General features: G+C 35.4%; 3 protein-coding genes and 1 non-coding gene across 4 annotated transcripts in view; 2 read left to right on the top strand and 2 right to left on the bottom strand.

Annotated features, from left to right (window-relative positions):
- The window catches only part of LOC136219057 (exopolygalacturonase-like), a gene marked incomplete at its 5' end in the record, with an annotated part of 11,812 nt that extends 4,579 nt beyond the window's left edge, over positions 1 to 7,233 (bottom strand). The window contains 5 exons of the mRNA XM_066006281.1: positions 1 to 60; positions 174 to 305; positions 1,381 to 1,557; positions 3,266 to 3,335; positions 7,212 to 7,233. The exon at positions 1 to 60 is cut by the window's left edge and continues 22 nt beyond it. Coding sequence (XP_065862353.1) covers positions 1 to 60; positions 174 to 305; positions 1,381 to 1,557; positions 3,266 to 3,335; positions 7,212 to 7,233 — 461 coding nt within the window. The remainder of the gene's footprint in view (positions 61 to 173; positions 306 to 1,380; positions 1,558 to 3,265; positions 3,336 to 7,211) is intronic.
- Positions 7,234 to 29,512: 22,279 nt separating this feature from the next.
- Positions 29,513 to 30,992, bottom strand: LOC136219049 (aspartic proteinase CDR1-like). The gene has a single exon (XM_066006273.1). It carries the CDS (start codon positions 30,990 to 30,992, stop codon positions 29,673 to 29,675), a length of 1,320 nt encoding a protein of 439 aa, XP_065862345.1. The 3' UTR covers positions 29,513 to 29,672.
- Positions 30,993 to 33,634: 2,642 nt separating this feature from the next.
- On the top strand, positions 33,635 to 34,282 carry LOC136213272 (germin-like protein 9-3). Its single transcript, XM_066002818.1, has one exon. It carries the CDS (start codon positions 33,650 to 33,652, stop codon positions 34,280 to 34,282), a length of 633 nt encoding a protein of 210 aa, XP_065858890.1. The 5' UTR covers positions 33,635 to 33,649.
- A 12,285-nt stretch (positions 34,283 to 46,567) lies between these two features.
- On the top strand, positions 46,568 to 46,674 carry LOC136215931 (small nucleolar RNA R71). The gene has a single exon (XR_010682932.1). It is a non-coding gene; the product is annotated as a small nucleolar RNA R71 (small nucleolar RNA).
- Positions 46,675 to 72,089: the final 25,415 nt, after the last annotated feature.

Here is a 72,089-nt window from a genome sequence, read left to right as displayed (position 1 = left end):
AGAACAGGGCATGTTCTGTTACAGAACTGCTCCAGGTCCGTAACAGGATAGGCCCTGTTCCTGTTACAGAACTGGTCCAGTTTTGTTATAGAACTAGTCCAGTTCTATAAACAGAATTGGTCCTATTTTAACATGATAGAGCATTTGGTAAAACTTCATGAGCATCTACATACATAAAAGCAACAAAGATTTCAATCCATTTCCACTGCAAATCATCCCAAGTACTTCTGAACAATTTAACTATGGGATCTCTGGAAAAAACGATGCAAACATATGGCACAAAAGCCATTATAAGTTCCAATGTTCTGTCCAACCAAAAGAAATTTTTAGCATAAATAGATGCACAGAAACTAAGTTTGTGCATGCAATTAAAACCACAAATGCCTTCCACCACAGTGATCAATCCAGATTTGTGAAACCACGTCTTACATGACATCTATAAAGAGTCATTTTTGTATAGCCACATTCTCATATGGAAAAAGTAAACCATAGACATCATGAAGTCCTATGCTGAGGAGCAGAACCAACTTTCACAAGGAAGGTGGAAATTTTTAATAATGTTTTCAATATTCAGGCCCAGAAACCTATCTAAACAATGTTACCAGATTTTTTATACCCCAAAAGGAATTGAGAGTAATATGTCAAGTAATCTTTAAGCATTTTAAATTATTTTCTGGAATAATGAGAATGCATTAAACTAAGAATCAGAAAATAGCCTAAAGTACTTAGCACAAAACTTACCACTGATATCGTCTACTACACTAACGAATGAAGGGTGCAGCAGCACAACTGCTTGGATGAACTCGCATTTTGCTAGTTGAACCACTATCTTGGCTGTGAATAATCACAAGGCATTAATTAAACCCAAAAAAATCATGATTCATGATGATTTATAACTAATATGTAAAGTTAATTTTCTTGTAAGCAAATTAAATTGACTTTCATGAAACAAATAACTATAATAATAATAAGAAATTGAAAATGGTACCTAATTGATTTGTGTAAGAAAGCTTGGCATTGATAGAATCACGAGAATGGTACCTAATCAGCACTCTCGTCTTATCCCGTCAACATCTGTTGATATCTCCTACAACCAGCTAGAGGGCCCTATTCCTGAAAGCAAGGCCTTCTGAGAGGCTGGATTTGAATCAAACGAGTAACATCAAACTTCTAGTTGTAATCATTGTAATCTCCTTAACCAGCTTGTTATTTCTCATATGTCTTGCATCAGTATTTTATACTTTACAATGAAAAGGTAGAGTGGCAGACATACTAAGGGAAACAAGAAAAACGATGATTTATTTGCAATATGGAGCTATGATGGTAAAATGGTGTATGAAGAGATTGTTAAAGCAACAGCTGGTTCGTTGCAATGAATACAGATGAAGCAAAAGCTTGTTCGGTGCAATGAATACAGATGAAGGAGTATGGAAACCACCACATATACCAAGAAGACTATTTAGAGTTCCCCTAATAAGAGCTAACCATTTTTTGGCTGGGCCATTATGTTCTGTGCTCAAGACATTGCCACCATTTAGAGGGACAATTTCTTGAAACCTGAAGTCAATAACATCAATTGAAATTAACTTATCATTACCAAACAACTAATGGCTAAGAAGCATGTTAAAACATGAAAATTATAAACAGGAAAAGCAACACATGGAAGGAAAAAACTGTCATAGTGCTAATAAATATATGAACACTAAAATGACACTAGAAAAGTAGTGTATACATATAATATGAAAAGAGAAGCATGCACCTAGCACTTATTAAATTCTTCAATGCAGTTTGCGAATTCCATATCTCATCATCATTTTCTTTATATTATTTTATCATTTTTTTTCATTTAACAAAACCACACTAATACTACAATAGTCGACTACTTATTCATCCTGTTTAACATGTGAAATTCTACAGAACTTGACACATCAACATTCCACAACTTGCAAGGCTTAAAACCCATAGTACACTGCCAAACTCTCAATGCATAAATGTCCTACTCCACTTTGAACAAAATATAATAACAGTAGAAACTTGGCTTGGAAATGTTACAACTCATTTTCATTCATCAATTTTCGGGAATAGCTACATCAAGATATCAAATCAAAGATTCTAAAAGAAATTACATACATGGGTGCAAGTATAGATTCATGTTTGTTATGTGTACACTAACTACACAGATAGAGGGAGTCGAAAGTGAAGGCTTCAAAGTTTTTGTATCCATAATCTCGCTAGCTAGCGTATATCCTCATTTTCCTCATCTCACCATTGATCCAATCTTACTCCACTTAAGTGCGAAATTGACATGATCTGGTACCGTTTTAAAGAAAAGTTGGAAATTTTTCACAAATATGTAAGAGAAAACAAGAAAAGAAAATAGAGTTGATACAGACACTGCAAAAGAATCCAGTAGTTCTAGATTCATAATGATGAACACTTAGATAAACATGAAGAAAAAATAGGGAACATTTGTCACTCATTTTGTGATATCTAACTTGATCTAGTCCATACCCAAAAAATCAATTCATAATGGCAACCAAATAGAACCCCATTACTTTGTTCATTCACAATACCACACACCATCCTCAATCAAAACCCAAAGAAAATCAATCATACCCACATAAAAGAAACCAAATCCTAAGTTCTCAAAATTAATAGAAAATCATAAACGTACCTATAGAACGAGATAAACCATGAAAAGTAGAGTTGACAGAAATCCATGAAGAGGTGAAATATTTCAAAGAGAGTTTCTAATTACAGGTTCCTTGAATTTCAAAAAGAGCTTCTAATTTCCAACTATCATCACCCAAAACCGCAGAGGCCTTCTCAGGACATTTTTGGTGTTTGAAGACAAAATCATCGAAAGAGTCCAAATCAGAAGCAAGGGGAGATTGATTAAAAAAAGAGGGGAAATCTTGAAATGGAGACTCCTTTCAAGTTTATGTAACCCCAAAATCATGTTTGTGTATATCCTTTCAAATCAAAATGAGACAATTGGAAGCTCCTTGGTCTTGTGTGGTTACAGTAATGAAGAAAAGTACCACATTGGTACTAGTCTCCAACTAAGTAAGCCTGAACAAGCAAACTATTAAACGCTAGCATAGTAGAACATACACGGACTCTTCAAACGATTCTACCATCTATCAGTAACATTTTCTAGAAATCACAGTAGCAATACAAAACATTACAAGGAAAAACCTCAAAGAAAATTGCGTTGAAAAAGTATAGCCACCAAAACTTCAATATTGACATGGTGATTCAGGGCAGTAAAATATATGAATCAGATAATATCAAAATTAAGAAAAAGATAATGATGAAAGTTGAAGAGAAGCTTACTAGTTGCTGAGTCGCATAGACTTCTTGTTGATTTAGGTCAGATAAAACTGGAGATTCTGGCTTTCTCGGTCAGAGAAAATTGCTCGGCGATTCAGGTTCGAGGATACGATTACTGATTTAGGTCGTTCTGAATTGAGATCGCACAAGATATGAATTGAGGTGTGGAGGCGTTAGGTCGTAGAAGCCGTGGAGGTGTTAGGTCGCAGAAGCCCTGGGTATCTCGCTCGTCTTTAGAATGAATTTAGAATTAGGAATTTGAGTTTTTGTTTGAGCGCTAAGATTTTGGGTAAAAAATTTGGGGGGATTGATTGGCGGTAAGTCAAAATTTTGGATACTAAAACAGTGAGAATATAATATACTATTACTTTAATAGTTAAATAAAACAGTGAGGATAATAAAAAAATCAAATCTAATAAATTGATAACAAATATGTATTAATGAGAATAATATGAAAATAAATTTAATCAATAAATTGTTTTGTGATTATTAATAAAATATATAATTTATTCTCATTAAAGTTATTAAAATTATGTTTTTAATGAGAATTTTTTTTATTCTCATTAAATTTTTGTCATTAATGTCCATTTTTCTTGTAGTGTCCCGTCGTTAATTATATATACCGTCGTTATTAACTTATAATGACCGTATATACCATCGTCCACCCTCGTTAAAACCTTTGAGGTTAAAAGTATTAACGACAGTATACTGTGTCCCGTCGTTAAAATTAGACAATGACCGTATGTAGCCCATCGTTGCTACTCAATAATTAAAACAGTAATAACTATCGTTATTAATTGATTTCACCGTCGTTATTAACATATTTTAATGAGTGAATAAATTGTCATTATTTACATAATTCACCATCGTTATTACGACATTTTAATGATTGAAGAAACTGTCGTTTTTTCTGTTCTTCCCTGTCGTTATTACTAAATTTTAACGAGTGAATATACAGTCATCATTTCCATGAATCACCGTAGTTATTACATTTTAAGTAGTGAATAAATAATCGTTATTTTCATATGGTACCATCATTAGAAATGATATTTACCATCTGATCGTTATTTCACGAATGTAGTGACACTAAAATTTATTTCAATATTTAATACAATAAAAAATAAATTCAATAATTGAAACATATATAAAATAAATCAATTTGTCTTTTTAACAAATTTGAGAACAAAAATACATAGTTATAAATTGATATATGGGTTCTTGTTCTTTTTACAATAACAAAAGAATTCAACTTGTTCGTACATAACATGATATATAATCAATGACGTTTGTAAAGCTACTTCAACAAAATTATTTCAAATCTCCTCTTAGAAGAACAATCCAGCTGAATAGAACAATTTCCTTTTCCTTTCACTGTTACAAATGCAAACATAAAATAATTAAGACAAGGATACATTTAACCTGTTTTTGCATACTAACAATGTCCAAAAGCTTAATAATAAAATATGACGCAGCATTACCGGATAATATACAGCAAGAGGTCCAAGCTTGGCAATAGTAAACAGAGAAAGAAAAAGAAATTAGGCATATAGGAGGCCAGAATAACGGATGCTCAAAAGTCATATATTAGTGAGGGAAGGTTGAAAAAACACTTATATAAGCAGACATTTTCGGGTATAGGTGTCTTTGGTACAATTGTAAATGCTAAGAAGATTACAAAAGTACCTTTGATCCAAATTTTGCATTTCCTATCTTCATTACATAACAGCATTGAACAGCATTGCGACAGGAAATTTGAGTAACATGAACCCGAAATTCTTTTGACAGAGACATAAGGTTATGTAATAAATTAATATGAGATAATTAATTGGTTTTTATTTAAACAATACCTTTATGACTGCTGCAACTGTGCCTGGGGCTTAGAAGCATCCGATAACTGGAACACTGTATTATGCCTATGTGGATCAAATGGCTCATTTACTGGATCAAACTTCTCTATTCCGAATTTTCTAAATATCTGAAATCCAAGAAATCAGAAAACTGTATCAACAACAAATTAATATAAGGCAAATGTCTCCTCCCAAACACCTCCAAATGCACAATGTGAGTAATTTATCATCCAGTATGATTGAGGAAGCAATAACATATACTTACCTCCACAAGCTGCTTTTCAGTCATTTGAACTCATTCCAAAAGGGTCTTAAGTAATGGAACTGCCCTAGTTGAGCCAATAGATGGGTCGATTTTTGAATAACTTTCTTTAACAACTGAAGAAGCTCTTCCCAAATTATCCTCAACATCTAGTAGACTCTTTGCAAAGTTCTGCACCAAATTCATGGAAGATATGCCGTTTCAAATTAAAAAAAAAAAGAATAACACAAGAATTGTACAATGCAAGCTTAATACAAAAGCAACCAACCATTGTCTTCTCTAGATAAATTCAAAGAAAAAAGCAGGTCATCACTGTACGAAAGAAGCAGGTCCCACACAAACATGCATGGCAAGCTGAAGATCAAACACAACATGGATATCGTGACACGATGGTAGCATTAAAATGAGACACGAAGATTTTTACACTCACCTGCTATTCCATGAAGGGTCAGTCAGAGTTGTGCAAAAGCAATTAAGCTCGGGTTAGAAGAAAACTACTGACCAACTGATCAATTGTACCCGAACCCATTTCACTTTGACCTCTGGCAATTGGATTGCATGTTCTTATATTTGTCAAACCAAATGCCTAATAAAAGAAAATTATGCACATGCTCCATAACAAGGCATGGATCAAGGAAAGAGTCAACTAGCTGTGAAAAAAGAGAGCATACCAACCTTGTGCGTGACTGGTTCCATATGGGATCATCCACATATGAACAAGCTCCAAGTTTTAGTTTAATATAGAGAATATCAGAATTAAATGGGTCTTTCTTCTCTCAAAAACTCCAACAAGGTCTATCTGTCAATTAGTAACCTAGGATTATCCTAATATCTTATAAATAATGTGAAATAGAAGTAATGACACACAATATCCTTCAACCTTCAGAAAGAAGCTCTACTGCTTCTGTCCAATAAAGAGGACCACAAACACCTACATGTTTCAATTCAACTGTAAACAGCATATTAAATAAATATTCGCACGAAATATATGCCTATCTGAATCACAGAACTTCTAGCATGCAAAGGCATGAATCTCCCTGCAAAACAAACACTTGCTCCCAAAAACACATGTGAATTCCATTTAGTTGATTCCGCATCAGCAGAGATAACTTCAATGTTGCTTTATGAGCTGGTGAAATTTGGGGGAAAGAGCCAATGTCCCAATTAACATCACTCAAGTTATTAGCATGAATCAGCATAATTGTTAGTTATTGAAATCTATAACAGTTTTCCCAGTTAAACTAAATTTATCAGCAATCAAATCAAGATTCTCACCCTCCAACATAGGATATGTAACAAGAAATCTCACACCATTTCTTTGTTGAATCGAATTAGGACAAGCACATCGAATTGGTACATTGATTTGATAATCTTCAGGGTGATACTGACAGCCTCTCAAGTCAGAATTCTCTTGAGACTTTGTGCTTTCACTAGCCCTTCAAAAACATCACAGCCAACAACATTAACCGAATCTCTGCTCGAAAAGTTGTACATCAAAGGAGCGTGAAAGGAGCCACCGTGACATTGGCATTTAATGGGGATGATGATCTCTCTCCCAACAGGTAGATTTATTGGATTTTCTTCCTTAAAATGGTTAGTTTCAAAATGAGATCAAATTGGGTTAAACTGAAGAGAGAAGGTATGGAAGTGATTGAGTGGAAATTGTGTTGAGCTCTGTAGACTATATAAGTTTTGCAATCCAAGTCACTTGAGTTGCAAATGTAGCCCTGCACTTGTGATTGAGATGAAATACAGTTAGAGCCCTGCACTTGTGATTGATGAGAGAGCAAGGAAAGATGAATTTGTACAGAGAGAGCACGATAAAATAGATAATTGGTGAGGTTAGAAGACTATGTTCTGAGTGGAAAACTTGGAAGAAAATAAAAGCAACAAAAATGGCCACCCAGCCAGCCTTCAAAATCAGTTCCTCTATCCCAATATAACATCATATTATAATCTTTGACATAACAGCATTTTCCTGGTAGATATCAATTTTTAAAATCAGCTGACATATTTAGGATTAATACAAAGAGAGTGAGAGATGTAACCCCATATTATAATTAATATAAAATTCAACAATTAAGCATGAATTCAATGTGTACATGATACAGGCAGGTGAGTTTATAATCTAATAACTACATGGCTTTCCCACTATGATTGCTTAAATTAATGATAATTAAAAATTGGATAATGATTGAAGGCTTTGATTTGATTTTATTTTTTGACACAATAAATGGTTCAATAACACAAGAGATGGTTAAGCTTAATTACTCTCTTATTCACACACAATAATTAGAAAATGTTTACAATATCAGCACCCTAGTACAGATAAACCACGAAAAATAGGACCCAAAAATTCATGTCTACTGCATTAATTACATTGAGGGCTTAAAAGCCTGTACTAGTTTAACAAACTGAATTGAAAACATAGATATTCCATAGCAAATAACAGATTAAAATTGAATAACAAGTACTAAAGTAAACAATTTGAGTTGAGTGCAAGTAATAAAATATTAGAAACATGGAATGGGGGCTACAAATCAGCCACTGGTGAAAGCTTTTATTTGATATAAGAGATATTTACAAAATAAGGGCTGATGAAAAAGAATAAATTGATAGAAAGAACTTTAAACGCCAATACAAAAGTAAGAAGAAAATGAAAATCAACAAAATTTAGTCTAGAGTTCTTGAAATTGAGCAATTTAATACCAAGGACGAAGGATCCATACTATTTGAGTTAGAGAAACATCAATTCAATAATTAATTTATCTCTAATAATTAACAAAACAAAATTAAATTAATTAACTAACAGCAATCCCTAATTTAACTAAAACAAAAATACACAAGAAAACCCCTAAATAAGAAAAACAACTAACCTACCTCACTCCAGTCGCCGATCGTCTGCTCCTCGTCTCCATCGATATCCAGTCGCCGGTCGTCTGCTCCTCATCTCCGATCGATGGTTCTGCGCATATCATGCCTCTCTACGGTCGACGTGGTTGGGATTGGTTTTGCTCAGCTCCTCTGCTCTCTATCTCTGGCGCTATCGGTGTGGGAGGCATTGGAGATGGGAATAGCTTGGTTGCGTGTGCCGATAGAATCCTTCATCTAGGAGGAAAGGGCTAAAGGATTTAGCAAAGGGCTAAGTGTTTGGCTAAGGGAATTAAAAAATTGTTAAGAAACCAAACGGTTTTGCGATTGCAAATTTCGTTAGTGTTAATAAATTGGGATAATTACTAATCTAGTCCAATGAAGAACCCCACTTTACATATCTAACCCACCTTCCTTTCATTTTACCAAATTAGATAAATAAACCCATTTTGGACAAAACTACCCTTATTTTAGTTTGAAGGTTCATCTCCTACCTCCCGCTCCTTCCACTTCCACTTCCTCACCTGACCTTTCCCATTCAACTTCATTGTGGTTCATCTTCTTCATTTTCAGTTCGTTTCAACTGCATTTTACGTTTTGAACTCATCACTATATATAATCCGGGTTGTTCTTCTCTACATTTTCATTTTCATTTTCTCCTACCTCGACATTTTCATCTCCGGTTTCTTTCTTCCCTGCGAAGCGCGACTGTGATGGCAAGAAAACGGAAGGCGACGGCGGCGACGGCGGAGGCAAGCGAAGAGGAAGGACGGACAAAGCATAAGGTAAGCATGCATCATCTTCTTCCCTGTTACCGCCATTAATGGATTAAATGCGCTCGAATGCGCTCGTATGTTAACTGTATGTAGATATGGTCGCATTTGTTACCTAAATGCGCTCAAATGCGACAAGGTATAATAGGCGAACATAGTGTCGCATTTGTTACCTAAATGCGACACATGCGACGAGCCATTCCATTAAACTGTTGCATTTATTACCTAAATGCGCTCAAATACGACATTATACACCATGAAACATTGTCGCATTTGAGCGCATTCACAGACGAATGCGACATGATTGTAAGCCTTATACATAGAATATGTCAGTTTTGTTAGAGAATTTAATGTGTGTATGTTTAAAATTGTTACAGCATGATCCTAGTGAATCTAAAAAGAGAAAACATAGTTCCATTTTCAAATATCCCAAGGCGATTAATTCGGATGCTCAAGTAACAGTCAGGTTTAATATGGATTCTGGGGTCATGATAAAGAAGTATTTGAGTGAAAAGCTGCTAGAAATGTATAGGAAAACATGTTTTGGTCAATATTTGGATATGAAAGTTGCTAGTTTCTCTGCTGGAATAGTGCATCATGTCCTATCACGGGAGATTAAACATAAAGAAAGTAAACACAGGGAGATGTGGTTCAGGGTGAGGGGAGTTGATATGCGGTTTGGAGATTGGGAGTTTGGCCTGATAAGTGGTTTAAGGTTTGGGGTAAACATTGGGGAATTCATGGAAAGAATGTATGAATTAGAGATACCGCATATGTTGCGAAATAAGTACTTCAAGAAATACGAGACAATAACGACAATTCACTTCTTTGAAGTTTTGAAAAGTGTACAATGGAAGAAGAAGGATGCGACCGACCGATTTAACCAAGATGCTGTGATGATTGCCATGTTGTACTTTGTGCATGGCAATGTATTGGATAATGCTAACGAGAGGCATGCAAAGGATTGGGTTTTGGATCTTGCAGATTATCCAAGCATGTTTAATGAGTTTCCATGGGGGACGTTGGCTTGGGAGGAGACGTATAGGTTCTTGGACTGGGCCATTAGCAAAAGACTGAAGCAATTAGAGACAAATGCAGCGGGAAATAGGAAACGTGTGCCATATCAACTTATTGGATTTGCACACGTATTCCAGGTATGATTTGTGTATAATTTGTGTATGATTTGTCTATATATGTTTAGTGTTTGAATGCGCCCAATTTCCATCTGTGTCACATTTATAATGGAATGCGCTCAAATGCGACATGATTGAGTTATAACCGTGTCGCAGTCGAGCGCATTAAAATGGAATGCGACATGATTAGGTTATAAACCGTGTCGCATTCGAGCGCATTGAAATTGGAATGCGACATGATTAGGTTATAACCATGTCGCATTCGAGCGCATTCAAATGGAATGCGACAATGTTATAATTCTTATCAATGGATACCTCTTATTTGCAGACTTGGATTATTGAGTTGTGGAATGTGACTCATGCATATTACACAATGAGAAGTGGCAGCCCACTTCCACGCTTGTTTAGATGGTCCCAGAGAATAGTCCCCTCAAACAAAGCAATCAAAGAAACGTTTTCTGTAAGTGGAATGAGATTCGTGTGTTTCTCTTTACTTTGTATTTGTTTACCAATACATTGCTATTTTTTTTTCAATGTAAGGTTGCTGATCCTCCAGACGCGTGTCTTGTGGTTGAGGATAGAGAGAAAGAGTTCGATTGGTACACGTATTTGGTGGACCATGTTGAAGGACGGGAAGTTGATATAAATGCTATATTTGCCCCAATAATGAAAGGTAAGGAGAAGGTTGAAGCTGAGGAAGAGGAAGGTGATGAGGAGGAAGGTGATGAGGAGGAAGGTGATGATGGAGGTGATGGAGGTGATGATGACGAGGGTGGTGAGGAAGGGGATGAAGTTGATAGATATATCATTGCATCACGGTCACAAACGACCGAGATAAAACAACTTCAAAAAGTTCTAACGGATATGCTTGAGAGGCATCATACGTGGTGCAAGGGACAATTTAGTAAGGTCGACAGTAGGTTAGACAACCTAGATGAACGGGTATCATTGATTGAGGGAGATATAAAAGAATTAAAGGCGATGGGTCGACCCAATGCTAATGTGGAGAATGAGGAGGCTGAGGCCAGTAAAATTCGGGAGGAGCCAGTGGTCGAAGAGGGGCGGATGAAAGATGGAAAGGAACAAGAGGCAGGTATGGTTCAAGAGGAGCCGATGAAAGATGGAAAGGAACAAGAGGCAGATATGGTTCAAGATGAGGAGGTTCAGAATGTTATTGTGGTACCAGACGATTCTGTGCATGAGGAAGTTGCGCAATTAGATGAGGTTGTCCATCTTGATGATTCTGTGCCTGAGGAAGTGACACCAAAGTTGCAGCAAGAGGTACAAGTTGGTTGAATTTATACATATCGTATCTCTGTGTCGCATTCTGTAGTGGAATGCGCTTGAATGCGATAAGATTTTGCACTATGGCTTGTCGCATTAGAGCGCATTCATCTCCAATGCGACAAGATGTTGCACTATGGCTTGTCGCATTAGAGCGCATTCATCTCCAATGCGACAAGATGTTGCACTATGGCTTGTCACATTAGAGCGCATTCATCTCCAATGCGACAAGATGTTACACTATGGCTTGTCGCATTAGAGCGCATTCATCTCCAATGCGACAAGATGTTGAATTACAGCTTTCACGTATGAATTATTCATTACCATGTTTTTGTAGGTGGTTGATCCAAAAGAAGATAAAGGTCGAGGGACCGGAAAAGATGAAGTTAAGGAAAATACTCGAGGAGGTATAGTTCCAACCCGAGGTGGAGGCACAGTTAGAGGTAAAGGAGCAGGATGTGGAAAAGGAGCAGGACGTGGAACAAAAGTAGTACGTGGAAAAGGTAAACGGGTTGCTAAGGTTAGCAAGTATTTGAATTCGCCGTGGACCGATCCATTAAAATACACCGATCCAGTAGCATTATATGGTGGCCATATCAAGTCCAGATTTGAGGAAAGACCAGTCATTTGTGATGTTGATGATCAGCGCCACCGAATAGATGCATGTTTGATAGAAGAGCTGGAATCGTGGATCAACGGGCCTGAATCAACTCAGGGAATACGTTTGAAAGGTTTAGAAATATACAGTTTGGATGCAAAATTTTTCAATACACTTCGGGATGTGGGGACGTATATCTGGAATGAGGTAACCTTAATCTTATATCATATTCATTTGTAAGTATGTGACTTTTACTGTATTAAATGTTTGCATAATCTTATTGTAGCATATCAATGGTTGGCTGTATTTACTTAGACGACAGTCAGTACAAACTGATGTGGCTGCAGAATGGACCACTGTTGATACTGACTTTGTTGGATGTATGTGCCAAGCCATGTTTGTGAAGGGGTTCAATGAACCGGGGTGGGATAGTGAAGACTATTTCATACGAAGAGTAAAAGGTGATGCAGATAATTTTGTACGCCCTTGGCACATAGTGAAGAGAGTGTTTATTCCGATAAATTACAAGCAAGAGCACTGGATCCTAGGAGTGTTCGAGTTGGGGAATATGCACTTATATATATATATGACAGTCTTGTATCAAACATGTCGGAGCAACCTTTGGATGCGGTTCTCCAAACACCCTTGCAAGTCATTGTTAGAGTAATGGAATTGAGTGGCTATTTCGTAGATGGACGGGAAAATGTGCGACGGATGATCACTTGGAGCAGAGTTACAGGGGTGCCACAACAAATGTCCGGCTCAAATAACTGTGGCGTTTGGACTTGCATAAACGCACAATTCTTAAGTGGATTACATGATCTCCCGCATGACGACTCTTATGTATATCCATACAATTCTACGGATGGTGCTTTCTTTCGTTTACGACTTACGGTTGAGTTGTTTCATGGACGTTTGTTAGACTTCAAATGATATTGTACTCTGATTCATGATGTTGTTATATATGTAATATTTATGCACAATTTGTTATAAACCCTGTCGCATTTGAAAGGAATGCGCTCAAATGCGACGTCAAGTATTCACAATGAATTTCCTGAGTCGCATTTGAGCGCATTCAACGCACAAATGCGACTAGGATTCTTCTAAACCCTGTCGCATTTGAATGGAATGCGCTCAAATGCGACGCGAAGTATTCACAATGAATTTCCTGAGTCGCATTTGAGCGCAATCAACGCACAAATGCGACTAGGATTCTTATAAACCCTGTCGCATTTGAGTGGAATGCGCTCAAATGCGACGTGAAGTATTCACAATTTGTACAAGATAACAAGATAAAGTATTATACAATATAAATTTGTTTGTCCCCAATAGAATCATACAAGCACATGATAAAGACAAATGATCATAAATGCTTCGAGGTAGTAGTGTTAGAACAACTTGCTGAACTTGAGATTACACTAGGAAGCCGACTAGTGTTTGGAAGCATGGATGGACAATTCAAACGATTATGACCGATGCTTCCGCATCTGCTACACCTTGTGCGAATTACATCTTCACCCACAGATGGCCTTCTTTTTTGACCTTTTGGTCGACCAGCAGACCGTCCCTCCTTCTTAGGAGGAAGCACTTTCATAGGATTCTCGTTCACTTTCCATTCTGATTGATGACCAAGTGGATATATCGACTCACCCTATGCCAACTTAACTGACTCGTTGGTGTAGTAGCGATGTACCCACCTATAGGCGTTATCCATCCTATGTTTGGAAGCAATTTTGCATACGTGTTCACATGGAAATTGTGCTAGTTGCCATTTCCTGCACGTACATGTTCCTGCATTTAAATCAACAAGTCCCCCCTTAACCCGATCACCGATTTGAAAGGTGTGATTATCCACAGGGAAATATGAACAACGTATCGCTGTCTCTACACGCTTTATCATCCTTTCTTCCGCCTTCCTTGCCAAATAGCCCACACGTTCTTCTGCAGAAACATATTAATCTCGTAAATAATTACGTATGTCTAAATAAAATAAAATAAAATAAAATACACGTTTATAACCTGCTTATGTACGTCTCTCGTAAAACCATTTTTGTAGTGTCATGCGTATGAACTCAACCAACATTGTGATTGGTAGACGTCTAGCCTCCACCATTAACGCGTTGAATGATTCTGCCACATTCGTCGTGATAATGTTATATCGACGACCACAGAAGAATGCACGGGACCATTTCTCTTTTCCAGCTTGCAGTAAATATTTGGCAGCACCGGAATGTAGTGAACGAAGTGTTGCAAAGGATTCCTCAAAATCAGATACCCGATAGGATTTTGCACATTTCCAAAATGCCTCATCTATCTTACGAATTCCACGAAATTTGGCCTTAACATTTTGTTGCAGATGACGTGCGCACGCCCCATGAACAGCATTAGGAAAAACCAAACTAACTGCATGTATAATGCTTTGGTTCCGATCTGATATAATGGCTAGATCTTCAACATCATTCAGACACTCTTTCAATTTGTTGAAAAACCAGAGCCATGATTCATTACTTTCTTTCGGTCCAACTCCAAATGCAACAGGAAAGATCATTTTGTTCGCATCAACACCAACTGCAATGTATAATATGCCGGGATATTTACCTTTTAGAAACATTCCATCAGCGGCAATGACATGTCGAATATGTAGTTTAAAACCTCTCAATGATGCACCCATAGCCATAAAGAAAAATCTAAATTGATCATCATCATCTGTCTCGATATGTGTCACGGTACCCGGATTTGTACTTTTCAACATCTCACAGTAGTCCGGCAACAATATGAACGATTCCTCCGGGGAACCACTTTGTGCTTCCAATGCCTAGTGTCTTGCTCTCCAAGCTTGCATATAAGAAAGATTGATGGAAAAATCTCGTTCAAAATCAAAAACAATATCCTTTGGTCGATGCACCCGATTTTCCAAATCAAACCTGCTTCGGAGTAGTATCCCTGCAACACGTTTCCCCGCTTGCCTATGGTGCGGACATATCTGATCTCTCCCACAAGCATGCATGTCCATACCATCTATTCTTGAAAGCCTGAACAAATTGGAACCTGGAATGACGATCCCTTTAGCCCTCCAATTGCATTTGCCCACATCCTTACGTTTCACCTCAAACAAAGACTTGTTTGATTTGTAAACCTTCCATTCAAACTTATTTTCAATTGCATATTTTCCAAGTGAATCTTGCAATTCAACTTTGTTTGAAAATATATCATTGACCCTCAAAGCAGTACCTCTGTTTGATTGTTTAGGTGCAATCATATTCACGGGCGCATCGCATGGCTTTGGACACCATCGAAATGGATCAGTCATCCTTTTCATTCTATCTTCATCGCCATCCTCATATGGGATACGTTGGACGCATTTAGATTGCTTAACTGTTTCGTGAACACTTTTAACAGGAATTTCATTCTGAGTGGTATCTTCATTCTCCACATTATCACCATTATCGTAACAATAATCATTATCATAATGCTCATCATAATGATCGTGATTATCATTATTCATATAATCATCGATGCCATTTCCACAATCGTTGTCATCCTTACCATGTATAGGAGCATCCAGTTCGATGGTGGGATCATTACTTACTACTTCCGTTGGTTTGCTTTGACCAACATGTCCATCCTTGTTAGGTCACAATGTTGAAGCTTGTATTGTTCGCATGTTTAGAGTAGCATACAATGGAATCAAATCGGTCGGATTCATTCGGCAGTACTCTATGAATCCCATGACATCTCCATCGTCATCAATATCTGCTATCCCACCACGCAGTTTATTTGGACCATATGTCGCATGCATTGACATTTGGAGATCATACGAGGTTGAGTCAACGCGGAGTGCACCATAAACTTTCTCTTTCAACTTTTGCAAGTCAATATCTATTGGCAAAACCAACAACTTCGCTTTACCACCCACGTATGTCATCACTTTTCCTTCTATAGTCCACTGTCCGTTCCAAGATAAAAAACACGTACACCTCTCTTTGGTTGACATACTTCTACATTTAGTAAAATGGACACGTGATCAAAACATAATAAAGCCAATTCATATGTAAATGAAGCTCAAATGCGACATGATACACCAAAATGCGACTCAAATGCGACAAGCTATACCAAAATGCGACTGCCAAATGCGACATGGTACATCAAATGCGACCACAAATGCGACATGGATATGAATGCGACAAGCTATATATTAGTCCTTGTCGCATTTTATTATCTGTGTCGCATTTGACCACCGAATGCGACAGATCGGGAGACAATGGCGGAATCGGAAAATGTCAAGATTCAAACAAATGTATTCGAAAACCAACTGTGTATTTCTAGTAATATGTATGAAAAATGAGGGAATGATACTTACATGAACTTGAATGGGGTATGGATATCTTTAGATCTTGGGTTGAGTTGATAAATTTTTCTGTGAGAATGTGAAAGTAAATGAAAGGGAAAGAGGAGATGGTTGTTATATGAGAATAAGGGTAGTTTTGTCCAAAATGGGTTTATTTGTCTAATTTGGTAAAATGAAAGGAAGGTGGGTTAGATATGTAAAGTGGGGTTCTTTATTGGGCTAGATTAGTAATTATCCCTAATAAATTCAGGGTTTGAAAGTGCTTGGGGTTTAAGTGACTCTAATTATGAGGGGGTAATTTTAGCAAAAGGAAATATTATTAGAGCTAAATAAAAAAAATTGAAAAAAAGTTCTAATTTTTTTTTAATGTTTAGCGCCAAAACTCTGAAGACATGGGGGGTTGAATAAACAATGCCTGTTTTTTTCGTGTGGGTAATAAATGGTATTATCAATAACAAGAGTAATAGCTGCTGGGCATGGGGGGTTGTTAGGTGTTTCTACCCTTTCTACTCCTCCCTCTTTTCTTTTGTCTCCTCTTCTTGAGAATAGGGTTGGGGTCAGCCTTCCTAGACTGATCCCAGGGTAGGCTTCTTGTTCGTTTGTTTTCTTTTCCTTTTCCTACCAAAAAAAAAATAACAAGAGTAATGTATGTTAATAACAACCAATTTATTTCCGGTCGTTAATGTTATGATTTTTTACGAGAGTAATTTTTTACTCACGTAGAAAAGCATTTTTAACGAGAGTATCAGAAGTCCCTTCGTTAAATTTGGTCGTTATAGAATGAATTTCTTGTAGTGACTAGTTCCAGTTATCCAAATGTTGGCATGTCAACTTGATAACCCGCGAAGCCCAAAACGGGTTATATTCATTTCGCAAGCCCATCCCATATTAAAGCCCCATGGGCTAAGATTGGACGGGACCCGAATGAAGGAAGCGGGTGCAGCGAGTAAACCGCCTCGAATTCCTAAACGGAGCGTCAAGACTCCCACTCAGAACCACGTTCGTTGCCATGAAAGCCACGAAAGGGACGTGGCCTAAAAAGGGGTAACCGCCCTCAGAACGTGGCCCACTAAGGAGTAACCGCCCTCGGCGGTTACCCAAAAAACACCTATAAAAGGCCTTAAGAATAAGGGGGGAGGTACGTTCACATTTTTTCCCACAAAGCTATTGCTAAATTATAGACTCATTTTTACAAAAACTGACTTGATCGTCGGAGAGTTTTCCCGGAGATCCTGTCTCCGGTTTTGTTTTGCAGGTAACTCCGGCAAAGAATATCAAAGCGGATCCAGCAAGTTATCAAATATCAAAGCGGATCCAGCAAGTTATCATTGGTGCGGTGAAGGTGGACCTTTTTTACCAACACTTGGTTAAAGGTACACGAAGAACATGTCAGAACCATCACGAACGACCGGTGTTACGACCAGATCCACTAGCATGAACTCACGAGGTTCACGGATTGCAAATTCGCAGCCTGCAGGTACTCAGCCTGTGGTGCCTAGCTCGTCAGGCCCCTCGGGACAATTGGGTCCCTTATTGGAAGTGCAGGTGCAAAATGAAATGGAGATGTCCAATAGCGATTTCGTGCAGATGGCAGGACAGGTCTTGGCTTCCAATATGAGCCAGGCGGCTGGCGATCGAATGATTAATTTATTAACCGCCCTCGCCGAACGCGATACCGCCATAGCGCCTGCCCCTCAGGAACCTGTGGTTATCTCAACACAATCACCGACTATTCCTGTCATACCTGTCCTTCCGCAGCCATCTCAGGTGCCAAATCAAGTGGGCCAGAGTAGTCGCACGAATCCACACAGTCACCCGAGCAACTACTCGCACCCAGATCTCATTACGACGACACATCCAACCTGGCAACCATCCCAACCGTTGCCAGGAATGCAAGGCACTCTTCCTCTACAACAACTGGACCCTTTTCCTCACAGATGTTCGGAATTGATGACGCCTAACACAACTATGTCTGGGCGTGAGCACACATGGAACTTTGATCCTATAACGGGACGGCGATTGGTCCACCAACAGGCACCCGTCTCAACATCGATGGGCGAGTGGATGCCATCCGGAATTCACCAGCAGCGGATGGAAGAGGTCCGGCGAGTACCCGATATTGACTTAGAAGATCAATTACGGAGCATGATGGAGCGAATGGGGTACTCACCTCGGCCGAGAGCAGAGGTCCAGAGCGATTCACCTTTTGCCCCTTCGTTGCGGGAATTCATTCCAGATCACAGAATCAAAGCACCTGCCATACCAAAATACTGTGGGGATCCAAATTCTGACCCTGAGGCTCATGTCAGGAACTACAGAGAGTTAATGGATGTTGCAGGGGCAAGCGAAAGCATAATTTGCAGGTTATTCTCGACAAATTTGGGCGGTGCGGCATCTGATTGGTTTCGATCTTTATCGGCAGAATCTATTCATAATTGGCAACAATATAGTCGGGATTTCTGTGCGAAGTTCGTGGGCTGTAAAGCGGCAGATGTGACAGATAGGCAGCTGAAGGAGATCAAATAGAGAAACTATAATTCCCTAAGGGAATTTGTTGTCGCCTTTAACGATATCCTGGTGCAATTGCAGAACCCAGATATCGTGAGTATTCGCAACATCATGGCGGATGGAACCACAGATTGGAGCATGCGGGAAGAAATCATCCGTAACAAACCACGCACTGTAGCCGAGCTCATGAAGATAGCAAAGGAATTCATGGAAGTGGATGATGTCAACAGGGAACATAGGGCCCAAACTCCGCGAGAAAGAGATGCCGCTAGAACCACTTCGGACAGTCGGCGTCAGACCCAATCCAAAAGTAATTTTGTTCGAAGAGGCGATCGTCCCTTTCAAGGTGGAGGATATCACACGCCACTAAACACGACTCGCCAAGAGGTGTTACTTTGGATCGAAAAGAGCCCCTTGAAGAAGGATGTGCGGTTCCCCGAGGTGAAAGGCCGAACCAGTTTGGGGCGCTATCCCAGTAAGTATTGCAGGTTCCACAGGTTGAATGGCCATGACACAGATGATTGCTACGAACTGAAGAAGGAAATAGAAAAACTGATCGAGAGAGGCAAGCTGAGTCAATTTGTAAGAAAAGAAACAACTGATGAGAAAACAACGCTCCCGCATGAGGGAGAAACACGGCCAGAAAAGAAGCAGAAGAAAGGGGTGATAAACGTGATAGCAGGCGGAATCTACGAGCCTCCAATAAAAAGAACTCGCCGTGAATGGTGAAAGAGCAACACACATAGGGGGATGCCCTCAATTACTCATTTGCGAGAATCACGGAGCCACATGCGGATGCCCTGGTGATCACGATGGCCGTTGAAGGATGGGACGTCAAGCGGGTCCTTATCGACACAGGCAGTTCTTGCAACGTCATTACCCGGACAGCATTCAACAAGTTGGGAATCAACGACGAGCGGGTGGAACACACCTTCATGGATGTAACTGGTTTTGGGGGTCAATCCTCCCAAACAAGTGGGCAGGTGGTGTTGGAGGCAGAAATGGGCGATAAGAATCTAAAATGGCGAGGTGATTTAGAATTCACAATTGTTGATCTCCCACTGGCCTACAACATAATTCTGGGATGGCCATTCCTGTCGGAGACGGAGTCGCTCATCTCAATGAAGCATTTAACGTTACATTTGCCAACACACCAAGGGCGAGTCATAGTTGAAGGTGATCAACTTGTATCTCAACAGGCCTATACATTATCACTTGAACCAAAACCGGAAGAGGAGGATAAAGTCGAAGAGAAGCTGCCGGCGGAAGCATTGGGAGAAACGGAACTATTCGCCATCTCGAATGACAAGAACGTGCGAATAGCGGCTGGACTCTCAGAAGAAATAAAGAAAGCCATTACCGAGGTATTGATCCAATGTGAGTCGGCATTTGCCGCCCCAAATGAAGTGCTGAAAGGAATAAGCCCAGACGTAGCAACCCATCGGTTGAATGTAGACAAAGGGGCAACCCCAGTGCGGCAAAAGAAGAGGGGACATGCTCCTGAGCGGCAAAAGGCGATTGAAAAAGCAGTGGCGGACTTGCTAAGGTCGGAAGACGGAGAAGATTTGTTTCTTTATGTATCCGTCACCAGCATGGCGATATGCACTGTGATGGTGCGAGAAGAAGAAGGGCAACAATATCCAGTATACTACGTGAGCAAAGTCTTGAAGGACGTAGAACTCCGGTATTCGAAGTTGGACAAAATGGCCCTCGCGGTGATAACCACGGCGACTAGATTGAAACCATATTTTCAGGCGCATACTGTCATTGTGAGAACTGGCATCCCAATGCGAAAGGTACTGCAGAAACCTGACGCATCCGGCCGGTTGATGGAATGGTCAATTCGCCTGGGCGAATACGATATCCGCTATGAACGAAGACCAGCGCTAAAGAGCCAAGTGCTCGCCGACTTCGTGAACGAATTCACCTGGGATGATGATGAATGTCCAAATGCACAAAAAGAAGAGTGGAGCATGTACACAGATGGGGCCTTATCTGCAGACGGAGCTGGGCTAGGAATCGTCATCAAAGGTCCGGAGGTTATCCGCTTGTACTATGCAGCAAAATTAACTTTCAAAACTACCAATAATGCTGCAGAATACGAGGCTATGATATGTGGATTGAGGTTGCTCAATGAACTCACCCCAGAAAGAGTGGTAATCTACAGCGATTCCAAACTCATGATAAACCAGATCATAAAAAATTATCTGGTGAAACAGGAGGAGCTAGTAAAATACCATCAGGTGGTCAGCCGATTGACACAAGAGTTAACGCACAAGGGAGTCGTTTGGGAGATGGTGCATGTTCCACGAGGCCAAAATGCAAAAGCTGACGAATTGGCAAAAGCAGCGGCAAGTAGAGAACCATGGAGTCAGAAAGCATGCAGCTTGGAAATAAAATCGGCACCAGCATTCGAGGTTGATCAGATTATGATCATCGAGGAACTGGAAGACGATGAAGATTGGCGGATGCCAATCCGTCAATATCTGGAGCAGGGAGATTTGCCGGTTGATAAGAGCTTAGCCAGAAAAATAATTGGGCAGTCGGCACGATATTCAATGCGGGATGGAACTTTGTATCGGAAATCGTACACATGTCCATGGTTGAAATGCGTTAGTCGCAATGAAGGAGACTATGTGCTGCGAGAACTACACGAAGGAATTTGTGGCGCGCACAAAGCTTCGGCGGCATTGGCAAGAAAGGTCAAACTGATGGGATACTACTGGCCCAAGGTGGTGGAAGATTCCCAGAAGATGGTTGCGGAATGTCACAACTGTCAAATCCATGCGAATGAAAATCATGTTCCCGGAGCTGAACACATCACTATAATGACGGCGTGGCCATTCGCAACATGGGGAATTGATATAGTGGGTCCATTCCCAGAAACAACAAAGAAAAGGAAGTATTTGATAGTCGCAGTGGACCACTTCAGCAAATGGGTAGAAGCGGAGGCAGTAACCGCACAAACACCTGAGCGAATGATCGAGTTCTTACGAGAGAACATTATCATGCGATTTGGGATCCCGCAGAAGCTTATAACCGACAATGGCACCCAGTTCAACTGTGCCAAGTTCAAAACATACTGCGAAAAGCATGGGAATCAAGAATCATTTTTCTTCTGTAAACCATCCCCAATCAAATGGTATGACGGAGGTTACCAACAGGGCCATGGTTCAAGGCATCAAGAAGCGGCTAGGTGACAAAAAAACAAGTTGGGCGAATGAGATACCCCATATGTTGTGGGCATACAGAACCTCTGTAAAGGCAACAACAGGCGAAACACCTTTCTCGCTAGTTTATGGAGCCGAAGCAGTCCTACCTGTTGAAATCAAGTCGCCCACAGATCGGACAATTTATTATTGCGACACACAAAATCCTATCAACATCAGAGATGCTTTGGATTCTGTGGAGGAACGAAGAGAAAAAGCTTACATGCGAATGGCAATGTACCGCAATAGAATCAAGAAATACCATGACAGAAGAGTGCGAAAAGTAATGATCAACGAAAACGACTTGGTCTTGAAAAAAGCAGATAAAATACAGTCTAGAGATGACAAAGGCAAGCTAGGCGTCAACTGGATCGGGCCATACAAAGTATCCAGGAAAATGGGACCGGCCACTTTCGAAATAGAAGAAATGAGTGGAAAGAAGCTCCCGCGCACCTGGAATCTAGAGAATCTACGCCTATATAGAAAGGCCGAGTAGTTCGAGGAAATGACGAGTACTCTTTTTCCTTTTATGAGTTTTTCCCACTGGGTTTTCTGATAAAAGGTTTTAATGAGGCTTCGATCCCGCACAATTGGTGTACATATGTAATAAACTTTTTCTCGTCATCAATAAAAGTTATTACATTCACTCAGTATGTTACAACAAAATGCGGATTCTTTACAAAAACACATAAATGTGTTGCCTCTTAAAGAAAGGCAGATGCATGATTACGCATCACTCGCAAAAGTCCTTAGGGTTAAAATCAAAAACACATAAATGTGTTGCCTGTTAAAGAAAGGCGGATGCTTGATTACGTATCACTCGCAAAAAACCTTAGGGTTAAAATCAAAAACACATAAATGTGTTGCCTGTTAAAGAAAGGCGGATGCATGATTACGCATCACTCGCAAAACCTTATGATCAAAACTTATGATTATTTTCGAAAGAAGAATTATAAGTTAAGGCATAAAATTAAGCGAATAAACGAGTACTCAAAATTGCAAAAAGGGTCTGGCCACCCTAGCTATGAAGAAACACAAATATGGAGTCGGCAAAAGGACAAAGGGCACATATAAAGGGCAAAAAAGTGACAATCACACACATATGAAAAGCAACAACCGAAAGAAAATATATATATCAGAGCGGTTTGTTACATGGTTTTTACATACAAAAGTCCAAATATAAGTTAAGCTATGCTACAGCTTCCTCTCCTTCGCCCCTAATGCCCTCCTGGACTGCGGCGACTCCCTCATCTCCTTCGGTAGGAGGATCTACTTCAAGCGAATCCTCAACCCTTGAATCGGTAACCGCTTCAGTAACCTCTTCGGTGAGAGGTACCTCTTGCACAGGTTGAGAAACGGCTTGGGGTGCCTCTCTTTCCGCGGGCTGAATAGGTATCTCGCAGCTAATCGGAGGATCCTGAAGACTCTTCCAATCTAAGAAGAGTACCTCATCCATATCAGCATCCTCGGCTTCCAGCTTATCCCACTCCCCAGTTAAATCCTTTTCAGGGATGGGAACTTTGGGGCGGTTAAGTACTAGACCCTGATGCCCGTGCTCATAAGCCGCATGAATCCGCTCCCCATACCAGTAGATGCGAGCGCCATCTTCAGCCAAAATCTCCTCAACCCTCTTCTTTTGGGCCTCCTTGAAAGCAGCTAGGTCGTCGAGGGCTTTTTGCAGTTCATCGGACTTGGCCTGAAGGGATTTAAGGGCCTCCTCCTTCTCGCCCACAGCCTTCTGACAGGTGCCCTCTAGGACCTTCACCTTCCCTTGGACATCATCATAAAGCGACTTCTGAGTCGCCAATTCCGTACCAAGACTTTCCAACTCCTTGGCTCGCTCTGCATCCCTTCGGAGAATGCCCTCAGCGAAATTGATAATCTGCATATAACACGTCTCACAAATAAAAATGGGCGAATAGAAATATGCGGTTACGATGAACATAAGATATTTGAAAGCGAAGGACAAAGCAATAATATACCTCTACAGAACGCTTCTCGATCCCTTCCACAGCAGTAGGGAGCGGTACTTGCTCGCGCACACGGGAGGCAGAGGGAAGTCGCCCGAGGACATTGCATATGGAAGATACAATATCCTTGCAAGAGAAGTTCACGGCCAGGCCGAAAGTCCTAGTCCACCATCCGCTAATATCGGGGATTGGCTGCAAAAGCATAAAGAAAAATATCAAGAGAACGGCAGATAGCTCATGAGGAAAAAGTAGCAATACGAGAGGGAGCAGATCAAGATACCTCGTGAATGGGGGTACTGCTCTTTCCTTTAGACGAGGCGGATACAGGTGCGCCGCCAATAGTAAGGGACACAGAAGTGTTCTTCTTTTTAGAACGAGAAGACTCTGTATCCGCACTTATCTTCCACTTCCTGGTTAAAGGAAGATCCTCGGAGGCAGAAGCGGGACCTTGTGAAGCGGAAGCCCTAACCGGGGAAGCCGCCCCAATAGAAGGAATCGTCCCTCCAGAAGGATCCGCCCCTACAACGGAAGCGGTTTCCGTCATCCGCTTCTTTCTTCTCGCCAGGGCTTTAGCCTCCCGATCTGCAGCGATTTGAGATAAAGGATCACCCCTGCAAAGGGTTAAAAGAAACCATCAACTTGGAAATAAAAAGTACCTTGCACAAAAACGCGATAAGGAATATAGACAACGCGATCCCCCTCGCGGTACGCAATCGCTACTCGGCTCCTTAGCATATGAAAGGCCTGATCGTATGTCCATACAAAAGGAGGAGTGCTCTTCAAGAACTGGATAACGGCGGATTCTTCCTTGATGGGATACCCGAAGTTCAAACTCTTTACGTTGGGTCGGCTCCAGCAACGAAGGAAGTTCAGGTTTTCCTCATTAAACTTGATAAAAAAGTAAGATCGATCCCACTCGCGGATCTTGTTCAGCTTCTCGTCAAAACCATAGTATCCGCTCTGGCGGATGAAAGTGAAATACCCCGCCGAGCTTTTGAAATGGTGGAGCTTGGAGAAGATTTTGGGCGAAAAGGGAACCTCCAAACAATCCGCCAAGAATTTGTCTAGAGTCAAATCGGCCCAGCCGTTAGGATGCAATTGCCCGGGCGCGATTCCGTAACCGCCTAGGACGGAAGCAATCTCATCCGCCAGCGGATAAGTGAAGCCGCAGATAATCTGGGCCACGAAAATAGTGAAGTACCCCTTTGGGTAATCGCCCGGTCCCCTATCCTCCCCAGGAATGATAGTCTCGAGACCTCGGAGCCAGGGATAATGCTCCCGCAAATCATCGATTGTCTCTTGACAAACCAGACTTCCCGACCTGTCCTTCTTTGGTAACAAACGAGGGGTTGGGACAGGTGGCGGAATCAACTTTTTGGGGTCAAAACCTAAACCCTCGTCGGTTGTATTCGCCAGATGAAGGAAGTCGGCGGGATGAGAATTACACCCAGGAGAGCTGGTTGAAGCTTCCTCAATCATCTCTTCGACCTCGTTAGAGACCTCGCGAACATAATCGTCGTCAAACGGCACGAAGTCGAGGTCTGACATGATCGATAAAAGGAAAACAGAAGCAAAAAGCCGAACAAGGAACAAATGTGAAAAGAAAAACTTACATGAAAAAGACAACACAGTGAAGTGACGGGATTAAGAGGTCAACGCCGGAAAAGAAGTAACGGAATTAAAAGGTCGACGCCGGAGAAAACGAAAGAGGGGAAATGCACAAATTCAAAACTTTGAAATAATCGGACGAAGACGGAGCGTCCCCTATAAAAAGACCCTAAAAGGGCTCTTGCTAGACCAAGGGGGAGGCATGTGATAACCCGCGAAGTCCAAAACGGGTTATATTCATTTCGCAAGCCCAGCCCATATTAAAGCCCCATGGGCTAAGATTGGACGGGACCCGAATGAAGGAAGCGGGTGCAGCGAGTAAACCGCCCCGAATTCCTAAACGGAGCGTCAAGACTCCCACTCAGAACCACGTTCGTTGCCATGAAAGCCACGAAAGGGACATGGCCTAAAAAGGGGTAACCGCCCTCAGAACGTGACCCACTAAGGAGTAACCGCCCTCGGCGGTTACCCAAAAAACACCTATAAAAGGCCTTAAGAATAAGGGGGGGAGGTACGTTCACATTTTTTCCCACAAAGCTATTGCTAAATTATAGACTCATTTTTACAAAAACTGACTTGATCGTCGGAGAGTTTTCCCGGAGATCCTGTCTCCGGTTTTGTTTTGCAGGTAACTCCGGCAAAGAATATCAAAGCGGATCCAGCAAGTTATCAAATATCAAAGCGGATCCAGCAAGTTATCACAACTAAACTGTTGGCGTGTCAGTGTTTGGGTGGTCGGATCATTACTGGTCTTGATCCACCACATAATTTCTCAAAAAGTAAATGAGAAGTAATTAATAATTTGATGATTATATTTTATTAGTTGTATCCACCACTAATGTTGAATTTTTTTTTTTTTACGCTTATCATTTTTTCAATAAAAAGTTACATCTCAATTTTCATTCATCCAATTCATTATTCACTTTAGCAATTTCTCACGGACTATCTAGATGTTTTATACAATGAAATTGATAGAAACCGGATATAGAACAGAAGTAAATATACTGATATATTGAAATGTAGAAGAAGAAATACAAGATCAATAAGGATAAATGGATAGAACTAATGTTCTAATCCCCCAGGAGAAAACCTCCCTCTGCTAAAGCAGCCACAAAATAATCAATAAACTATCTTTTTTTAGCTTCCTAAACCCTTTCCTCTTAAATACTAATGCTTATACCTAAAATGCCATTTGCCCTATACAAGGTACCCCTTCTAGAACCTTCCTGCCACAAGGCTATCATTACCCGCCCCTTCAAAATAGTCTTGTCCTCAAGACTGGAGTCAAGAGAACCGTTTGTTTGTTGATGCCGATCCATCCCTCCAAAAAACACCTCCTAATCCTGTAATGGGAAACTGGAAATACCAAATCACAATTGCCATACTTTCAACTGCAAATTTGATTGAACACGAACATGCCAACCCTTGACTGTATTTCTCTAGCATCCAAAACAACAAGGCTAACTTTCGCAACTATTAGCCAAAACTGACTAATTGATATGGAAAACATGAAAGCTTATGATGTTGAGAGTTTACTATAGGTTCACGAGTTACTAGACCAAGCTTATGATGTTTGATCATTGTGATAGGATGCACTAAAATATTCCATTGAATCTTGAACTTGTTCTTTTATAAACAAGAGTGCACCCATTAATCCATACTAGACAATGGTAACCCACACTGACAACTTGGGATGTTCCCCAAGTAATCCTCTCTCCTTCAATACATCAAACATGACATCTAGAGCACACTGTCGCAAGTTAATCTTGGTAGTTGATGTCAAACCTTGGATTAGCAGAGCAAGCCAAAACTGTTGGATCACTCTACAGGTTATCTTTTCATCATAGATGCAATCCTGAGGCACTTGATCATCCCATAAGCTAAGACTTAATACACTCTTCAAACTGATATTAGGAGAGAATTTAATCGTAGCACGCCATATACTGCAAATCATGCAGCCCCTGTATTTGCCTTGCAAAACCCGATCACTAGCTGTAACCCCAACAATTAATTGCCAAGTATACAACTGCTATCCACTAAAATTGAACCACTTAACTTTTCTAAGTCCGAATTTCCCTGAAGTGATTGGAGAGTTATGCAATTTTTGTTAAGTCTTTGTGCCAGGGTATTGAATAAAAGAAATTGCAGAATAGAGAAGAAAAACTTTGTGAAAATATTTTTAATGAATTGGTGAGCTGGGTTGTCTTGATAGGTGTCAGTAAAAATTGAGCTCCACTTTATGGTGCATGTAATGCTTATAGGTTCCATTTTTTGTTCATGCAACACATGTTCTCCATTACATAATATCTGAATGCCACCTTGCAAGCTTGGCAGTAACTCCGCTAACTTTAAATTTAACTCACAAGTTGTCCCACCACTATCTACTAAAATTAGTATTCGTGTACCTTGAAATCTTTTATGCAACCGAATGGGCTTTAATGTCAGCCCTCTTTCCTTGGTCAGATCAGTCATCTCCAGCCAGATTAATTCTTTGATTTCGCCGTCCCAATAGAAAGCCGCACCCATGACGCTAACTCCCATTGTTAATAGCCATGGCTTTCGATGGTGGTGTTGACAGCTCTGACTCTTTCTACTTGTGATAAAGAATTTCCAGCATTTGTAATACGCCCATTGATTTCTCAGAAAACGCTGAATCTGAATTTCCAGATTCCAATGGAAGCCATAGAACAGTTTTCCAAACAGAAATGAAGACTGAAACTGCCCTGGTGTAATTCTTCTATTAATTCTAAATCGGGAATTACCCATTCTCTTAGTGGGCCAAATATCTTGACCCGTATCCACATAAGCTGAGGCCCACATATATATTTCGAGGAAATACCCATACCCAACTCCGTTTCCTCCACCACTAGCACTCTGCCAGAACGACAATCTCCCTTCGCTTAAAATCATCTCCAACCATTGTATCGCTTCGGAGCAAGGATAGTCGGCCGTAATTTCATCAACTCCCCTGGGAGAGATCTTCTTTGAAAGAAGAGTGGCTTTCATCGAAATTCCTGCCTCAACTCTTTGTTGGGATGAGAGGCCGGTGGCTAGTGGCTGGAGATCCATCGTAGCCTCTTTCAAAAATTCCTCCGCCCATTTGTTAGGCCAACCCTGCTTCTCCTTGTCAATTTCTATATCTTCTATCAAACACCCCCTTTCTCCACCAAACACCAACTCATCACCATCATTTTCCCCATTCTTCAGATCTGAGTTCATAACTTCAACAGTTTCTGCTTCTTTGTCTGCTAGTTCTCCATTAGTAGTTTTTAAACCTCCAAATCTTTCCAGAAAGAATTCCTTGAATTCAGACCAGTTTAGATAAGGATGGATTTCATAAATAAGATCGAACCAGTATTTGCCGGAAACCTCCAAACATCGCCGAACTATAGAGAGTAGTTGATTCGCTGGCGTTCGATTAAACTTCAAATATCTTTCAATGCGCTCTAACCATTCCTTTGGATCGTTACCATAAAAAATAGGTGGTTCCATCAAATCTCTTAGCATCGCAGTCATCTCCCTCAAAGTTTCAGTCATTTTCTCACAACTCTTCACAAATCTATCAGTAGCTTCTTCTGTATTTTCCATTGCGCCGCTTTAATGCATCTGGCAGGTCGGACCAATGATAGAAACCGGATATAGAACAGAAGTAAATATACTGATATATTGAAATGTAGAAGAAGAAATACAAGATCAATAAGGATAAATGGATAGAACTAATGTTCTAATCCCCCGGGAGAAAACCTCCCTCTGCTAAAGCAGCCACAAAACAATCAATAAACTATCTTTTTTTAGCTTCCTAAACCCTTTCCTCTTAAATACTAATGCTTATACCTAAAATGCCCTTTGCCCTATACAAGGCACCCCTTCTAGAACCTTCCTGCCACAAGGTTATACCGTTCTCTATCAGAAATTAATCTATGAAACTTTAGTCTTGAAGAGCTTGACAATCAATCCTTTGAAAAAAGATTCTTTCTTCAACAAGATCATAACCCACATTGTAATATTGTTGAGCCAATATTCCAATAACAGTATGTTGATGAGAAGCAACAGGAATCAAAGCCAAGCAAAACGCATCATTATTTATCTGATAGAACAAACTCTCTATATCCAACACCAATTCAGCCCCTTCACCAAAATGGAATGTAGCCACCGGAAAACCCACAAGATCTCTACTAACTATACCTTGGTAACACAACATATGTGTATCAAACATTAACACATATGTCTTCAAAAACCCATTAAGAATACTGTCCACTTTTTCCCTAATTACACCAAATGCAACTTCATTTATAAATGTCAATTCAGACCCAGAATCTATGATTGTCCCACCTTCTCCATTCCAATTTTTCTTGAATAAATCAGAATCAATTTCAAGTCTTTCTTCCCCTAAACTTATCCCTTCTAATGTTAAGTAGTAGAAGCCATTCATTATATCTATATCCGTGGAATACCCTTCCATTATAGCAGAATCCCCTAAAATTAACTGATTGAAAATGTACCTAGGATCATGAACATTTCCTATACAATAGGAGAATCTAAGTCCTATTTTATTCACAATACTTGTCCTAGAGTAACCAAGTCCGAGAACCCCACTTCCTGCCCCGCCTGCTTGGAGATTATTTTCGTGTCCGCAGCCCAAAACAACGTCGTTTAAGACCCCTACGCCGTCGTCTGGGGTGTTAAACGTGATTTTTTCGGTCCCGATGTGTCCTTTTGACGAGGATTTATCCATGTAATATATCTGATAAGTGCAATCCCCGGAGGGATCACATTGAGTGTTTGGGATGTGATTGCAAATGGAATCGTTGCAGGGTAAATTAAGGTAAGAAGAGGAAAGTGAAGGGTCGTAAATGGGAGTTTTCTGATGGAAACAATGTTGGCAGGGCTTACATTGTACCCAGAAGAGTTTACTTCCGGTGTCGAGAATGACTAATTGTGGAACCGGCGGCTGGCCGATGGATAAATTGACGAGGAAGCCGTGATCATCAACTTCCACTTTGGCTTGATAAGTTGTAGCATCTACTTGGAAATTTGTGTTTCTTTTTCTCTGCAAGTAGTTGAAACGTGCGAGTGAGTTGTTTAGGATACGGTCGGCTCGATCTTTTATGCCATGTATTGGGTTGTAAAAGGGAGAGATAATGGAATCTCGGTGAACTAAGTTAGTAACTAGTTTTCTGGGCTTTGTGGCGTTTGTTAAGCTTTGTACCAGAAAATACACTAAGACTAATGAATTCAGGATTGACATAGCTTTGTAAATAATTTTGTTTCTTTCTAGTAATTTAGTGGTATGGAATTTAAAATATCCCGAGGTTGAGCTAACATTGTGAAATTTGAGAATTTGGGGGAGTGAATTATATATATAGTTATTGTATCATACTTCAAATTGTGGAATTGGTTATGTATCACTTCAAGATTATTGGCAAGAAGTTTGAATAAATTATGGACATTAATGAATTAATATTTTGGTGTAAAGGATGTGTTGGATTAAAGAGTGGAAAAGATTTTTATGATAAAGCAAATTAGAATGATGGTGTAAAGAATGTGTTGAATTTTAGTGGCTTCATGTATCTTGTGTATCTTCCTTTGGAGATGCATAACAAACTATAATAGATAAAGGTTAAAATCTCTTTACACATTAGCATTTTTTTTAATATATTATGGAAAAGCTTTAATCCAAAAGAATGAGAACAAGGATTTCATATTAGAGTCTTTATGCCCCGAAATGTTAGTTTTTTTTACCTTATTTGGTTATTTGGTACAATGATCTACTAAAATTTATGAAATTTCAATCACGGGTGTTTGTTTACTTCATTTTCTCATTCGTTTGTCTTTTTATTTAAAATGGAAAATTTTAAATGTTTGATTAGTGATTTTCTATTTGCTTTTTATGCATGAAATTAGCTCTTTATATATGAAAATAACTTTTTGAAAAGCAGTTATTTTGAACGGCACAACAAACAGCAAATATTAAAGATTGGATAAATAACTGACCCTCAATTTGCATAGTAAGTTAACAATTCTGCTGAAAGCTTAAGGAAAAATACATATTTGTACCCCTTATCAATTTAATTTTTATTGATTATACTTTTGATTTTTTAAATGGATACGTTGAGCCTCTGCTTAATTATATATTTTTCAACACATTAAATCCTAATTTTTTAAATGGACATATTAAGACCTTGATCATTTATTTTTGAACGCATCAAGCTCTACTTAGACAATCCAGTGATATGTGTAATTCAAATTGCATTTAGCGCAAACAAAACTTTGAGTATATCACTATTTTAACACGTCAATTGACATATAGATTGTCATACCAGATATCTTTTTAACTATTTTATTTTAGAAAAATAGTGATATCATTTTATAATACTAAATGGAGTTTGAATTATTTGTATAACTTACACGTCAAATAAGAGCTTAATAATTTATAGGATGTATTACTCCTAGTGAGCCTTCGGGTTTGATCTCTTTGAGACTTGCAGATCTTTTGTCTCTAGATTTTTTCTTTTTAAACAAATTGGAGAAGCTTTAAGTATTCCATTGATACCATATTAGGCTAGGATTAACAACGAGTAGAGATTTTTCGTTCATTCTAAGAATCCATTCTAATGGGAACCGATAATCCAAAAAAACAAATTCTACACTAGACGGAAATAGGGAATATTTAATTCATTTGGGACGGGGAGTAAAATACCCTCCTCATCTCATGATGATTTGAGATTTCTTATAAATTTCTGAAATTATTAATAAAAAAATATATATAGTTTTTAAATATTAATAATATTAATTTTTACATTTAATAAATTTAATTATAACAGTAATTAAAAAAAATTATACAAATTATTTATATTTAACTAAAATTTTAAATCATTAGATTTATCATTCGTTAGTTTGATGCTTTATTTTATATAAATTTAATTTTTAATTAATATTTAAAATTAAATCAAAATATCTCTGAAATGCAGATGTAAATAGATTTTTTCCTGATTCATATATAAGAACAAGAACGATTTTTTTTTTTTTAAATATTTGAGGACAAGAATGAGGAACACCTCGCCCGGTTTTGAACTCTATATATCAAACCCTTCAATAGATGGGAATATTTTGGCTGAAGTCATATAAAGACATTAAATAAGAGTTATGTGTTTCATGATTGATGTTTGATGAAAGTATAAAACCTTGTGAAAAAAAAAATATATATATAGTAGTAATGAGACATGCGTAGCCTCGAAATTTATATATCATATTTCTATATAAGTATAACGTTTGGATTTCTTTGGAGTCATGTGTGCTAAATATAAAAATTAGATGAGAGGACTCAAAATTAGCATAATGAATGACACAAGATTTTGTTGGTAGATATAAAAGTTGTCAGAATATAAAAAATATCATAAACTTAATCAAGATCAATTAAAGCTCCAATATTATAAATATTAATTGAATATTTTTTTTATCAAATCACGAGATAATCTGGGATGGTCCGCACCACCATAACTGCACCTTTAACCTATGTCTACGTTCAGACTAATCTTTGTTCGCGTGCCTCAAATGAATGGAACAGCTAGTCCAAATATTTAAGATTTCTTTGTGTCCAATATGAAATTTTAACCCTAACTTTTGGTTAAGTATCCACCACATCCTTTGGTTATCTTAATTGAATATTAGAATAACAACAGCCGACCTAGCTCCATGTATAAAACAAGAAACATTAATCCTATCAAATTAAAATGCCTATGTATCATCGCTTGCCAACTCATACAAGCTCTGATGAAAACTCTTTGCACTTTCCTGTACATATCCAGCTCATTCTCGCTCCCTATATATAGCCACCAAATTAAACCCTAATATTCATAAACTCATAACTTCAACATTTTAACCATCAATCTCAACATCAAAGAAATGGGGAAGTTTTCCAATTTCATCGCCATTTCCATGATCATAACATTATCCAGTGCAATAGTATCCAACGCCGGAGACCCCGATATCCTCAAGGACTTCATTACACCTCTAATGGCAGTACCCACAAACATAACCAGCGACTACTTCACCTACACAGGATTCAGACAATTAGTAAATCTCAACATAACAGGCACTACTGCAATCATAACAAAAGCATCAATGAAAGAATTCCCAGCTCTCGAAGGCCAATCAGTATCAGTAGCAGCACTAATCTATCCACCTTCCGGAATTAATCCTCCTCATGTTCACCCTCGATCCGCCGAGCTTTTAATGGTTCTCCAAGGAGTTCTTGAAGTCGGATTTGTTGACACCACTAACAAGCTCTTTACACAGACACTTCAAGCTCCTGATATGTTTGTGTTCCCAAAAGGACTTGTGCATTTTCAGGTTAATACAAGGAGTGATTCTCCTGCTTATGCTCTTGGTATGTTTGGTAGTGCTAATGCAGGTGCTTCTTCTCTGCCTGTTTCTGTGTTTGGAAGTGGGATTGCTCCTCAGATTCTTGCTGAGGCTTTTAAAACTGATGTTCAGACTATCTCTAAACTTATTGCAGCTAATACTGTCAAGACTTGATCGGCATATAATAATTAGTTCAATATGTTATTCATTTTCGATTTAATAATTGTAATAATGATCAGCGGGGTGAAGCTATTAGCATGATTCTGTTGTTCTCAATTAACATGAAATGATAATTAATTACTTGTCTAATGATAATTAAAGTATTATTTTTCTCGTAATTAGTATAATATTTCTGTCCATTCAACATTCATGTGGTTTTAAGATAATTAACAAAAAAAAACATAGTTTTCCTATTAAAAAAGAAAAAGAAAATTAACATAGTTAAAACATAATTCTGTTATACATTATTTTGCTGATTTATTCTTTTAATGAATTTATTATTTTGAGTAGATAAATATTAAATATTTTTATAACCTGTAATAAATTTGTATTAAAACTAATAGAATATTCATGATTTAAGGTTAATTTAGGAAACATTTAACTGTTGGAATTATTCGGATCGCGGACCGAATAATTACTTTTTTGAAAGTAATGGCTTCCACCAAAAACGCTCATATGGTTCCTCAAACCCCTGCTAAATTCGCTAAGTTGTGAAGATTGTGAAAGGAGATAAGGGAATGCAAGATGACACACTAGGTCTAGTGGGACAATGCCGAAGCAATTGTGTGCCATATGGTCAAGATGTAGAATTTGTAACAAAAGTGCATTTTTACTGGTGGACTAGCGCAAGCTCAAAACTTCATTATTCTCTTTAATGTGTTGGAAAGATCGTTCACAACTCCAAAGTTTAGTCGTTTGTATACCTCAAGTTGGATTAAAGTCGGGATGCGTTACGAAAAGTTTGTAATTGTCAGGATGAATAGGTTGGACAGTACGCTTGTCACTATCGCTGCCTCTTGTTCTAGTATGTAGCTGAGATCATGTAAACTCCTTTACGTCCCTTGGTACAAGAGAACGTTTAAAAATTTTCAGTAAACAGTGCTTGATTGAGTGCTGTTGAGCGATTTCCGCAAGTGCACGGTATACGCTTGTAGTAATAAAAGATATCGATCCCACAGGGAACGTTTTTCGAACAAAACTTATTTACAATCGGCTAAATTTACTTTAAGGTTTATAATATGAAAAATCGTTTAATCGGTTTTGGTTTTGAAATTGCTAGAATGAGAATTAGGTTAGAGTATGAAGATGTTAGAAAATATCTGATTTAAGAATGAATTTGCAAAACAGGAACGTTTTAGTACTTTAGAAAAGTAAACAAGTATATTTGTTTGCATTAAGCAAACAAAACAACTTTAAACTTTGTACGAATTATAAAGATGAAATAAATGACGGAACCTCTAATTAATAGGCTTTGAACGCGACAAAACCCTTATCCGGGATAATTGCCCTTAACCAAATTAAAACTCTACCGAGATAATAATTTGCCTAAGTGTTCAACAAAGTTTCCTTGTAAAGATTTTGAATTAAACTACATTTTAATGAAAACACCAGCAGTCGCTTTAGTGGATTGGTTACCATAAGTGCTGCATAAAAATCTATCGAATAGAACAGACTTTATTAGATGAAATATAAATTGATACAAGTTTACAGAGAACATGGAGCATTGAATTCTTCGACGGTGTGCAAGTGAACGGGTTGTCAATCCTTTCCTTGGGTGTCGTTAGAGTTTGTCAGGCTCAGGGGCGAATCCTCTACTCAATCTTCTCGTTGAATCTTCGTAATAGAGATTGGGTCGGTCCACTACCAAAATGTAAACTAAACTGAAACAATGTCTAAACGCTACTGAATTTGTTATTATTTTGTAAACAATGTGTGTACATCATATTGCTTTTGAACAGAATCGAAATCTAACTTCTGAATCACTTGATTCGGAATTTCTGCATAAATTCTACACTAATCTCTTTCTTCTACACGTATAACACACTATTCATTCTGTCAACTCTCAATCAATACTTTATTTATAGATGTTGAAGAGTCATGATTGAAGTGTCGTGTCCGTTGTGAAGGATCGTGTCCGCTGCGAAAGGACGTCTTTAACGATCGCGTTTCGTCGAAAACGAAAGTGTGTAACTAGGCCTCTAAAATCTCCTGCTCGTACCGAGAATATTAAATTCTCTACCGAGAATGGGGGAGCATCAATTGTACTTCAGACGAAGGGAAGGAGAGGCTGAGGGACGCGTGTCGTGACCGTGAATAGTGGGGGCCGCGGTCGCGGCACAGAGCATTTTTCATTTCTTCGCTCTCGTTCGTGTCCTCGACTTGGCGTTATTAATTTTCGTCGTCTTCGACTCCTTTTGTAGGGCTTTTCTTCTATTTTTGAGCTCTTTTTACTCCTATTTGGATTTTACCAAATATTTATGTACCTTGCATGAAAGAAACATATTCGAGAGTAAAAGCTTTCTAAATGGTTATAAATATCATAAATTCGTAGCAATATTGATGTAATTATTGATGATATTTTAGGTATATTTTGGGCTTAACAAATCTCCACACTTAATCTTTTGCTAGTCCCGAGCAAAATTTCACTGAATTTATTCTCTAACTAATCTCTTTATGAAAATAAAACATATATCTCTGTATTACCTTTTAAATTAGTTAAGCCGAAAAGACTAACTTCGCATGGCAAATTTATACACAAAATATCAAACTAACTTAGTACAATATACGATATATCACTCGTCTTGTATTTTCAATTTGGAATTGAAGCATTCGGGACAATGTAAGCACGCATGTTATTGAGTCTTTCGTCTCAAGGTATTTCAAAGCAAAAAATTTCCTTTCCCAAACCTAAACTAATATATGAGATATATTATTTTAAATAAGTACTTGGGTTAATTATTGCTTAGTTACGCCCGAGATAAGGGTGGTCTTGATCGTAACTTTATACGTATTTTATTGCTTTGTGTTTGCTTAAGAGGTACCGACCATGCCATGGGTGGACGCAATCGTTACTTTAAACTTATACACGCTTATTATTATTATTTTTTAAACGTTCCTTCCATACCTCGATTTTGATAAGGGTGGTCGCAACCGTGGCCAAAAGTAAACGGTACTTAATTTTCTTCCCTTTCATACCTCGATTGTGATAAGGTTGGTCTCAATCGTGGCCAAAAGTTAAGAATTCAACTAATTGATTAATTAACATGAATTATAAAATTGTAACTTGGGAAAAAGAAAAACAGCACATTCGTCCTATATTGACTTAAAATTCAACATGTATTATGGCTAAAGTTTCCTTAAAAACTTCAATTGGTGTTAATGTAAGACGAAATCAAACCGAGCTAAAATTGTTAGTTCAATTTAATGCCTATAAACCTAATTGAAAACTTAAAATAAGATTTATTGTATCATGAATTTCATGATATAAAAATAGAGATTGAATAAAGAATTTTTTATTTAAAATACATTCACTCGAGACAATTTTACTTAAAATCGTATCGGAGATTCGTGAAAAATTTTGAAAAATATTCCCCGTATAGAAATATAATTTCTAACGATAATGATAACCTAAAAATAATCATATTAACTTATGATTAATTTTTAAAAATATATGAAAATGTGAAGTTAATAAAAATAGCGTTTTAAACAAGTTTATGTTGCAAAATACGTTGCATTTGTTATAAATGATTCGTTGCATTTGTTATTTGTGCTAGAAAAATGAAAATGATGTACATCTCCTCCCACACTTAAATTGGACCATGTCCTCATTGGTGCAAAAGCGAGATATCAAGAATAAAAGCACAAAAATTTAAGCATACGAAATAAAGATAGGAATGGTGCAAATGAAACATTCAACATAAAATTAAAAATTGAAAATTGTACCAAACATATGAAAATGAAAATTGTACCAAATTATAACAAGATAATAAAATTAAAGAAAACAACCTAAGCTTGAGGTGGGGAATCGGGAGGTGTAGGTGACGTCTCCACATTGCGGCGTCGGAAAAAGGAAAGCATCCGATGCCGAGTCGATCGATGTTCACGCCTCAAAAGGTTGAGGTTGTCATTCATCACCATATTGTTTTCAACCAAATCATCAATTCTTAAATTCATTTGACGATTGTTGGAATTGATTTGGTCCAAAATCCTCCGCAAATCTATCGGATCATCTGCCGCTTGAGGTGCTTGGGGTTGTGCTTGAGCCGGTGGTTCATCCTCCTCGCCTCCGCCTCTCCGCCGCCTTCGGTACCTACAAATTGAGAACTTGAAGCGCCACCACCCATAGTGCCACGAAGGTGAGCAATTCGGGTAGCATATGAAATAAAGACGGGAGGTCCTTGTGGAAGCAATAAATGAGCTCGCTCAAGAGCCGAGATGTCCAAAAGCGGAACATACCCACGGTAGGTGGACATGTCATAATCGGCCAACTCACCCCGTGCTCCCAACACAATAGCGGTGATAAAATTACAAAGAGGGATTTGAATGGTAGTAGCCCTCGAAGCAAGGAACAAATTATCAAATAAAATACCAATGCTATCAATCCGCAAGCCTTTAAGCAAACTATCCAAAACATACAAATCCCGAACCTGAATCTTGGAACTCTCAACATGACCAAACAAGGAGAAACTCAAATACTTATGAAAGAAGAACACACAATTGTCCTTAATCAACTTGCTTAAAGTGTTTTTCGAATTAAAATAGTCTTGGTCCGAAAGAGTTTGCCAAACCGCATCATTATCAAAATCCTTAGGCTTATCATAAAAATCAGAAGTAGGGAAACCAAACATATTGCCCATTGCTTCATAGTCAATGGTGTAAGGGATACCATTATTCCTAAAAGAAATTGAAGTTTTCTTCTTGTTCATGGTCAAAGTGACCAAAAATTCCACTACATATTCATTAATACGCGGGAAACGCATATTAACGAATTCTTGCCAACCCAAAGCTTCAATAAAGGCATCAATTCGAGTAGAGAAATTTAATGCTCTTACCGAATGGAAGTCTAAGAAGTGCATATCCACAAATTGGCGGTCGGCTTGAGAAAAATGTTTGAAACGAGCGGCTTCTTCATCCGAATAGATGTCAAAATAAGCTCCGCATTGAACCCGAAGGCGATTAGCTTCCGTAATAGCGGGCTTGTTACCAACACGCTTAGTCCTAACCATGGTGATGGTGTTTTGTGTTTTTAGGGTTTGAGAAGAAGAAGAAGAAGAAAAAGGAATTGAGAGAAAGAGTAAAGCTTGAAGATGAGTTTGGGGGTTTGAATTGGAAGTGATTGAAATAGAGAAGAGGATAGAAATTGGAGTGAATAAATTGGGAAGAGTAAAAGTAGATTTTTGGGGAAGAGTTTAGAGTAAGGGATTGGGTAAAAATAGAGGTGATATGAGGTTTGTGTAAGAGGTAGGTTTATATAGGGTTGTATAGGTAGGTGAGTAGGTAGAATAGGAATAGGAATAGGCAAAATTTGGTGGCAAAATCGGATTGAAAAGGGCAATTTATACGCGTGTCGCGACCGCGAATGGCAAAGCCGCGGCCGCGGCACGCGATGTTCAGGCAATTTTCGCCCTGAAATTCTGCCAAAGTTGCTGCTCATACCGAGAATTTAATAAATTCAAAAATGGCCTATTTTGGTGCCTTTTGACATGGTTTGTGCAATTTTATTGAGGAAATGGTTCCTGAACTTAATATTTAGTGTTCCTGCACTTAAAACTTAAATAATAAATTGAATTAAAGTATAATAAATTGATTATGAAGAATTAATGAAACTTAAATGTTCATTTATGCATATAAGTTAAGAGAACCATATTAAATGCATAATAAGTGCATGGTAAAACATATTTAATACATGAATTGAATTGATTAAATGAAAACCTAATGCATTGAAAAGAAATTGAGTTATAAATAAAATGTAGATATACGTGTGGAAAAATAGAAAACCATATTAGTTCAAGTGAATCCTTTTTATCTTAATTTGAGTAAGAGAAATTACTCATATGAAATATGCTAAGTATAGATAATGGATCAAATGGATAAAAATTAAGAATTGAATGAAATAAGATCTTTATTATTTTAACATATGTACAAGTAATGAAAACAAACTAATAATTAATACAAAACAAAATATATACAAAAAATAAAATGAAAAACATAAACTATTCTACATATTCATCTCTATCTAACGGGATATTTCTAGCATTAGTACGATCAATTTGAAACTGCACGAAAGTTTCACGTTCCGGTGCAGACAAAAATTGAGGCCCTGCTCGAAAGACACGTTTCACAAGTCCTTCGTGCTCGAGAAATTCATAGTCAATTGTCGGGAAGAATTTATCATCACTCCAGGGGATATCAATAGTACCCTTTGAACCGAGAATTATTCCACAGATTATATTGCCGAACCCAATCTTCTTATCTTTGGATCGAGAAGCGGCGACAAGACCTTCCATCAGAATTTTGGAAGAATCCACTGCATTTCCATGGAATATATCTCCAAGAACATATAAATCCGTGTCACGGACCACACTACTGAATGTGCGCCCGAATAAACTGTGACACAGAAATTTGTGTAAATACAGCATAGAGTTGGAGCGAAAAGAGTGATTATATGCGAGTTTTGAATTGAATCGCCAGAATCTAGTGAGCATTCTCCAAATGTCCGAGGATGTCATGTCTCGTCCAGGATGACGTTTGATTGTATCCCTCGGGGGAAAACCAAACCAAGCATGCAACTCAGGATAGCCGAAAGTGAAGATTTCGCCTTCTCGACGCAAACTAAGACGTACTCGTCGTTTATTAGTAAAACGCACGGTACAAAAGAATTCGAGTATCTAGTCGCCTATTATTGGAAATCGCATTTGGGCGAATTTTGTCCACCCTAAGCGCTCCATATAGCGGCTCATGTCATCACTAATGCCTAATTGGCTATTAAGAAATTCATCCATATACAACATTCCGGTGAAGAATTTGTAACGGTGATTCCAATAACGCCTACCTTCATCGTGACTGAAGATAGGAAAAGGCGCCCCATATCGCTTGGATAAGTCTGGGCGTTTGTTGATTGAGGCAGTATTGTGCCTAGATGGTTTGTTCTTGGTAGGCATGGTGCAAAGTTTGTGTTACTTTAGTAAAGAACGGTGTTTGCGAAGAAAATCCGAGTTCTGACAAAGATGAAAAGAATTGTAACAGAACTTGAATCCTCTAGGATTAATTTATAAGAGTTTAAATGAAAAGAGGTATCGTTTTATTATGAAAAGGTATAAATTGCACCTTTCGGAAATGAAGAAACTTAATGTTTCGTTTGCCAAGAGGTTCGTCGAAAGGGTTAGAGTGTTGCAGACCTGATAGTGCAGGAAACACGCGTGTCGCGACCGCGAATGGCAAAGCCGCGGTCGCGACACGCTGATTTCCTTGCGGAAATCAGGCGTCTAAGCTACCTCCCGATTCACGGTAGAGAATTTAAAATTCTCGGTATGAACAGAGAAATCCTAACCTATTTGGATTGTTCTAAAAAAAGAGGATTCTCGGCAGGGAATTCTAAATTCGCGGCAGAGAATTGCCTGAAACTTCAAATTCATCTTAATTTTCTAAAAATTAAATCTAAAATCATGAAATAGAAATATTTTATTCATTTAAATCATAACATAAAGTCATCTAATCATAAAAATGGCATTTTGAAAAAAATAAAATAAAATATAACAAAATAAAATAAAATAAATGAACAAAAAAAATATAAAAACAATAAAACAAAATAAACTGAGTAATTTATACGTTAGACAATCTTGTTACGAACTCAATTTCTAGTTGGGAAATATTTTCGTAATAGATTTTACATCGATTACCATTAACTTTGAATCGAACTCCGGTAGGACCTTCCAGTTCTAAAGAACCATAATCGAATGTTTTGACGACTAAATATGGTCCTATCCATCTGGACTTAAGTTTTCCTGGAAATAAACGAAGTCGTGAATTAAATAACAGCACTTTATCCCCAACATTAAAGTGTTTAACTTTAATTTTGGCATCGTGCCATTTTTTCACTTTTTCTTTATAAATCTTTGCATTTTCGTAAGATAGATGACGTAACTCATCTAACTCATTCAAATTGAGCAAACGTTTCTTACCTACTTGTCGTAAATCAAAGTTTAGTTCTCTAATAGCCCAATAGGCTTTGTGTTCTAATTCGACTGGCAAATGACATGCCTTCCCATACACTAAGCGGTACGGAGTCATTCCTATTGGTGTTTTAAATGCAGTACGGTATGCCCATAGCGCATTATTGAGTTTAGAAGACCAATCTTTTCTAGAAGATGAAACTGTTTTTTCGAGAATCCATTTGAGTTCTCTGTTTGATATCTTCGCCTGACCATTTGACTGAGGATGGTACGACGTTGATACGCGGTGGCGTACTCCATATTTTTTCATAAGCGTTTCAAAACTCTTGTTTATAAAATGAGTACCGCCATCACTAACGATAACTCTTGGACAACCAAATCTACAGAATATATCGTCAAGAAAATTAACGACAACTTTAGAATCGTTCGTCGGGGTTGCAATTGCTTCAACCCACTTCGAAACATAATCGACGGCAACTAATATGTAAGTTTTACCATTGGAAGGGGGAAAAGGTCCCATGAAATCTATTCCCCACATATCGAAGACTTCAACTTCTAATATGGTTGTGAGGGGCATCTCATCTTTCCTTTCTAGATTTCCTGTTCTTTGGCACTTATCACAACGAGTAATAAATGAACGGACGTCCTTAAACATCGTAGGCCAAAAGAAACCGCTTTCAAATATTCTAGCAGCTGTCTTGTTAACTCCATTATGTCCTCCATAAGAACTAGAATGACATTCCGATATTATGGATTCGTATTCATTTTCACCAACGCATCTCCTAATTATCCCGTCACCACAAGTCTTGAACAAAAAGGGATCTTCCCAAAAATATTGTTTAATATCGAAGAAAAATTTCTTCTTTTGTTGGAAATCTAATCCTTCCGGAACAATATTGGCTGCAAGATAATTAGCAATATCTGCATACCATGGTGACATGGCACTTTTTATTTGATAGAGGTGTTCATCAGGGAAATCATCTCGTATACCGGTAGTTTCACCTCTAGGACCGTTTTCATCTTCAAGTCTCGATAGATGATCGGCGACAAGATTTTCAACTCCCTTTTTGTCTTTTATTTCTATATCAAATTCTTGCAACAATAAAACCCATCTAATTAGACGTGGTTTTGCATCCTTCTTAGCAAATAAATATCTTAATGCTGCATGATCAGTATAAATAATAACTTTTGAACCTAATAAATATGACCTAAACTTGTCACATGCAAAAACTATGGCTAACATTTCTTTCTCAGTTATGGTGTAGTTTAATTGTGCACCAGACAGTGTGTGACTTGCATAATAAATGACATGAAGTTTCTTATCTTTCCTTTGACCTAAAACACATCCGACAGCTAAATCACTTGCATCACACATAATTTCAAATGGTAGATCCCAATCGGGTTTAGCAATAACAAGTGCACTGACTAAAGCTGTTTTCAATGTTTCGAACGCTTTAACGCATTCTTCATTAAAATCAAAGGTTGAATCTTTAATGAGTAAATTAGTAAGTGGTTTGGAAATTACAGAATTTTTTTTAATAAATCTTCTGTAAAAACCAGCATGTCCTAAGAATGATCTTACTCCCTTAACAGTAGTTGGAGCGGGTAATTTCTCTATTACTGAGGTTTTTGCTCTATCTACTTCTAATCCTTTTTCAGATATTTTGTGACCTAGAACAATTCCTTCGTCAACCATGAAATGACATTTTTCCCAGTTTAATACCAAATTTGTTTCTTCACACCTAGACAAAACTTTATCCAAATTTTCTAGGCACGAATCAAAAGAATCTCCATAAACTGAAAAATCGTCCATAAAAACTTCCATGATATCTTCAATGAAATCATTAAAAATTGCAGTCATACAACGTTGAAATGTTGCAGGTGCGTTACATAGACCAAAGGGCATTCTTCTATATGCAAATGTTCCGTAAGGACATGTGAAGGTTGTTTTATCTTGGTCATCCTGGTAAATGTATATTTGAAAGAATTCGGAATAACCATCAAGAAAACAGTAGAAAGCATGACCAGCTATCCTTTCGATCATTTGATCAATGAAAGGAAGAGGAAAATGATCTTTCCTAGTTGCTTTATTTAAATTTCTATAATCTATACAAACCCTCCAACCAGTGGTGGTTCGCGTAGGTATTAATTCACCTTCTTCATTCCTTACAACTGTTATGCCTCCCTTTTTAGGTACACAATGGATTGGACTAACCCATTCACTATCCGAGATAGGGTAGATGATTCCATTGTCCAGAAGTTTAGTAATTTCATTTTTTACTACTTCTTTCATGTTCGGATTTAGGCGTCTTTGCCTATCCGCTTTAGGTGGCTTATCTTCTTCTAAATGAATTCTATGCATTACAATACTTGGATTAATACCTTTTAAGTCTGAAATTTGCCAACCCATACTTCCTATCCTATTTCTAACAACTTCTTTCAATTTCTCTTCTTGGACTTATGTTAATTTGTTAGAGATAATAATAGGTAGAGAATCGCCTTCGCCTAAGAAAGCGTACCTCAAATGACTTAGTAATTCTTTAAGTTCTAATTTAGGTGGAACTACAATTGAAGGCGGAACTGGTCCATCTTCTCGAATCAAAGGTTCTGGGTCCTTATCTTCTAGTTCCTCACTCATTATAGGTTCTATTATTTCTTCTTTTTGAACAATGTCATTTACACATTCTTCAATTAAATCAAGTTTCATACAAGCGAAATCTTCCATAGGATATTTCATTGCTTGGTTCATATCAAACTCAATCTTATCATCTCCTATTCGTAAAACTACTTTCCCTTTTGACACATCAACTAGAGCACGTCCCGTGTTCATGAACGGTCTACCAAAGATTAGCGGACAATTTACATCATAAGCAAAATCTAAAATAACGAAATCGGTAGAAAAAATAAATTTGTCAACTTTAACTAAAACATCCTCAATTATACCGTATGGTCTTTTAGTGGTTTGATCCGCTAATTGTAAAACCATATTGGTACGTTTGATGTCTTCTTCTAAGCCTAACTTATTAAAAATAGATAATGGCATCAAGTTAATGCTTGCTCCTAAATCACAAAGACAACTTGGGAATTCAATATCTCCCAATTTACATGGAATGGTAAAACATCCGGGATCTTTGAGTTTTGTGGGCAAATTGCTTGACACAATCAAACTGCAATCTTCAGTTAGTGAAATGGATGAAATTCCTTCCCAACTGATTTTCTTTGAAATTAAATCTTTGAGGAATTTACCATAATTGGGAATTTGCGTAATTGCATCCATAAACTTCAAATTAATATGCAAATTTTTAAGTTTGTCTAAAAATGTTAAAAGTTGTTTATCATAGTCCTTGTTGCGGACTTTTTGTGGAAAAGGTGGTTTGGGTACAAAAGTTTTTGTACTAGAGTCAATTGGTGCATCTTTTTGTTTTAATGTATCCTCTTTGGGCTTCGATAAATCAGTTCCAGGTAAAGTCGAATTTCCGGGCATTTCCGGGCCTAAGTAGTTTTTCCCTGAACGAAGAGTGATAGCCTTAACATGCTCTTTCGGATTTTCTTCCGTATGGCTTGGAAGACTTCCCTCTTTGCGGGATGGAATTGATTTAGTGAGTTGTCCAATTTGAATCTCCAAATTATGGATGCTAGATGATTGGTTTTAATAAGCTGATCGAATTTATTCTCGATCCGTTTAAAACCATCGTCGTGATTACTTATTTTTCCGCTCATAGCATCAATGAATTTGTCGATTTTAGAAGATAAAGTGCTAATCGTGTCTCTGGATTGATTTTGATAATTAGTAGTACGATTTTGATTAGCATTAGCATTATTATTATCTCTCCAGTTAAAGTTAGGATGATTTCTCCATCCAGGATTATATGTATTGGAATAAGGGTTATTATTTTGGTTTTGTCCTTGGACAAAATTTACCTGTTCAATTTCACTCATACCTTCGTAATCCACATCCGTTTGGATTGGTTTACCATTAGAATCACACGGTGCCATAAACCTATCAATTTTGTGCGATAAGGCAAAAAATTGGGCTTGCAACATCGCTACTGGATCAAGGTTCACTATACCTTTAACTGATGATGTTGTTGAGGATGATGGTTTCGCAGATGGTAGGTGTCCACGTTCCGCGGGCCACATACTGCTGTTGATTGCCATCTCCTCCAAAAGTTCTCTTGCTTGGGCAGATGTTTTCTTCATGAATAACCCTCCAGACATAGCGTCCAATGAACCTCTAGTTGTAGGATTTAGTCCATTATAAAATGTTTGCATTAAAAGTTCAGCGGGCAATTGGTGGTGTGGGCATAAACGTTGAAGTTCTTTAAAACGTTCCCAAGCCTCATAAAGAGTTTCACTATCATTTTGAGAAAAAGATGTTAACTCTTTAATGACTCTTGCGGTTTTTGCTAAAGGAAAAAATTTTGATAAAAATGCTTGGGCTAATTGCTCCCAAGTCTCAAATGTTGTGGCTGGCATAGAAGTTAACCACTCTTTGGCTCGATCCTTCAAAGTAAAGGGAAAAAGGTAAAGATTGATTGCTTCTGCAGTCACATTTGGTATTTTAAAAGTGTCGCAAATTTCTAAGAAATTTGTCAAATGGGTATTAGGATTTTCGTTAGGTAACCCGTAAAATGTTACATTATTTTGCAACATATTAAGCAACGCATGCTTAATTTCAAATTGGTTTGCATTAATTTGGGGTCTAACTATACTGTTTGTTACACCGGCCACTCCTGGCCTAGCGTAATCCATAAGTGTGGCCATAAATTCTGGCTCGGTAATTTTAGTTTTTATTGGGGTTTTGTTTTTCTTTTTCTTTTCTTTCTTGTTCTTTTTAAGAGTTCTTTCAATTTCTGGGTCAATAGGATCTGGTAACGTGCCTGAACTTCGAGAACTGCGCATGAACTTGAAATTTCGCACGAACCGAAACTACCTACAAAACAGAATTGGTAAAATAAATATGTTAATAATTAAAAATAAATAAAATGTAAAAGTTTGAATAAGTATGAATAAACCTAGATTCGTAATAAAACACGAAAAATTTAAAAATTTGTCAAAAATTTTGGCATTCCCCGGCAACGGCGCCAAAAACTTGGTGAGCGATTTCCACAAGTGCACGGTATACGCTTGTAGTAATAAAAGATATCGATCCCACAGGGAACGTTTTTCGAACAAAACTTATTTACAATCGGTTAAATTTACTTTAAGGTTTATAATATGGAAAATCATTTAATCGGTTTTGGTTTTGAAATTGCTAGAATGAGAATTAGGTTAGAGTATGAAGATGTTAGAAAATATCTGATTTAAGAATGAATTTGCAAAACAGGAACGTTTTAGTACTTTAGAAAAGTAAACAAGTATATTTGTTTGCATTAAGCAAAGAAAACAACTTTAAACTTTGTACGAATTATAAAGATGAAATAAATGACGGAACCTCTAATTAATAGGCTTTGAACGCGACAAAACCCTTATCCGGGATAATTGCCCTTAACCAAATTAAAACTCTACCAAGATAATAATTTGCCTAAGTGTTCAACAAAGTTTCCTTGTAAAGATTTTGAATTAAACTACGTTTTAATGAAAACACCAGAAGTCACTTTAGTGGATTGGTTACCATAAGTGCTGCATAAAAATCTATCGAATAGAACGGACTTTATTAGATGAAATATAAATTGATACAAGTTTACAGAGAACATGGAGCATTGAATTCTTCGACGGCGTGCAAGTGAACGGGTTGTCAATCCTTTCCTTGGGTTTCGTTAGAGTTTGTCAGGCTCAGGGGCGAATCCTCTACTCAATCTTCTCGTTGAATCTTCGTAATAGAGACTGGGTCGGTCCACTACCAAAATGTAAACTAAACTGGAACAATGTCTAAACGCTACTGAATTTGTTATTATTTTGTAAACAATGTGTGTACATCATATTGCTTTTGAACAGAATCGAAATCTAACTTCTGAATCACTTGATTCGGAATTTCTGCATAAATTCTACACTAATCTCTTTCTTCTACACGTATAACACACTATTCATTCTTTCAACTCTCAATCAATACTTTATTTATAGATGTTGAAGAGTCATGATTGAAGTGTCGTGTCCGTTGTGAAGGATCGTGTCCGCTGTGAAAGGACGTCTTTATCTACCCGAACGATCGCGTTTTGTCGAAAACGAAAGTGTGTAACTAGGCCTCTAAAATCTCCTGCTCGTACCGAGAATATTAAATTCTCTACCGAGAATGGGGGAGCATCAATTGTACTTCAGACGAAGGGAATGAGAGGCTGAGGGACGCGTGTCGCGACCGTGAATAGTGGGGGCCGCGGTCGCGGCACGGAGCATTTTTCATTTCTTCGCTCTCGTTCGTGTCCTCGACTTGGCGTTATTAATTTTCGTCGTCTTCGACTCCTTTTGTAGGGCTTTTCTTCTATTTTTGAGCTCTTTTTACTCCTATTTGGATTTTACCAAATATTTATGTACCTTGCATGAAAGAAACATATTCGAGAGTAAAAGCTTTCTAAATTGTTATAAATATCATAAATTTGTAGCAATATTGATGTAATTATTGATGATATTTTAGGTATATTTTGAGCTTAACAAGTGCTTAATGATGTGGTAATCGTTTTGCCAACTTTCAAAAGGTGTCATCTATTCAAGTCATGGTGAATGTAATGTTGGCACCTTTTGGCAATATTGTTGAACATTTTTAATATAAAAAATAATTTAGTTATTTACTATTGATGTATTTTCATGATAATATTTATAATTAAAATAAATAATATATAAAATAATGATTTGTAGATAATAGTATTTAAAAAGTTGCTAGTATTTTTTTAACAAAAAAAAATTTAAAAGTAAAATAGATGAATGAGGAAATAATATATTATTTGTTAGTATAATGGGTTAAAGTTTTGAATTTTTTTATAACACCCTCCTTTATTGAAGATTAACAAATCAAGATGCAATATTAGGTTTCTTCAATTTGAGTAATTATGGGTCAGGCCTTGTAACTTGTAAGGGGTTGGTCACAAGTGGACAAATAATAATTTAAATACTAGAGTTAACGTTATCTTCTCATGGGCCTTTTATAAGGCCCAACCCATAATTCACCTCACCTCACATAGAGAGTATAAAAACTAACCAAGCTAAAATCTAGAGTTAATTGCATGAGTGATCATTAAAGTTAGTTTCAAAAAGTTATTGGATTCAATAAAGTAAAAAAAAAAAAAAAAAAACTTTCATTTTTATTTCAATAAAATCACTCTAACTATTTAAAAAATAATATGATAGTCAAATCAAAAGATTAATTTTTAACTATAGCATTACAGTCCAATGATAAAAAAAAAATTATATTTATTATTCACTTAATTGAATTGCTCTTTTAAAAAACAATTGAATTTTTCTATAAAAAAAAAAAAAACAATTCAATCGCTTGAAACTGTGACGTGATATATAGGCATTTAAGGTACCGTCATGTATAGGCATTTAAGGTTTTTTCTGAATATATATTCGATTAATTGATTTAGGTAGATCAAACATTCTATAGCTGACTCTTCTATTATTTGAACTAGTCGAAAACCCGTGCGATGCACGGGGTATGAAACTTTTATATAATTTAGATAAATAAATAAATTGACATATTTACTTTTAAATAATTTTATATCATGCTATGAAAAAAATTTATATTATGTATATTTGAAATTAATATATATTTTTTAATGATAATTCAAATTAAATTAATTTTAAAAATAATTGACTACTTTTTTATAGAATTTTAACTAAAGATGAATGATTTATTTATTTTTACAAAATTCAATGTAGGAATTTTAATACATTTTCATATTCCAAATATTCTGTGAAACAATAATAATAAAATAGCAGATTAATTAAGAAATATATTAGAATATAATAAAAAAACCTAAAATTGAATTAAACTATAATTAAAATTAAATATTATATTTACGATACAAAAGAATTACAATATAGGTTAAACAAAAATTGAATTAAACTACAATTAAAATTAAATATTATATCTACGATACAAAAGAATTACAATCTATGTTAAAATGGAAGCAACATCAATATATTATTCTATAAACTATTACAATCAATACCTTTCTAATGTTGCATATGAAGAAACTTTATCAATTCAATATGTTACATATAAAAAAATAAAATTCGTAAGAATTAGTCACAAATTCATCTTGATGATAATTATTTTGGTTGATGGAATTTCATGATCACCAAGTATTCGAATTCAATTATTCATTCTGCTACAATAACCCAATATATCTAATTGAATCAGTTTAAGATGATGATTTCTCCTATTTTCATCTCGTAATATCTCATCAAGACATTCGATCAATTTGTTCTTCATTCTTTCACTATATAGAATATCAGTCATACTCGCAGATATCACTTATTTGACTTCATTAATATTTTCTAATAATTATATATTCTTGAATTTTGTAAGTAAGAAAAACAAACAAAAGAATTGAAAAAAAAATGAAGGGACGAAAAAGATAATTAGGAGAGAACCATCTTCCTCTCGGTTTTTTTTTTTTTGAAAATAAGAGAGAATGTCGAGACATAAGCGTATAAAGAGGAGAGTGAAAATATTTTTTGCCCATTAATTAAACATTTTATTTTTTCTTAATGAAGTATATTAAGTCCATAAATTAATTTTAGTTAAATAGAATTAAATCGCAATTGTAACCACTCAGTACAAAAAAAGACGTTTTATAATAACATGTGAAATTAATTATATTAATTAGAATCATTATGCTCAACATTTGAGAATTTGAAGAGATTCAAATAATAATATTTTCTTAATTAATATTTTTCAATAATTTGTCCTATGATCATATTTCATTTTCATTTGTTAAAAACTCTTGAAATACTAACAATTTTGTACGAACCATAATATAATAGTTAAAAATTATATAAGCCAATGTTGCAAAAGCAATTATCTCAATATCCATAATTAATGTATATTTTTAGGATTTTAAGCATCAAAATTTATTTTTATTTACCTTGATTTTGAATTCGTATCTAGCATAATCCACATTCTTCAAGAATAAACATCTTATCAAGCGTATTAGATGCTTACAATCTCCTTGTCTAGAAAATTGGGAAAAAATAACTTCTTGATAATAATAATAATAATAATAATATAACATAATTTATATTGAAATAAACTTCATTGTAAGTATAATATTCCAATATCTCTTTAATATTTTATTTAATATGTCTCAAACTTCAATGAACAACTATCGTGTGAAACTTTATATCTATTTGTACCAAAATGCATAAAAATAAAAAATACAATCCATATCAATTAGCTAAACTCAAACTAAAAAAATGAGTGGATTTCAACATGTTCCAAATTAGAAAAATTAATCTAACTTCAATTAAAACTAAAAATTGAGTTCATAAAGAGCTGAAAATCTAAATTTTAGTTAGAGTTAACAATCAAAACGATAACACCTAGGAACATATACTAAAAAAGAATGCAAATATACAAAATCTTTATTTTAGTCATTTTGAAAAATAAACAAATAAAAAGGAAAACATGGATAAGGTAGTGAGAGGTATGGAATCTGGATAACGACAGAAATGGAATTTTATCTCTGAAAGATGAAACTATAGCAACAATTGTTTAATAAAAATAAAACAACAGCACAATTGAGAAAGCCAAAAATTGAGTTCATATAAAGCCGAAAATCTAAATTTTAGTTAAGAGTTAGAAATCGAAACGATAACACCTAGCAACATATACTAAAAAAGAATACAAATTTACAAAATCTATATTTTAGTCATTTTGAAAAAAAAAAGACAAATAAAAAAGAAAACATGGATAAGGTAGCGAGAGGTATGAAACCTGGGTAACGATAGAAATGGAATTTCATCTCTGAAAAATGAAACTATAACAACTATTGTTTAATAAAAAGAAAATAACAACACAATTGAGAACAAAAATAATTACAACATATGAAAAAAAATCGATAATTACCTTGAGAAACATAAGAATTTATTGTAATTTTTGACACTTTTGTGTTTTCCGGTTTTAGTTGTTCATGTATCTTCTATTTCTGTCGGATTTCTTCAATTGAAGCTATCAGTTTTGAAAAAAAAAGACAAATAAAAAAGAAAACATGGATAAGATAGCGAGATGTATAGAACCTGGGTAACAATAGAAATGAATCTGAAAGATGAAACTATAACAACTATTGTTTAATAAAAATAAAACAACAACATAATTGAGAACAAAATAACTACAACATATGAAAAAAATCGAATATTTACCTTCAAAAATAGAATACTATTTATCGTGACCAATGAATATAATGGTGGAATACTATCTATCATGCTTTATATAGAAGTTTATTTGTGACTTTTGGATTTCCTTTGCTTTGTGTTTTTCATCTTCCCGTAACTCTTGCTTTCTTTTATTATTTTAATTAATAGGTTAGTAATTATAAATTTGTTATTTTAAATTAATTAAATATTTATTTTTAATTAATTAAATATTTTTAATATGATTTTTTACTACGTTGACAACTCATCAAAAAAACCTCTAAAACACTTCTTCTCATTTCTCTCTGCTTTCGTAATTATATATAGTATAGATAAGTGATAAATCTACCTATAAGCTCTTAAAATTTATTATTTTTATAAATTCATTCATTTGGTTGTAAATAATTTCTATTCAACACTCATACTTTCACAACTTTACACTTCAAAGTATTAAAAGATCAAATGTGTTAGAAAATTATATAGTTAGTTTAAGTTGAAAAAAGGTCAACAGTTCCGTAAAAAAAAATTGGTAATCTTAGAGGCGTAACAATCTCATTTGCCTAAAATATCGGGCTTTTTACATGAAAATCATAGTTCATTATAAAATTACAATTAAATCATATTACAAAATTTAATTCTCAATATATCATTATTTTATATATATCATAAATAAAGTATGATTTTATGGTTTAATTTATACATTTTAAGCATTAATTCATAAATACTACACCCTAAAAAATATATTTTAGATCTCTAATTTTTACAATATAGTTCTTAAAATATATGAAAACAATGATTTTTCAAGTAACGGTACTTTGTAAAAAACAAAGTAACCATAACGGGCACCTTTAATATAGTTGTAAATAATATTTTAAATCTGAATTTCTGTGTAAATTTCCAATATCTGAATTGCATTTCTTCAGTTAACAGGCCCAAACTAAAAAAGGCTCAACATCTCTTTTTATTCTAGCTGGGCCAAATTCATACCTCATATATTCTGTTATCTTTGTAGTTTATTTTTGTTCTATTATTTTTTTCTATTTATGAAATTTTTCTTGTTATTAAGCCCCTAGTTATAATTTCCATATGAAAAAAAAAAAGAAAAAAAAAACAATCGAAGTTTTGAAAAAAAAAAAAGTAACTAGAAAATAATAAACATGTTTATTTTCTCAAAAAAAAAAAAAAACATGTTTGTACATGACAACCGAACCACCTCATTATAATGTAAGAAATATTTTTGTTTCAAATTTTGTTTCTTGACATTGATTTCCTAGGAGTCTTTTGGGAATGTTTGGTGTGTATGTGTTTGTGTGTTTTTCTTTACTAAGATGTTATTATTATATGTATTTGATGATGATAAAAATGGGTCATAATTAAAATTAAGTTTGATTGGGTGATTTCATATAATTGATCTCCCATTTTAGAATCATAATTCATTTAGATGAAACATTATTATTATGACTTATGAGAACCACTTCCAACATACCTAACACCATGGTCATATCCTATCATCATATACATAAATATCTTCTATTCACAACACTAACTAATTAACTTAGTCATCAACATATAACTAGCTGTTTTATATTATGTAATAACTATTTTACCAAGATTCAACTGTTAGCTAATAGTTGTTGCTGTTACTGTTAGATTTTTGCAGTTGTAGTAACCTGTTGCTGTTAGCGGTTTGTTATTAGTTGTTCAATTATTAGTATTTGGTAAAATTGTATTAAACTGTTATTGTTCGGATTTAATAAAATGCCTAATATGGACATGTTTTAAATTAATCAACAAAAAAATTATAAAAGGGATAAGGTGAAAAAATATTCATAACGTTTACGATTAGGAACAACTTTACTCTTAAAATCTAAAATTGTACAATTTTACCCACAATATTGGCAACTAAGAGCAATTTTACCCCTAACATTGGCAAGTTGGGTCAACTTCAGACATTATTATAAAACACATATATTTTATTTCTAATTCTACACCAATTGCATATATCAATTAATTCTGAAAAAGAGATTTCATATTTTTTTTTGTGATTTAATAAGAAAATCGAAAATTAATATTTATAAATTCAGCGAAATATTTGAATTTTTTTTTTGTATCCAAGTCTTCAATTTATATATATTTTAATTTCACACATAATCATATGTCTGTAATCTGTTACTAATGATGATAAAATAATGCACATGTGAAGTGTAGATGACAATATTCATGATCGAGAAGACATTTTGATGAATTATTTCTCAAATTTGATCCAATTTGACAATGTTAGAGGTAAAATTGCTCTTGGCTGCCAATGTTAGAGGTATGATTGCACCATTTTAGAAGTTAAAGGTAAAATTACTCCTTACTATAAATGTTATGGGTATTTTTACACCTTATCATATTATAAAATAAAAAATGTGTTACACAAATTAATAAAAATAATCTATATAAAAAAATAAAAAATTTATTGAATGCAATAAAATTTTATTCTTCCGGTAATTATGTTGTAGAAACATAAATAATGTTATAGAAAAAACATATTTTATGGAAATAAGAAGTATAATTTTGTCAATACAAATAGCTATTTTTGAAAAACTCCAAGTATGAACTTTTCGCGAAAAAACTCCAAAACGCTGCAGTTATATAAACCTAACCAAACGCTATATTTTCTGCAGTTTGGAGTGAAACGTTAAACGCTCATCCGAAAAGCTGAAACAAATACCCCCTAACTCTATATATTCCACGTAATTATATAATATAAATAACACAAAAATGATAATACAGTTAAACCTCGATAAATGAATATTCGATAAAGTAATAACCTCGATTATATAATAAATTCTTTCGGTCCCGACTTGGGCCAATGGACTAAAGTAATAACCTCACTAAATACATTAAGTAATAAAAAATATTTAAATCCTTAAGGGCCCAATGAAAATATAAAGTAATAATTATTAAATTACACAATATATATATATATATATATTTCCTAAACAAGATAATTACATATCTAATGAATATTTATCGATAAATAAATAATTTATTAGTTTATCGATAAATGAATAATTTATTCATTTATCGATAAATAAATAATCTCGCTTAATGAATATTTTTTTCCGGTCCCAAGGATATGCATTTATAGAGGTTTTACTGTAGTGTCAAATAGATCGTATTAAACTAATTATCTTTAATGATATATCATGTTGTTGTGTTAAAAATTACAGCCTTAAAAACTAACAAAAGTTGGTCAGTTTAATTCTACTTTAAATTCGAATGATCATTATATCATGTTAAGAATCATTTAAACTAAAAAAATTAGTTAATAGTTAAGATTTAATAATAGCTTTTATTATAGTTTCAGCTTGTGAATTCCTCCGCGCTTGAACCGATATGAACAATGCTCATATTTTTGTGTTGGAATTTCATAAACATATGAAAATTTCCAGATTCCAAATTTAGTTGATAGGTAAACTTCAATGATATCTTTTGTTAATAATGTCTAATAAATATAAATACATGAAGATTGTCAAGAAAGTCAACTTATTATGTTTGTATGTAGAATGTGAAAAAAGAAAAGATATAGGAAAAATATAGTGAAACTGAATTCATATTGCAAAAGAAGAAATCCTATTGGGTGTGAACACAGAAATATGAGATATGATATTGATGACCTTATATTTGTGGGAGCCCCCATAAACATAAACATAAATATCCCTCCAAATTGTGGGACATCAGAAGGGGCTTAATTATGTATATATATTCTCATAATATCCTTAGAGAAAAGTCTTACCACTCTGTCCCTCCCATACAAGAACAGTTGTTCACATTGCCCTTCCAGGGCTTTGAGGAAAAGCAGCATAAATGCCAATCTGTCTCTAATTTTGTCAGAATACAGAGTTTGTGAAAATCTATTAATACTTATTACCATTTGAACTAAAAGATAAGAATAGTTAAGAAACAATTATAATTTCCAATAAATCATTGCATACAAATATGCTATAAGCTGGTTTATAAATCGAACTCTGATGTCATATCAAAAATAATTATTTTAAGTAAAATTTTAAATTAATAAGTGGAGTCCAATAATATGACAATAATATGAGATGAATCAATTATTATGGGTATTACATCCATTTAGGTTTCCAAACTAAAGCTTCAAAATCAGATAGGTCCTTAAACTATCAAAATCATCAAGAAAGTCTCTAAACTAAACAAAAATCATCAATTGTGTCCTCATTTTATCATAAAATAAAAAATTATGACTATTTAATATAGACTGTAATAATCAATGTGTTGGTTCAAAATGAGTTTGAGGAAGATGGTTTAAAACTATTCAACCGGATGATTTTCTTTGACGCCTCAATTAATGGTTTTTGTTTAGAACGAAAATTCAATTGATGATTTTTGCTTAGTTCATGGACCTGATTGGTGATTTTAATAGTTTAAGGTTATAATGGATTTTGAAGGTTTAATTTAGAGAGTCAAATGGATATTATGTCATTATTATTTAACCTAAAAACTTAAGTTAAGTGGTAAGGTTGAAAATATTAATATTTATAATTTCTGTTAATGATAAAAAAAAATTAAGTTGAATATCTTTTTATTATTACGATCTCTTACACCAATATATGAATTTCATTGGATTTGAAATATGTAGAATACAAACAAATCTCATCATGTGTTGAAACTCCATTAATAAATAAAATTATCACAATGATTTAGAAAAGCTTAATTAATCGGTGAAAATAATTTTTATTATTATTATTTCTAACCCCTTTAACACATCTTTGCATACAAATACCATAGGCCTACACGATGTATCTATTCTACCATATGTTAGATATTTCATTAATAAATCACATTATTTGAGTATAAACCATCTATATCTTGATACTATGTCATAAATTCAAGATCAAGTAAAAATAGTAAAGTCCAAACATAATTTTTATTATCTGTAACATAGATAACTTAATTGATTTCCTGTTTTCTTTTCTTTTTTTTTCTTTTTGTTAAAAAAACAAAATGTAGGAAATGTGAAGCTTTCAAGTTGGCGTTTCCAATAATTTGATCATCATTTTTATAGTGACAGCTTTGAAAAGAGAAGGTTACTCTTCTTATATATATATATGCAGCTCTTGGATTAATTGAATTATTTTCCATCAAACTAACAAAAACCTAAGGATAATACATAAAGCATTTAGGGACACCGAAAAGCGTCCTTAAATATTAAATTTTTAAATACATATTAATGAGGTTGTCAGGACTCGAACCCTCGACCTTTTGGTCCTAGAGGTTTTGATACTATGTCATGGAACCGATTGGACTAAAAGTTCGAACTGATATTTAAGGCTCAATCATAGATCTTATATTAATCTGGGACGGAAAGAAAGGCAAAAAAGGATTATGATCAGATTAAGCTTGTAAAGGTGTAAAACTTAATATGTAAGCATAAAAACAGTAACCCTAAATAAATGAAAGAATTAAAGCATAGTTTTAGATGCAGTCGACAAATAAAACCTGATGATCAGAAGAGCAGTAATCATGAAAAGACGGCCCAGATTGATGCAGGTGGGATCTGTTTATGATTAATTACTAGTGTTCTAAGATATAACTAATCTTCAAGCATCCATTAAAAAGGTATAGGACCCTTTTTATTTGTTATCATCAAAATATCATCTTAGTTGACCTTTCCTGGATTTCATCGATTTTGTCCACTTCGCCAATCTTAGATTTTAATCAGCTTTTACTGTTATTATTATGTCGGATTAATCGGCTCCAAGAGTTATTTAAATACAAGAAATTCTATTGTCGAATCGATCAGTATTGATCTCTTTATTCGGATGATACCACATCAGTAGTTAAATTAACGTGGTATCATTTTAATGGTCGGGACTAATACTAATCCTCAATTATTGTAGAATTTTTCTTTAAATATAATTTAGATGACTCTTTTTTCAAATAAAATTTATTAACTGTACTAAAACATCAACCTAATTAATTGGCTGCTAATATACTAATATTCTCTGTACCCTTGAATATAAACACAACTTTATAATTTTACACAGAATAAAGTATATTATTAGTTCTTAGTATCTGTTTGGTATGCCATAATGCAATATAACGTAATCAAAGTTGTAATATAATAGAATGGTATAATGATTCTATTACAATGTTTGATTTTAATTGACAAATTTAAAACAATGATGAAATGTAACGACTAATGTTTGCTTATTTAAATGGAACCATACAAATTTATTTACATAATTGAAATCAACGGAAAATATGAAAAACGTTAACTTAGTATATAGTTTTTCATGTTTTCGTAGTTTTTTTTTTACATTTTTCTCATTTTTTTTTGTTTTCCATTTTCACAATTTGACCGCTTTTTTTTCCTTTTTTTCATTTTTCATATTTTACGTTTTTTTGTTGTTGCTTTTTCTTATTCTACGTTTTTTAGAAGGATGAGAGGTGATATTTGATAAAGGAGAGGTTAGACGGAATTTTAGAAATTAGGATTACATATTTTGGATATAATGAGAATTCAAGTCAACTCCGCCTGTGAGGGTCACTTGGTGGCTTTTACAGCCGGTCCCAAGCCGGACAAAGGAGGAGTGTTGCGGTAGGTTTGTGGCGGCCAGCGTATAACTTAGCCACATCTTATGACATGAACCAAAATATATGGTTCATATTAGCCGACCCCGAATCATTTTGGGACTAAGGTTTTGTTGTTGTTGTTGTTGTAATGAGAATTCAAGTCATTTTTTTGATGTAATAAGAATTATAAGAGTTATTAAATAAAATTTAATCTATGGATTCCTAATTCCATTACAACAAAATTTGAATATACAACCAAACATGGTAATGGATCTAATAACTTTATTAGAAGAATGGACATTCTATTACAAAAGTTATTAGATCTTACCAAATAGGGCCTTAATATTTTATTTGAGCTTATGAAGTAATGCAATAATTTAATGAATGAAGAAGTATTTAATTTAGTTCTAAATTTAGTGACTTCAAACCACAATCAGTTATGTTAACGTCAATAAATGAATATAAATATATGACTACTAGTTTTTGACCCGTGCGATGCACGGATTCATCTTACCATATAAATATTAACAAAAATATAATCTAATAATTACAATTAATGATATAAAGGTGCTATATAAATTAAATATTATTATTTTATTTTCACATTTACCTTAAATAATCTTTTTTATAGATAAATATAATAATATAATTAAAATTAATATATTATATATTATATTATGTTTTTTATCAGTAAAAAAGGAGGAAGTGACACCTCAGCTCCATCGTTACTATTTTATATTATATATAGATAACTCATATACATCTCAAGTGAAATGTTATGGATTCCAATGTTATCAGAACCGGGCCGGACATCAAACCGGATTGATGACTGGGTCACGGGTCACTTGGTCGGACCGGATGGCTCGGATTGGTCGAACCGAATGACGTAATAAATAAATAAATAATATTTATATACATTAAATATATATAATTATTTTAAAATTATTTTTATATATTATATATATCCAAAATAAATTATAAACAATTTTGGTTTGTTATTTTTTTGTTAATTTGAATCTTAAATATCTAACGAATAAATTAAATTCATAATAAATTGAAATATATCAACGTATTCTATGCCATAAGATCTTTTTAAAAATATATTATGAACTCAAAACGGACAAATGATAAATGAGAAATTGATGCTCAAAGTGAACCATTTGAAATGGTTTGGAAGAAGATAAAATGAAATTAAACATTTACATCCCACATAGGAAAGAAAGGAGAAACTTACCTAGTTTATAAGTAAATGGGATTTACAAGCCTTTAACCAATTACTAGGGAAAATGCTCTCTCACGCGTCGGGTTAGGGGCGCACCCGCACGACGCGAATGCCGCACCAAGATTAGGTCCCATGACTTAACACACCTTTTGTTCTTTTTTTTTTTTAATTTCATTCGCCCTACAAATTCAATTTTCAAATCCGCTCGCCAAAAATCCATTCCAGACCACTTTCAATTTTCCAAACCCGCCCGCCAAAAATCTATTTCCAGCCCGCCTTCAATTTTCCAAACCCGCCCGCCAAAATAAACTTACAGCGCTTTAGATCTTTTTTTTCCTCTACGAACTGGGGTCACACCGGGTCCCGGGCTGACCGCCGGTTTCCGGGTCAACCCCGGGTCGTTCCGGTTATTTCAACTTCCAAATAATCGGACAGGCTCGGATCGGCTTTCTTACCGGTTCGACCGGTCGGACCGGCCGGTCCGGTCCGAACCTGATAACATTGATGAATTCAAACTCATCCTCTTATAAAAAAAATATATATATATATATATAAAATGAAATAATATGTTAATGTGTTTAGTATACACTTGGCTTGTTCAAAACTGGCTAAGCTCATCTATATCTAAGTCGGACTTTATATTTATAAAATTATAATACTTCGCACTCGTATATTAATATGAATTATTAAATATATATAATTTATAAGACAAACTCTAATAGTAACGGATGTGTTGGGTTTGGTGCTAATATTGGTCATTGTATAGTTTCATGTTAGCAAAGCCTTAGGTTTGGCCTCAGATTGGCTTGGGATAAAGGTTCGACTTATATTTGGATCATTGGATCCCTTTTCTTAGTTTTTGATTGTTGTCGGGATTTTCGGGATAAAGATTGGGATGTTCGCTTTTGGCATTCTTAGAAAGATGGTAATAATGTTGATTTGTTGGTGAACTTCGTTAATTCTTGTTTGTTGGGTCACAATGAGTTTAGTGTGCCTTATGTAAGACTCCAGGACATTTTATCGGACGACCATCGTAGGTTTGTCCTCAATAGATTAGTTTGTTTAGTTCTTTGTTCTGTAATTTTTATTCTCGATTTTCTAGTTTTAGCATTTTTGTATAATTAATAAAAAAAAAAAAGATATATTTATAGCAAAGCCTCTATATAGGAATAACCTCTATTTTGTTATAAAAAAACTCGGTCCCAACTTGATAATAATCTCTATGACCTAACTCTATTTAGTAATAACCTCTCAATTATTATACAAATAGCTCGGTCACAAGTGTATTCCTATGTAGAGGTTTTACTGTATATATAATTTATATATTTTACATTATATATATATATGTATATTATATAAGGTAAATGTTTAAAAAAAACTTGTACTCTTTCACGTATTGTCAAACTAGTATCTGAAAAAAAAAATTTGTTCAAACGGTGAATGAGCTTTTTTATTTTGCTAAAGGAGATGATTGAAGTTTTTTGTTTTACAAAAAAAAAAAAATAAGGATTTTAAAATTAAAATAAGCGTTGACGTTCTCAAAATTAAAAAATTTACAAGACTTGATAATATTTTACATAACTTTAATTCTTCAACGTTTTAATTTTGAGATCATTTAAGTGTTGTTTGATGATGAGAGAGAAAATGAATGTTTTAGAGAGAGAAAACTCCGAGAATTATGATTTTGAAAAATAAAAATTTGATTCCATAGTAAATGTGGTACTAAACAACTTTGATTTTTGAAATTTTTGTTTTTGAAGTAGTTAACGATTATTTTTATAATTTCAAACTATAAGATCATCATTCTTAACGAATGTTTGATTTTTTTTTTTTTTTGTCGGATACCAATTTGAGAATAACTGTTTTTGAAATTTATCCTATATAAAATTCTAATAAGACACTCTTCTTTAAGTGCATACTCTCGGTGCAATTCAAAATGGCATTTACTATATGATAAAACCAAAAAGGTCTTTTTTTTTTTTTTTTTTACGAATCGGAGCAACAAAAAACTGAATCTCAGTGGATCGTGGCAGCAAGGCCACTCTGCCACTTACAATACCCGGTCGCGTATTTAAGTCGTGTGCACCAAAAAGATCCTTTTAGTTTTTTCTTGTATTTATTTTTCTAGATATTCGATTAGTTGGATCTATCTATGAATCTAAAACCTAAACTATCCAATTAAGGACAAACAAGATGTCACAACTTGTGAGATGACGTTAATCATTCCAATCTCCACTCTCATAACCCTTATTATTAGCTCCATAATTCCTATTATTAATCTCAACAAAATGCAATCATAATTATTAATTAATCTCCCTCTGCTGTGTCTAGTTTTATCTTTTATTTACATCCCTAGAAAATGACATCAAAATTAATTGTAATTATTAACCATCACGCCTTCACCAGCATACAGTAAAATGATGAGATGGTGCATATGCATGTGTTTCTGTGCAGCATTACTGGAGTTGACTTTTTTAGTCAATAGTCAACTACTCTCATAAGGAGGATAATGCTTTTTTATTTTTATGATAATTAAACTGTTCTGTTGCATACATATTTATAATTTTATAAACTTCCTTTATTAATTAATACTTCCATTCTATTTACATATGATTCAAGACAAGTTAAATTAATTATAAAGTACCAGGTTTCTATTAATTCGTTCAATTTAGCCCTTCGATTAAGACTGTTTTCCTTAATATAAATGATTTTCCTGCTGATGTATAACTTCTTATCTTTCAATTCGCATAGCTACTTTCAACAATTACATTTAATCTAAATAATAATTACGATTCATTTTGTGAATAAAATACATTTTAATTTGTTGAGGGTTACGGCATTCACCTTTTTTTTTTTTTTAATTTGATAGTTTAATAAAAAAAAAAAATTTGAAGAAATATTTGTTTAAGCATAATTTACTATATATTAGTTTCATGAAATTTGATCATCATATAAAGTGATTAAACTCTTCATTATTTTTATCTATCAGTTGCAACGTTAATTTTCTGATAAACCTAAGTGGATCTATCATCTAAATAACAATTTAATTTATTGTCAACCACATATATCTTCATCCACTTTATAATATAATACAATTATCTTTGGGATTATACCCTTTTATGGATGTTGTTCAATGAAGAAATTTTATTATTACTATGATATCTGTCCATTATACTTTACTAATAATAATAATGTGATATCGTACAATTTTTGTACTAAGTTTTTTTTTTTTTTTTTTTGAAAGCATTTTTTTTTTGTACAAGTTAATATGTGCAATGATCTAGTAACCGTTCGGTGATTTGAAAGAGAGAAACAACATGTGAGAGAAGAGGCCGGAGTCCGACGAGCCCGCTCTGATACTTAAATTAGTAAAGATTGAAAGATAGTTGAAGGCAGTGAGAATATTGCTAACTGTGATATTTTCGTATATTAATATGGATTGGAACTTTATCTATCAGCTTAACCTATTGGTTCAAATAGTTTCATAACAGATATTACATACTTTTTTAGGTTGCCTCACATTTTTTATATATACAGTAAACCTTCTATATGGAAATACTCTATATAGGAATAACCTCTATTTTGTTATAAAAAAAACTCGGTTCCAACTTGGTAATAACCTCTGTTGTACGGAATTAATGAAAGATAAAATAATAAACAATCGAAAAACACAGATTTACGTGGTTCACCAACGTTGTGTTGGCTAGTCCACGGGCAGAAGGAGAATAGTATTATTAGGAGGCGAAAAACAGATTACATGATTAGGTTTACATAATGGGGTATTTATAATACCCAATCTAACCTAATCCCACTAGGAACCCATGATCCCAATCCAACTAGGAACCCATGATCCCAATCCAACTAGGAATCTGAAACCCAATACTACTCCGAATAGGAAACATGATATACTGATTCAAGGCATTACGACAAATCTCTACCTTGACTTGAATCCTCCTGAAAACATAACAGATGCACCCATGATAGTGCCAGATGAACTGACTTCTCCCTCTGCCTCAGAGTCGCCCCCACAGGGCAACTAATAATCTCTGACGTTTAGTAAGTCCAAACAGTGTTGAAACTTGCTCTGTGGAACAGGCTTGGTAAACATGCCAGTCGGATTGTCAGCAGTGCCTACCTTCTTCACCTTGACCCTCTTCTCACTTCTCAGAAAATGATACCTCACATCTACATGTTTGGTCCTCTCATGATGAACCTGATCCTTGGCTAAACAGATTGCACTCAAGCTGTCACAATACACTATAGCCTGATCATGATGTAGACCAAGATCACTAACCAGTCCTTTAAGCCAAATCCCCTCCTTAGAAGCTTCAGTCAGTGCCATATACTCTACTTCCGTAGTAGACAAAGTCACTGTAGGCTGCAAAGTAGCTTTCCAACTAACAACTGAACCACCAAGAGTGAAAACATAACCAGTCATAGATCTTCTACTGTCAACATCTCCAGCATAATCAGAATCTGAAATACCTGTCACCAAACACTCTATATCACCTCTATAAATGAGACCAACGTTAGATGTACCTTTTAGGTACCGAAAGATCCTCTTCACAACTTGCCAATGCTCCTTGCCAGGTTCACCCATAAACCTGCTAACAACACTAACAGACTATGCAAGATCAGGTCTAGTGCAGACCATTGCATACATCAAGCTTCCTACTACACTAGTGTAGGGAACTCGAGACATGTACTCCTTCTCTTCAGCAGACTTAGGTGCAAAAGCAATAGACAGATGTGTACTTGCAGCACTAGGAGTATCTATGGGCTTTGCGGTAGACATGCCAAATCTTGACAAGATCTTCTGAATATAGCCCTTCTGTGACAGAAAAAGTTTCCTTTTGCTTCTGTCCCTATAAATCTCTATTCCCAGAATTTTCCGAGCTGCACCCAAATCCTTCATCTCGAACTCTGCGCTGAGAAGACCCTTCAACTTCTGAATGTCGTGCTTCTTCCTTGCAGCTATCAACATGTCATCTACATACAACACCAGATAGATAAAAGACTCATCTTCCAGTTTATTGTAATAGACACAACAATCATATGGGCTCCTGGTGTAGCCCAGCTGCATCATGTAGCTGTCAAACCTCTTATACCACTGCCTAGGAGACTGGTTAAGTCCATACAAGGACTTCTTGAACTTGCAAACATAATTCTCCTTCCCAGGAATATGGAAACCATCTGGTTGGGTCATGTAGATCTCTTCCTCCAAATCTTCATGCAGAAAGGCTGTCTTTACATCAAGTTGCTCAAGCTCCAAATCCTGATGTGTAACTATAGCTAGCAACACTCTAATAGAGGTGTGTCTCACTACTGGTGAGAATATCTCATTATAATCCACTCCCTCTCTTTGATTGAAACCTCTAGCAACAACTCTAGCCTTATACTTGACTCCCTCTACAGGTGATATCCCTTCCTTCATCTTGAGAACCCACTTGCAAGTAATAATCTTTCTCCCTGGAGGTGGTATGACTAAATCCCATGTTTGATTCTTATGAAGGGACTCCATCTCATCTCCCATAGCAGCAAGCCATTTCTCAGAATCGGTGCCTGAAACAGCTTCTTGGTAAGTTGATGGTTCACGAGTGTCCACCTCTTCAACAACCTATAGTGAATATCCCACCATGTCCTCATACCTCTTAGGTGGCCTAACTCCAACCCTCCTTGGTCGATCTTGAGCTAAGCTACGATGTGTAGCTTTAGATGGTTGAGAAATTGATGGTGTAGACTCTGGTAGCTCTCTTTCTGCTTCTAACTCTTGTTCCTTCAAGCCACTCTAACTTTGTATGACCTGAAACTCCACCTGTTTATCAATGCTATCAGTTTTTATTGCAATTGTAGGCTTCACAATGGGTCTAAGCACAGATTTTTCGTCAAAGACTACATTTCTTCTCAAAATGACCCTTTTCTCTGATGGAGACTAGATCCTAAAGCCTTTAACTCCATCTCCATAGCCTAAGAACACTCCCTTCTTGGCTCTTGGCTCTAGCTTACCCTCATTAACATGATAGTAAACTGTGCACCCAAAAGCTTTCAAATTTGAGTAATCAGCAACCTTTCCTAACCACATTTCTGTAGGCGTCTTGAGTTGTATGTCGGTGTGTGGTCCGCGGTTAATCAGATAACATGTTGTGTTCACCGCTTAAGACCAGAATCTTCTATCTAACCCAGCATTAGAGAGCATGCACCTCACCCTTTCTAGTAATGTCTGGTTCATTCGTTCAGCTACACCATTCTGCTACGGTGTATTCCGGACTGTGTGATGCCGAGCAATCCCTTTATCCTTATAGAACTGATCAAACTTAGACGAGCAGAATTCCAGACCATTATCAGTTTGCAACCTCTTTATCTTCTTTCCTGTTTGGTTTTCCACCAATGCTTTCCACTGCTTGAAATTCTTGAAGGCTTCACTTTTATGCTTCATCATGATGACCCAAGTCATCCTTGAATAATCATCAATCAGAGACATAAAATATATGTGACCTCCCAAAGACTCAACTCGAGATGGACCCCAACAATTAGAGTGGATGTAATCAAGTGTGTCTTTTGTTATGTGAATAGCTTTGGGAAACTTACTGCGATGTAGTTTCCCAAAGACACAATGTTCACAAAGCTCCAGACTCTTAACCTTATGACCATCAAGAAGATCATCCTTTGATAGAATCTGCATCCCTTTTTCGCCCATATGACCAAGTCTCATATGCCATATCTTTGTCATATCCTCCTGGTCAATCTCTGACGATGCAGCATTAGCTGAACCTGTAACAGTGGAACCTTGCAGGAAATACAAAGTACCATGTTTCACACCTTTCAGAATCACATCAGAACCTTTACAGACATGTAGAACTCCATCTTTTTTTGACCAGCTAAGACCCCTGCTGTCTAACAGACTCAGAGATATCAGATTCTTCGTCATCAATGGAACATGCCTGACTTCGTTCAACGTGCAGAACTTACCATCATGTGTCCCCAACTTGATCGAGCCTATCCAACTGCTTTGTAGACATGACTATTAGCCATTGAAATGCTACCTCCATCTACCTGCTTATAAGTTGAAAACCACTCTCTACTTGGAAAAATATGATAAGATGCTCCTGAATCAAGAACCCACACATCAAAGTGATGAGTGTGTCCATCAATAATTAGAGCAATATCGTTTTCAGAGCTGCTGTCGCCATCTGCTACAGCAGCAGAACCTGATTGATTTTCTGATTTCTTCTTTTTCTTTGGACAATAAGTTTTCCAATGTCCTTTCTCCTTACAGTAATTACAGGTGTCGTTTGGCTTGGGATCCTTTGAGAACGGCTTCTTAGACTTCTTCTTTCCACTGTTTCCCTTTCCCTTACTGCCGCTGGCAAACAGTCTAGAGGCCTGATTATCTGCACCTGTATTGCTCGTCTTATGGCATAACTCCCTGCTATGAAGAGATGACCTAACTTCTTCCAGAGTCACAGAATCTTTACCAACAATAAATGATTGAACAAAATTCTCATATGAAAGCGGTAAAGACACCAACAGAATCAAAGCAGCATCTTCATCTTCAATTTTCACATCAATATTACGTAATTCTAGTAATAATGTGTTGAATTGATCTAAATTGCATACCTTCCTGCATTCGCAGGCCAAACAGACGTTTCAGAAGAAGTTTGTTCGTTAGAGATTTCGTCATATATAAGCTCTCTAACTTCATCCACAGACCGACAACAGTCTCTTCGTCTGAGACCTCGGTGATGACGTCATCTGCGAGGCACAACATAATTGTTGAATGTGCCTTTTCTTCCTGAATCATCATCTCAGCAGTGACTTCTCCTGTTGCCTTCTTCAACAACGTCCACAGACCTTGTTGTTTTAACAAAGCCCGCATCTTGATCTGCCATAGACTGAAACTATTTCTCCCAGTAAACTTTTCGTTTTTCACGTTCATCGCAGACATCTTTCTCTCCAGAAAACAAAACACCGATCGGAAACCGAAAGCTCTGATACCAGTTTGTTGTGCGGAATTAATGAAAGATAAAATAATAAACAATCGAAAAACACAGATTTACGTGGTTCACCAACGTTGTGTTGGCTAGTCCACGGGCAGAAGGAGAATAGTATTATTAGGAGGCGAAAAACAGATTACATGATTAGGTTTACATAATGGGGTATTTATAATACCCAAGCTAACCTAATCTCACTAGGAACCCATGATCCCAATCCAACTAGGAACCCATGATCCCAATCCAACTAGGAATCCGAAACCCAATACTACTCCGAATAGGAAACAGGATATACTGATTCAAGGCATTACGACAACCTCTATAACCAAACTCTATTTAGTAATAACTTTCCAATTGTTATATAAATAGTCTGGTCCCAAATGTATTCCTATATGGAGATTTTACTGTAATAGAATCAAGAGTACTTGTTAATCTTGATAAATGTGTGTCTAAGGCCATCTCTAAGGGTTCTCTAAACTTAGAGAACCCTTGGAAAATCCAGCTCCAATGGAGCTGGATTAGCTTGCGGCAAAGATGTCGCAAGCTTGGTGGTACTGCATATATGCAGTACCACATGCCTTGCGGCATCTTTGCCGCAAGGCAATACATAATATTTTATTATATTTTTTTTTAAATCTAAAAAAACTTTGTTTTGTAATATTTATTTTATGTTAATTCATTTATTTTTGTTTTGTTTAATATATGTTTTATAGATTTAATTATTCATTGATTGTTGTCTTTTATTTTAATTTCATATGTATTTTTTTTTATGTATTTATTTTTTGTAGGTGTATATTTATTATTTATGTATTCTTTTTGTAGAAGTATTTGTGTTATTTAATTTTCAATTTAGTGTTATTTGATTTTTTTTATTGTATTGTACATTTAAATATTAAATTATAATTATAAAAACATTAAATATTATACGAATTATAAAAATGTTACACGAATTAGAAAAATATTACACGAATTATAAAAACGTTACACGAATTATAAAAACATTACACGAATTAATAAAACATCATACAAATTAATAAATGGGTATATTTTAATTAATAATATAAAGAATATAAATGTTATGTGAAAAATGAATATTATAATAATAAAATATTTAAAAAATAGGTAAAATAGAGTTGATGGTTGGAAAAGTTTTACTGTAGTAACTCTATATTTAAAGATAGAGTAGAGAAAAATGAAGATAGAGTAGGCTAAATAGAGAGCACGGTTGGAGATGGCCTAATGACTCATTGGACATGTGTCATCCTTTGAGCTCTCTTTCCTCCATTATAACGATTATGGACACCGTTATTGGATGACACTCTATGTATTTTCAAGGATATTCATTGTAGTTTGAATCAGATGGTCTCTACGAGTTATCCACATGGCAAGAAGGATATTGATCTACTTTGCTGGATGGTCTATTGGAATATAACGCACAATATTCTTTAAGCTATCTAAATAAAGTTATATGCATATTTTTTTTTTAATTTTCTAATATTGATTAAATGTATTACACGTTGTAGATTTTATTTTAAATTAGTTATTTTCTAATAAAGTAAGTATTGTAGTATGCATTTATCTATTATATCTGGTACACTATATCTACTCCAATTGAATTATAAGAAGTAATTCATCATCTACTTCTGTAGATATTAGTACTAATTAATATCCTATACTTGTTATCGAACCTATGTATTATATTCTCTGTGTAGGATGCAATTGAAATATGATGCAACAACAAGCAATTTAGTGATGACGTAATGTTTGTTTGTTTTTTGTTTTGTTTTGTGTTGTGTAAGAAGAAATTGATATATATATGGTCACGTTGTGAAATGTAAAATGTGAAAGTGGGTGTATGTAATAATGGGCTAAGGACATAATTTATCATTAAGACAATTAATGTAAAAGTTAATGAATCTTTGTCTGCCGCGTGGTTATGCGCATGTACTATGCTGCCTCACATTCCCTTTTTCTATCTTTTTTTTTTTTTTTTTTTTTTTTTTTTTTTTTTTTTGTCTCTTCTTCCTCCATATATTTATGTGGGTTTTTTATTCTTTTTTTTAGCCATGTTTTATTTAATAAAAATATCTCAATTGCAAGAATAATTTCTATTTATTTTATTATTTAGTAAAAATCAATGTTATGAAAACCGGACCGGATCAGCTGGTTCGACCAGTTCAACCGCGAACCAGTCAGGTGTCCGGTCCGGTTGATGTTGGTTTTTTAATTGTTCAACAAACCGAACTGAACTGCTTGAACCGTTCGAGTCAACCGTGAACCGATCCGGTTGAGCGGTTTGGTCCGGTTAGTTATTCACACATGTTTAACTTAAAAAATATAAATATATTGAAGGTGGGAATCGAACCTAGACCTTTAGCGACCACTAGGTATATCTTACCACTAAGCTAAGTTTCAATTAAAAACAAGGCCTAATGCTCATCCAGCCCCTTTAACTTGTTCAAATTGGTCATTTTACCCCTCTAACTCATCGAATATCCTATTTACCTCATTAACTCCATAAAAATGGTATTTCCCACCCCCTTAACTTGTCCAAATTAGTCATTTTACCCATCATCAACTCATCGAATGTCCTATTTACCACCTTAACTTCATAAAAGTGGTATTTCTCACCTCTTATGATCATATTTACCTCATTAACTCCATAAAAGTGGTATTTATTACCCCTTTATAGTGCAAAATTAATAGCACTTATTCAAATGAGTTTGAAAATATATATTTTTAATATCAACTTTTTATTTTGTTTTAATTTGATAATTATATCGATCATTCATATGTTTATTATAATAATATCGTATTATAATAATTAGATAATCAAAATTTAACTAGCGAAAAAAGTTGAAAAGAGAAAGAATAAATAAAAGATACAAATAACAAGAACAATTTTTTTTTGAAGTAACAAGAACAATTTTTTTATTTTTGATAAAAAAAAACAAGAACATTAATATAAAGGCCTAATGCTTTCCCAATCCCTTTAACTTGTCCAAATTGGTCATTTTACCCCCTCAACTCATCGAATGTCCTATTTACCTCCTTAATTCCATAAAAGTGGTATTTCTCACCCCCCTCAACTTGTCCATTTATCCCCCCAACTCATAGAATGTTCTATTTACCCCCTTAACTCCATAAAAGTTGTATTTTTCACCCCTTACAATCCGTTATCGAAGCCTAAATTGATAACTTTTTTAAAACGTTAAACCTATATTTATGCTATTTTGGAAGTGGAACCTAAATTGATACTTCCCCAAAAATCATAGGCCTATTTTGGTACATTATCCCTACATATAATGTATTTAGCTTGTTTATATTAATGTTCTTGTTATTTGTATTTTTTATTCGTTCTTTCTTTTTTCAACTTTTTTTACTACTATAAATGGATAATAAGTACTATTTTTATGAAGTTAAGAGGGTAAATAGGATCATAAGTGGTGAGAAATACCACTTTTATGGAGTTAAGGGGGTAAATAGGATATTCGATGAGTTGAGAATGGGTAAAATGACAAATTTGGACAAGTTAAGGGGGTGAGAAATACCATTTTTATGGAGTTAAGGGGGGTAAATAGGACATTCGATGAGTTGGAGAGGTAAAATGACCAATTTGGACAAGTTAAGGGGGCTGGAAAAGCATTAAGCCTAATATAAACAAGTTAAAGACATTATATGTAGGGAAAATGTACCAAAATAGGCCTATGATTTTGGGAAAA

This window comes from Euphorbia lathyris, chromosome 1 (genome assembly GCF_963576675.1).
Source record: "Euphorbia lathyris chromosome 1, ddEupLath1.1, whole genome shotgun sequence".
NCBI classification, from domain to species: domain Eukaryota; kingdom Viridiplantae; phylum Streptophyta; class Magnoliopsida; order Malpighiales; family Euphorbiaceae; genus Euphorbia; species Euphorbia lathyris.
Note: the sequence above shows the minus strand (reverse complement) of the source record. Positions and strands in the feature narration are given on the sequence as shown.

Coding starts and splice junctions, on each gene's coding strand:
- LOC136219049 (XM_066006273.1), bottom strand. CDS start 30,992: ATGTCAATCCTGAATTCATTAGTCTTAGTGTATTTTCTGGTACAAAGC.
- LOC136213272 (XM_066002818.1), top strand. CDS start 33,650: ATGGGGAAGTTTTCCAATTTCATCGCCATTTCCATGATCATAACATTA.